This window comes from Centruroides sculpturatus, unplaced genomic scaffold (assembly GCF_000671375.1).
Source record: "Centruroides sculpturatus isolate CEXI.00-Female unplaced genomic scaffold, Cexi_2.0 scaffold55, whole genome shotgun sequence".
Taxonomy (NCBI): Eukaryota; Metazoa; Arthropoda; class Arachnida; order Scorpiones; family Buthidae; genus Centruroides; species Centruroides sculpturatus.
In genome coordinates, this window is record NW_019384374.1 from 556458 (window position 1) to 628546 (window position 72089).

Genomic DNA, 72089 nt, shown 5'->3' on the forward strand with positions numbered 1-72089 from the left:
ATTAACTAATAAATTGTATTTGTAAATTTTACTGTAAATGCAAAAGTGCACAACACGCATCCTCCCAATACACACGCGAAAGTGGCACCCACAACCAATCCAAACAGCGCCATTTTTATATATTCGTTGACATTTACAAAGAAGAACAAGTAATAAAAAAGACTGGTTGCCGAAGTAAGACCAAAATATGTCATGGATAATGGATAATCCAGTTTGGAGTTTAATTGCTTTACAAATCGCCATAATTTTTCATCTTTCATCATGAAATCATTCAGTTCCGCTTTCAAATGGAGGTCTTCTCTTCTTATGGAGGACAATTCTTGCAGAAGTTGTTCGAATTCTTTCTTTGCAATAAACAATAGCAAAGCTCCCGATATGAAGCCGTAAGCGATTCCACCACAAAAGAGATTTACCGCTAGTCCGACTTCAACGCTACAAAAGAGAGCTTCTCCTTGGAATTGCTGGGCCTTTTCTAGTGACGGATATAAGAAGATGGCATTAATAATTTGAAAAATAATCGAGATGCCGAAAACAACTGAACACGCGACAACGTTGACGTTCTCTATTAAAATATTTCTTTGGTTTACGGATTTTACGCAGAAATATTCGCTGCTCAGATTTTCCTTTAGGTTAATTTTTGCTGTTTTGACGAAGCTGAAGACGGAAGCGTATACCAGGAACATAATTGAAACTGCAATTTTCGATGGTCTGGTGTTACCTTCCAATATATCGTACCAACCGTTGCAAATTGCATTATCCCCTACAATTGGAATGGCTTGCCATAACTTAAGAAATGCGTGCATCCAGAAAAGGATTTCTACAAATCGAATGTAAACAATTCTGTATTTCGGATTGTTCAAAACGAAAAAGTTATCGTTTCTGCAGTTACAGGGTGTGTACAGTTCCAAACCAAAAACGAGTATAGTGGCCCAAAATGGCCTTACCATGCAACTCAAGCAAACTTGCTTCCGTGGAGTCTGATGCATGATTGATATTCTGCCGTATAATACTAATTGTTTTACAGAAGCTACACAGTACTTAACAAAGAAAATGGTTCAAGACTTTACGTATTTTTATTTAAGCATTAAGATGGCTTTTATCTTCTATGTTTACGTATTTTGCAGGTGTTTTTATTCGAAAATAGCTATTAAAAGTTATTAATTGCCTACATATAGTTTTATCGATTACGTTGCCAGTCGTATAAGTACGCTCATAAATATTCTATGTGCAGTGTTCGTAGATTATTTTAAAGTGATTCTCCTGATTAAATCCGGTATCTGGTAAATTCTTTCCGATACTAATGTACTCCGCGTTATTTCTAAGCACATTTTTTTAATGAGGACGTACAAACTATGCGAATTGCATCCATTTATTCTAAGAACATAAGATAATAGGTATCTAGCACTTAATTTTGCAAACAATTTTTTGCGGTAAAGAAATTTCAACTTGGAAAAATGTGATCAATCGATGGAATAAGACAACGCGATGCGTGGGCAATCTGCCAAGTGGGGTGCCTCTCGAGAGGAATTTTATGAGGAATATTTGATGCTCGCGTAAATAGGTGGGCATANTCCAATGTAGTCAACATGTGAACCGAACGGAATAGGTCACGTGTCGGGGTGAGTCTTCTGTATAATTTAACGATCAAAGGATGTAAGGATTGAGCATCGCCGAGACATATTGGAAACCTGGTAAGAGGAAACGGGAAGCTCGCGAAACGGGCGGGTCCTCTTTATTGAAAACTCGGGGTCGAAAAATGCCGCGAGTACGGAAACCGCGTTGGAAATATCGACAGACTTCAATTTTTCTTCATTTGTTTTTAGTGAGAGGAACGATGGCCCAGCGAAGGAAGCAGGAACGGAATGGACCAGAGGCGGCGACCCGACAAGTGGACCTGGGTGAGATGGCCATCGCCCTGGCCGGGTTGTTAGACTGCCCAGTCTGTTGGGAGAGGGCGACTCCGCCCATCTCCTTGTGTGTCAATGGACACATCGTGTGCCCTAGGTGTAGTGGCAGGGTGGAGCGGTGCCCGACGTGCAGGGGCCTGCTTAATGGGGGCAGGTGCCTTGCCCTGGAGCAGATGGTGGGGGTGTTGGCCCATCCCTGCCGTTATCACCAACAGGGGTGTAGGGAGTTCCTTTCCCCAGGGGACACGCGGGCCCACGAGAAGCACTGCGCTTTCCGGTCCTGTCCCTGTCCGGTGTTGGACCCGGCTTGCTGGTGGCAGGGCCCCCGAGCAGCAATTCCCGGCCATTTGGCTGGGATGCACCCAGAAATTGGAGAGGGAGTTTTTTCGTTCCTAAAAATGTTTCTTTTGGGGTGGCAGCGGCCCCGGCGGAGTTCCTGGGTGGCTTGTCTAGCCTCGGGGCACTGTCAGTTTTTGGCCCAGGTAGTCAAGGAGGAGAGGAAGGAGGGCCAGACTCACACGATGGTTTATTTTCTTCTCCGATCGTTGGGGAAAAAGGAAGACGTAAAGCGATTTCGTTACGAGATCCGGTTGGGAGAGNGTGTAACAGAAATTTAATGCATTGGTAGGAGATGGTGTATCTAATAGAAGATTTTATTATACCGTCGCTACAAAGTGGAAGATTTGGGAAACTTCTCAAGTGGGACGACGAAAAAAACAGAATATTTAAAGTTTCCGTCTGTCATAAACGTAGCGGCGAATGGTCGGAGGAGGACTGTCGGGTGTTTGTGGTAAGTGTTTCTGGTGTTTACTTTAAAACTAACGGGTTATTTAACCGTTATTTATCCGTTTCCGCTCAACTAAACAGTGCAGAAATGAAAAGCGATATATCCATCTCGTGCGCTTTTGCCACCCAATTGGACATTCGATCCAGCGCTTAAAAGCCATGATAAGTTTCTATAAAATACTGCACGCTTCGTGGTTATTTATATATTTTCGTATAGACTTATAGATACGCGTAAGTTAGTACAGATGCGTAATCTGGTAATTATTTCGCTTCCAAAGTATGCGATTTTATAACGGTAGATGGCACAACGGAAGTATTTATTTGGCGTAGTTTATCAACGTGGCTAACGTGTGACGGTGTCCGCTTCTAGGAGATTAATGTATTAAATACTACTTTATATCGTCTACGATTATGAACCATAACGGCTCTAGAACTTTTTCTTCCTATTCGTTCTCTCGCGGCTCTCGGCATTATTACCGTTCGAAATCCTCCGTAAGTACGCGTACTGGCATCTAGCCTGACGACGTCACTTTTTTAATTCCTCGAAGATTTTGCTAATTAACTAATTATAATTTAATGTCGGTTCTTCAAACGTAATAGTAAACTTCGATAATAGACTTTTCTTATAGACCGGCGGTTCTCGACCGGGGGTACGCGTACCTTTATAGAAGAAAATACTAATTCGCGTGTCGCCATCTAGCGAAGGGGGAGATAAATAGACAGACAAAAATCCGTTGCAGTTTTATTTAATTAATAAAAAATCCGTAGGTTTGATTAGTGGTAAACATTCCGGGGATGGTTAAGATGCTACGGTTAAAATTTAGTAACGATCGGTACGGTAGTTTGCACCATTAGTGGTCACAAACGAAAAATACGTTGTATCTTTATATAGTAGTATAGATATAGACATAGATATAGATATGGATAATTTATTTAAATCAAATTGAAACTGTGGGAGCAGAGATGTAAATTTCAATGACATATTTTATTCTGGTCCGGGTAATTGTCAGTATATTTTTAAAGATCTCAATAACCTGTAGTAAGAAAAACCCGCGCCAAGTTTGATTTTCTACGAAATTCGTAAACAAACGTTTTATCGATTAATGCAGCGGATTCGATGTAGTGAATATTGTAGTTCTTGCCATTATTTTTTTATACAGTGTAGAGGAAGGGAAACATTTTTAATCGGAAGGAAATCTCAAGGTCGCGCGATACATAAGTGAGTAATTTAGTGTACACGCATCGATAATATGCATAAACCGTACTTACAAAAGACACGCGACGTCGCCATTTGTTGACAATCGGACGGGAAAACAGAAATGTCACGGAAACTGATAAAAATCGAAAAGATACAACGAGGATATAAAGGTTATTTATGGATTATAAGGATATAGAGGATTATATTTATGTATTTTTCTTTAATTGCAGGAGTGGGATAGACTAAACAAAAGGGAAGACAAAACGGAAAAAAATTTTTATACAAATTCCAGAGGAAGATTCATCAATGCATTGAACAGATTAAAGGAAAAAGTGAAACAGATGCCGTCTCCATTGAAGAAGAAATACAGACTTTATCAACTGATAAATTACGAAAGTAAGTTGTTCATCGGCTATTTATTAACGTTCTTTTATGTCTGCAAAAGAATAGTTTCGGCCGTAATTTTGTAAAAACTGAAAAACTGCGCTGGTTATCGTGTCACGGTTAACTCTTTCTTCGATGTCATTGCATTTCTTCTTTTGGGCTTTTTGAAAGTGTCGAATATCCATTAGATTAGAAACGACATGACGAGTGTTACCGTACGATTAATTAACCTATGAACTCAACCCTAGAGTGATTTTTCGGGATTCTCGTAATATAAGGTCCACCCCTAAAATAAGCCGCGGGTAAGATCGTCGGCCGGATGGTCGTATTTAATACGTCCGTTGCGACTCNCCGGTGGGTGGTAGGCAGCCTCCCCAGTACATTCAAACACGGGGATTGCCTGGCGTTGCCGTACACGATGGTGGCCGGATTGATGCAGGACCAGGCGCTCCCCGTGACGATGGCGGTCCACCCGGTCGGGGGAAGGAGAAGACCCGAGGAGGCAGCGCCCCCGGAAGTAAGGAACGAGGACGAAAGGGACATTAGGTCCGAGCGGGCCGATGAGGCGTCCACAGCCCCGGTGGGGGATGGGGAGGAAGACCCGTGGGCATGGGAGGAGAGCCCCCTGCCCGGTCCCCAGGTGGAAGCGCAATCAAGTCCTCAGGCCAGAGCCGGGAATAGTGGCGAAACTTCCCAAACGGATAGCCAGCCATCAGACTTATTAAAGGCGCTGCGGCGGGCCCAGGCGTGTAGGGAGTGGGGGCACCCCGCCAAGGTATTGCTACCGGTAGGGGAGCCCCTCCCAGCGGAGCTCCAAAGCATCCCAGAGCAACAAGTCCTGGAGGACAGTGATGCGGAGCCGGGCCCCGCCGATCTGGGAAGAGGGCAGGTATCAGGGGAGAGCCGTCTCGGGGCAGCGCTGAGGGGTCTCCGCTGCCGCCAGAATCCCAACAATACCCGGGTCGAATACTACCCTGGATAAAGAGGAAAAAAAAGGGGGGCTTGCACGCGCTCGCGGAATCAAGAAATTTTTGTATGGCATTTTTATTTTTGTTTTGTGCCTTTTTAATTGTGTTGCGATAATTACTTGTTTCGTCTTTCTCTTTACTGTCTAATAATATCTAATAAAATAAAAAGGATTTATATTTGATCACTTTGGAATATTGTTTTCGTTGCAAATCGGTTCGAGTCCCTTCCCACCAGGGGTAAGCAAAAAGGGGATCGGCCCTAAATCCATTTCGCGTAATGAAGGGAGCCACAGATTGCGGGGGAGAGGCACGTGACCTCCCGAGAAGAGGTCGGCGACCGCTTCCCTTACTCATCGGCGGGAGACACTCCTCCCGACCGTCGCGGCGGGAGTGAATTCGGTGTCAAACGGTCTGCGGAATAAATGAATCGGTAGACCTACCTCAGGGCCGTCGGCGGGCCAAGCGGAGGTGACAAGGATCTCTTTCGGACGGCAAAGAGATAAACGCGACCATAAATTTTATTTTTACAGATAGCGGAGAATTAGGAAAAATATAAAACGGGGAAATTACATAAGAATATATGCGAAGCTCAATCCAATGATCGAACATACGGGTAAACTCTGTCTCAGGTAAAGGTGCATTGAGGCTCACGACCCAAAGCATATTTTGTGGCTACCTCAAAAGTACTAATTGTCGGTATTATCAAGTATACGCTAGTCGTTTTGTTTAAATTGTCTGTCGGAAATGTCTATGTGTGAACAGTTCTTTCAATGTAGTTTATCGATGGTATACGTGTTGGTTATTCCGCACCCATCATCGGGGGTGTCAGGTAACCATGATTTGTTCGCGCTCGATTCATCGATGATATATACCTGTATGTGTATTACGATGTTATATACCTGTGTGTGTATTACGGTGTTATATACCTGTCTATGTATTACGATATTAGTTAACAAAGCGCGTTGTTCTTTTTATATAAGATATTACTTTTTCGTTGTTTATGTAATCACCAAATTATGAATATGTACGGAATGTCATGTGTATATTCCCTAATGTAATTTCGAGTTGTCAGCGCGTCCGGCTTAATATTATCATGTCCTCCTTAAGTGTTCTTGGTTGGTCCGAGTGGTAATGCGAAACCACTAATTGACGTGTTACCTATTAAGTGGGGTCGAGCCCCGGGAATTAGCGCTTGAGCCCTGATCGTTTAACGGACGGACTGGCGGTATTACAGCCGCNGAAATTCAATATAAACAAAATACCCCTAAACACTTTCTTTTGAAATAAACTTTATGTCTATGGCTGCCGTTTTCTAATAACATTGAGCAAACACAAACGATTTAAACTCCAGCAATGCCGCCATTTTGATCGACTCAAATCAATATAGATTTTGTAATTAACGTATGAATCTTTTTAATATAAGACGTTTTTACTAATAGTAATTATTTGGCGTTCTGATAATTTGATAAACAGACGAGTAAAACAATTTGGCAAACAATGAAAACAAGGATTTATCTTTAATCCAACTCTAGTGACACGGTTTCCTTTGTTCGCGATCTCTTTGTTCGCACACGCTCCGTTTCACGCTTTTTCGAAATTCTTGTGACCATCAAATTAATTACAAATATAAGCTGCAATAACGACCATCTAAACGGCGGTAATTTAATAACCAAAAATTTTTTTTAATAAAATCTCGTAACAGTTGCGCCAAAAACAATTTTAAGTTCTTTTGCTAGGAAAGATACATAACTCGTTGCTGAATTTTTTTATGTTTCCGTTTGTGGCAAATGTCGCACCTTCAGAAAAACAAGTAAAACCTTACTACACATGGATACAACAGAAATGAATTTAAGGAGATGAATTACAGAGCGTGGAAGAGACGTAAAGTACCAAAAAACAAAAATTTTGATGTTGAAGGCACATAGATACGTTCAGGAAATCCTGCACTGTCGTGTGTTAACTTTTATGGTAGAGGGGCAAATTACCATTTCTAGCAAAATAATGCTGACAACACACGGGGTTTACCTCGAATGGCTGTGTCACGTTGTCATACTTCCTTAGCTCGCTCTATCTCCGGATACTTGGTCCATCGAGTGTTTGTGAGATCAAATGAAAACAACTGCGAGTATGGAGGATCTGGAGTGGAAGTTGTCAGTCACATCGCGGGTCGGAGAAGAAAAATATGCAAGGGTAATACATAATGTAGCATTAATGTAACTGACAGGCCTGTGGTTGCTTCAGTCTGTCACTGTAGCGGTCGTGCAATCCGACGTGCAGTACATCGCAATTGCTAGCATTTCAAAACTTATCTCTTTGCGGACACGGACAGAGCTGCTCGAATGTGCACACAATTCTTGCTATCTTTAACCACGGTTTTAACGGCTCCCGCCGTGAGATTCTACGTTAGCGTGAAGATACAGTCGCGGAAGATCCACGGGGCGTTGCACTATTCGGTGAATCTTCGGGTGGACGGATGGCTAAGACAGTTAGATGTCAGCCTATCGCTCAGGGGATCCCGAATTAAATTCGGTGGGTAACTCGTCCAAAATGAGCAAGGAAAAAACCCTTCTTAGGCTGAGAGGTCACTTAAAGCCAATGCGTAAAACGAGCTTAAAGCCAGTCGAGCAGTGTTCGACTTTCGACGCGAATAGTCCATAAAACGGTACACATTTGTAATTATAATCCAAAAAATGTAGAATATAATTATTGTATTTACATCAATACATCACGTATACAGCCGTACCATCGATAGTACCGTCGCTTCGGCTAGTGGAGCTATACATTTTATCTGTCCATTGCTAGAGAATATTTTATTTATTAATTTTGCAATTTGTTTTTATTACCGCTCTATTTATTTTTTGCATCTTACTGATCTATTTTGTGTATTTATTCATTATTATTTAGACTTCGTTTAAAATTAATTCCTTTCGGGCTTGGTCGTATGTGTAAATCGCATCTACTGACCATAAGTTACTAAAACAACGTACAGCGTTTACACTGATAATAATTATGTGCAATGAAAATAATTTTTTACCTCCTTTGTTTATCATGAAGATGAATAAAAAAAGAGTTTCCTTGACGTAATCATTATAAAACATAAATTCCGGAAAATTGATCCAGAGATACGAAGGTAAACTGTCGTTGGAGAAAAACTATTGTGCTACATTATTTTTATGTCATATACTGTACAGGTCTATCGTAGTACGTAGTAATTTACCAGCTGTTGATCCGTTATCGGTGGAAACGTTCTGTATAGGAAGACAGAAGTGACAGCCAAATAACTATGTGAAGCAGAATCTTCAGCGTGTCATTGTAAAAGTCGCTGGCCCTACTTATCAAAGAGCGAGGCCAGGAAGCTTTCGTCTTGATTATCTTGGAGCAGACCTTCTTCACTCGGACGATACATTGTGAACTTCGAAAAAAAGACATTTTCAATACTTACAGAACAAAGTGTTAAATAGTAATTTTAAGAAAAAGGCAGGAGAGTGGCATCGGGAACATTCTCGGAGAGCCATTTGAAGCTCCAAAAAAGTAAATTGCCGTTTCCTGGCCCAGCCGAATTTATAATTGACACGAAGAAAGCCCGAGTAACCCGAAGATGGAGACTGCTGAATGGCCGAGGTGTAAGCTGGCATCTTACCATTCTGAGGACCCGAAAAGAAATCCGTTTGGATCGAAAAACCGAGTAATTTTTCGGAAATTAATCCGTCGCGGATACGTCAGACCCCACCCCGAATCACCCCGCTTTCCCATTTTGTGGGTCTGGCCGAATTTACAATGGGCTTGATTAAAAGGCCCGCGTAGTGCCCACGCCGAAAAACATAAACAATTTTAGTTCATAAAATATTAAAATTATTTAACACTTTACCATTATGGAATACAATACACAAACGAGCCCCAATTCCGTTGACCAATTAATTTGTCAATCGCGTGATAAATTACATGGTTTTAACTACAATTAAATTCGATACACGTTGTCCTACCCGCGATGGGGTTGGTCTCTCGGGCAATAAGGGAGTACTTTGTAAACATTTTTGTTTAAATATAAATGTTTGATTATAATTAAGAAAAAATATTAAATTAGTTACGTTACATCACTGATTTTTATACGTCATTAGTGTTTGTTTTCTATTACTCGTAATTCACTAAAAATAGACACAGATGTGTTACATACATTTCATTTTCTACCTGACATATTTTGTATGATTCACACTTATATTGAGCCACTGCACGATAATTAGTCTGTCTATGGAAAGAACCAAATTGATAGCACATTTCTTAATAATGTCGGCACTTTTCGCTTAAAATATCAGGCAGTGTGTGAATTTTATTTTATTTTCTCTCACAAGATGGTAGAACGACTTTTCCATTCGTTGCGTTAATTCTTTATATACCGTATTAATTGTTAAGGATCATACATTTAACAACTACTACAGCGAACTTCCTGGTATTCAAATACCAGAACGTGAAGCGTTCGTAACATTGTTTATAATGGCGGTGACACGTTTAACAAATGAGGAAAAAACCGGAAGTTACGTACCGCAACTAAGGAATCGACGGCCGATGCTTATTGGTTAATACCGAAGTTAATTCTTTCAATACACAGACTATACAACATTTAAAAATTGGAGTGGGGTGACGGAATGAGATGACAGAACACGTGGACAATCTGCCAAGGGGAGATGGCCTATCGGGAAGACTTTCTATGAGAAACACTCTATTTAGGTGTTAGTCACGCGAAGAAAACTCGTAAAAGTGCCTCGTCAAAATGGCCCAGTGTATGGTGGATTTATCCATTCGGTCACTGGTGGGCTATTGAAAAAGTAAATTGAATAAACCAAAAACTTTTCAAAGTACAAAAAAAATCTTTAATATTTTCATACATTTTAAACAAGTATCCATTTTTGGCATTTGTAAACACATTCTCCACATACAATTTTTAAATATTTATACACGTGTTACATATTTATAAAATGTTAAACAAACAGAAATTTATATTTTCTATTAAAAATGTAAATAAATTATAATTTAGCTGATTATAAAAATCGAATTAAATTGTTCGGATCAAATTTAGGACCCGAACCATAGATTTGATAGAACAAAATTTTTCAATTTGGCTTAGTTTTAATGGAACCTGTCTATTCGTAAGTATTATTATTTAGAATGGAGTATATGCATAATTAAATAGTGTTAGCCACGGGTGTATCGGGCACGTGGCTATACGTAAACTTAAACGAACTCCTCTGAAAGTCCAGGAGTAATTTACAAATTGAAATTATGTAAAAGAGATTTTACAGCTTCAATTTTTTTCTGAATTTCTTGGGTTGAGTTTCCTGTCGTTTGAGGTCGTTCGTCTAGCGGCCAGAAGAGCTTCGAAGGGGTTACGACCCGATTCGGCCGCTTCTCTTAGTTTAAGTATAGCAACGCGTGGATCTTGTGTAGTTACTTGGATCTTTTCCGATACCGGTGTCGTGGATGTAACGGTATCCACGCTGACTTCATTGCTGGAAACATTTTCTATGGTTGTAGTCGTTTTAGCCGTTGTTTCTTCCACTTCTCTCTGACTCGTTGTTGTTGTAGACACCGTGGTCGTGGATGTGGTCGTGGATGGTTTCTTTGTAGTTGTGCTTCTTCTGCGTAGAAGAGCTTCGAGCGGACTCAAACCCGATTCGGATGCTTCGCGCAAACTATCTATAGCTGATCTAGCATTAGAAGATATTGTTGGAGCGGGAGTAGTTGTCGTAGTAGTTGTTGTTGTCGCTCTTGTTGTTGCAGCGGCGCTCTGACGGCTCGGTCGCGCTTCCAGACGAGAACTGCTAGTTGTGGTACGTGGAGTAGGAGGAGAAGGAGAAGGAGGAGGATCGGTGAAGATTTCTGGATCTATTTTAATCCTAAAAGTAGGATCGTATTTATTTCTTATCGGTTGGTTGTGTTTAATGAAATGGGCACCGTACGGTTGCTCGATATGGACACCACTTCCATCTCTTTTGGGATGATAATAACCGTGAACGTGATGACCGTGATGATGATGATGATGATGAACTTCTGGTGGAATGTAATCTTCGTCGTCTTGTACGGGTTTTCTTTCCAACGGATCTTGCGCATTAGTTTTTATTGTAATTTTAGGAGACAAATGTAATCGGAACTTTATAGGAGGGACCCTCAATTTTGTATCAATAACGTGATATTGAGGATGATGGTGAATTTTCGGATATTCGTAACTTTCTTGGTATCGTTTCGGCGATCGATAAGATTCAGCTTGTGCAGAATAATCGTGAGAACAACCCTTGCATTCGTACGCACCTTCAACGGAAATATCTTTGATCGGTTGATTTGTTGGGCCTTTATTACATCCTTTACAGGTATATGCTCCCGTTTCGTAGTCATCATCTGGACGACGGGGAGGAAGTGGAGGGGGTCGAATTGGTGAGGTATCCGTTTGACGATTTTTGCATCCTACACAAGGATAATAAGCACGATGCGATTCTTCGTATACCGACGAAGATTGCGGCGATCTGTAATTTTCATAATTTACCGATCCAGATCGGGAAGGCTGTCCGAAAAGAGAAAACATTCCACCCCCTTCACTAATGCCTCCAGCGCTTTGTTTATTATCGAAGGGAGAGAATAATAAGCTGAGAAAATGTTTGCTGGTTCCATCAACAAAATCGCTAGAAGTTCCATCGTCGTGCGATCGTCTACCACTGAAAAAACTTTCGAGAAATTGACCTTCTGCCGCCAGAGATAAAATAAACAGGCAGAGGAAGTTAAAGCACTGTATGAAAAACAAAGTCAAATATATTAATTAATATAAAATACTTTAAAAGATTTATATTATAAAATAATAATTTAAAGCATATTGTATCGTGCTATGTTCTAAAATATGTCCTATAAAAATGAACAGAAACGTGTAGCATCTCTAATTAAAATTCTAGTTCTTTGCCAGTTTTACACTATTTTCAACACAATTGAAAATCGACATAAGCATTTTTCTCTGTATCAAACGGTAATTTCATAATTGCATTACTTATAACTTATTCATAATTGTTTGAAATCCTTACAAGAAATACGATGGTATTAAATTATTATTGACCTGACAGACCCCCATATAACGAATTTCGGAAACCCCGGACCAAATCGGCATGCCTAGAGAAGAAATATAGTATTTGAGATTAGGATTAGGGAGTATATAAAGTGATAGGCCTAGTAAACAGGTTACACTACTGTTATGTAGGAAATATTTTGTTCATTTAGAGCAGTGGTTCCCAAGTGGGCGCTACCACATCCTGTGGGCGGTGAGTAAATCTGGGGGACGAAAAGAAGCGAGTGGGAGGCTAGGGGTGCCGGAGACGGGGTTCTGACCGAACGGTGAACACACGTCTCCGGAGGAGCCCCGACGAAGACGAAGACAAACAATGATCATAGGCGAAGGTTGGGATCAATGACAACTTTTCTCTTTCCTCTTTTAAAACGGGTAAGAAGAAACATCGCGTTTAATGGTTTCCGGATGTGGAGAACAATGTACGGTAAGGACGAAAAGTGTGAGGTTCATAGAAAAGTTTTTTTAACAATATGGTTAGGGAGCGTTGGGTATAAGTTTATGGAACCAAAGGGGTTGTGGCTCGAAAAAGTTTGGGAATCACTGATTTAAAGCATGCGTGATGAAGCTAACAGTATCTTTGACGAGATGGTAAAAGGATTCAGATTCGAATCTGGATAGTATTTACAGAAATTTTCGAAATAATTTCATCCGGCCCCATCTCTCGTCACTTAACCCATATCACGATGTCTTTGGCTGACACTCATTAATTATAATGGACACGATTGATGCCCTCTTAATACCCACGGAGCGTGAGAAAAGTGTTTTTATGTATATAAAAAACGTAATTTAAAGTTAAAACTAAAGAATAATAATAATAATGTCCTGTGAAATTTTTATGTAAAGTATTATGATTTTCATTAACATAAGGAAAAAGCAGAACTACTTCTCAGAATTGCCGTGTGGACACTAAGAGGCCTTTTCCATACCCAATACGGATTCAGCCGGGCCCACAATTGGGCGAGACCAGGCATATCTGAAATTCCTGAGGAGCTCGAATTTCGATTCTGGATTCCCCATAATGATAGAACGATGCCTTAATCGTTCGGCCGTCCAGTCGACTTTCCTTATGGTTTAAAATAAATAAAGAAATCTTCGAACACAATACTTAATTCATAAAAAAAATTAACAATTCTCCTACTTGTTATTACAACGACATCAAACGTTCCACTTATTATTATATCAGTAGCAATCGCAATTTCTGCAGCTAACCAGAAAATAAGTGCAATAATAAAATTATTCTAAAAAATAACTCGTATTATTTTAAAATAAACCACACACTACATTTATAGTGTTTAAACTCGATTAATTGCTGGGGCATCGTCATACCTCTCTGGAAGACCCGGGATCGAATCAGGATGCTCAACCCCATAAATTTTTCGTCAGCGATTTCCTACCGCATCGTGTGGGCCCGGCTTTTTAGTTTAAGAAAAGGCGATTAACTTAAAGTAAACTAGATCAAATTTCCGTAAAATCTTATAAAATGAGGACTACTATAACATTTATTTCCTCCTCTCATTTTTTAAACAGATAAACGTTCATTGTTTTAACTTTTTTGGGGGGGAGATCTAGTGTATAGAACGTTCAAACTCCTCAATTCGCACGTGAATTTAGCATATAATTTTCTTATATATAACTCAATCACGATAGTTTTTTTCTTATTATTACTAAATAAAGTTTTTCTTTACATTTTTTCCTACAAGCTACTTTATCCAATACAATTTCTCTGATGTTATCTCTATAGTTTGTTCCATTTTTTTCCTCTAAAAGATGCTAATTAAGTAACAAAATTGTACTAAAATTTTATAAATTAATCGTTAGAATTTTACTTAAGAAAATATCGATTTAATATTCGATACTTTAATTTTTTTTCTAATGTAAATTTTAATTTCTTTGCTCCATTTACTTTGTGTTGTTTATATTATCATCGGTTATGCATCGATTCGTTTACATAAATAGAATATTGAAGAAAATAAAATACAGTTTCTTAAATGAAAAAATAAATAATAATAATAATAAACGCATCATTAGTTAAGTATTTCCTTGAATTTATTTTTATTCTTATTGATTACTTGTTATCCTACAGAATATACTACCCTATCAATAAACTATCCTATAGAAAGTTTACTAGAGACATTTATTATGTAAATCTGTTATAGAAAGTGTAATTTATTATAGAAATAGATACAAAATCTCACTTTTATAAGCACAAAATCTTAGTTTTATGAAGTAAAAATTAAATGTAAACCGCCCTATTTATAAAGGCAAATTTCACTTTCCTAACCTGTACTGTTCTTCTACCTTTATGATTCCAGTTCATATATTTATTTAATTTATTTACTTTCCTTAGAATGTATATAAATGTAAACAAATTAATAAACTTTCTGTACAATTAAATAAATATCTAAGTTCCAATTTTATTTAATAATCAATCATTGGAACGTATTTAGACCATAACCAATCTTGTCCATATGTTTTATATGGGATTGTATTAATCATCGCTGATGTAACTTCATGAAAATTTCAGTTTTTATGAAAATTATTTGTAAATTTTACTCGCTTAACTCACTAATTTTTTTTATATTTTTTTCGAATAAAGTAAGATTCTTATTGAAATCCTCCGACGTTATTTCCTGCTTGTAACAGTTGGAGGGAGAAGGAAATGAGTTTAGCATGAACGAACACATTGAAAATAAATAATTTTTTTTTTTTAAATACAAGCATTATGAGTTTGTTCGTCTTTTTACTCTTCTTTCGGCATACCAAACACCATTTTATTTTTATAAACTCCAGGAAGAAGCTTCCATTAATCAGAATTATATCGTATCCAGCATGAAATTATTATGATTAAAGATACTATCAGAATTTTACAGAAATTAGAACATTAACCTATGTTTAGAAATTAAATTATGAAGCTGTGAGAAATCCGGTAATTTTTATCTGATTTTTTAAGCCAATTTTTGTAGAACCATTTGAATATTTTGTATTATTTGAGGAATTACTCTTGGCTAAAAATAGTTTTTTTTTTTTTTTTCATTACAGTTCATAGCAAAACTAGAACAATAATTGCTGTTGCAAAAAATAAATGATATAAAAGTTTAATTTTTTTCACTAAATCTGTAATAAAAATATTTCTGTCAAGGCCTTTCAATAATTATTTAGAACCCATTGCTTAAATGCGAACGTGCGATTACGTAAAATATTTCTTTAGCTTAATTTTTTTAATTTAATTTAATCTAATTAAGCCTTAATTTAGTTTAAATAGTGCATATTTTTTTTTATTCCTAGAGAGCTGTGAATACAAGGCCCCTTTCCTAATCACCCGGTTCCCTTATCGTGGGCCCGACCGAACTCGTAATGGACTCGCTAAAAGAGGGAGGCCCTCTTAGTGTCAACGGGGCGAAAAGAATTCAAAAACAAACAAGAAAAACGCGTTGCGAACACTAATAGGGCCCGGTTTTTTACTTATCACGGTTTCGGGCAGGCCCCGAATTTATAATGAGTACGAAGAAAGACCCACAATAAGGCTGACGGACTGTTAACCTCCCAATCCCTTTTAGCCCTACTGCCTCGCCCATCTGATGACCATTCACTTCAATGAGTTGTTCCAATTTCAACTATTTCAATCTCCATTTTAAATTTAAAAAAAATTCCATTTTCGTATACTTTCTGGCGATTAATTTCGTATTGTTTTCGATAGTCTAAACAATCACCAACTGAAATGATATTTACAATATTGTTAGCGATTTACTCAATATTATAAGAATACAAATTAGTGCTTATTCCGCATGAAATGGCGACTGAAATTCGCCTATTTTCTGCTCAAGTAGAGAAAATTGTTAAAATGAGTGAGTACTATTCAAAATAACTCTAAGAAGTCGCTCTCCATTTTGAGCAGCGCGTATTGGAATTATGGCTGCCATTTTAAATGGTATAAAGCACTAAATTAGACTTCTTATCACTCTAAATCTCAGTTTAGGATAATAACAAGCGGTCCTTTCCCTCCACCAATTAATAATAAATTTAAAAACGCGAGGTCTTATGTTAAAATCGCCCTTCGTCTTGTGGATCTAATCTATAACAAGTAAAAGGCCCTTCTCCTTTAAATAATTATTTAAAAGAAAGAGGCCTCGAGGTTTAGCTTCGTTAGCTTACGTATAAGTCCGGTTTCGCCTTTAATTTTTCAATCGAATTTAGGGCCTTCCGGAAATGGCGAGAGCTCTGGCATTAATTTTTAAAGACAGCGCATAGCCGAGGAACCATTAAATTCTTACAGTGTCTGATAGAATTATATTAACAATATAATTACATACCTTATAACTCATAAGCCACAGTTAAAGTATATCGTATGACATTTCTCCTTCACGAAAACACATAAAATAACCCAACTATGAATTATTACAAGAAACAAAGATACGAAAACTTCGTCACAATAAAAAGCAAAAGTTCGTGACTGTGACGTAAAACAATTTCAACTAATAACGTAAAGAGACTGGAACTCCCTCTTCTTCCATCATCAATTCGGGTTAGTGACTTAACGCGTGAGAATACGAAAGAAAAGATATAAACGAAGATTAGATTAACAACAAGGAGAATCTTGTAATAATTACTTTTTATAATTGTGTCGTTGATAGAGAATTTAAATGTAAGATCTCCTACGTAGAAACGACCTTGCAGAGCGGGTCGACAACCCGACGTTTTCTACACATCTTGCCCTAAATGTACCTTTCCGGATAGATTAAATTCGTAACAAAGGCCGTTATTTAAAGTGTAATAATTATTTAAAGAATTTTTATAAATGATTTCAAGGTCATTTCCTCGCAAAATATTTCTTACCGAGAAGGAAAATTATAATTTAATTGTGAGCAATAAAACTGTAATCTCCATTAACCCTCTTTAGATTTTATAAGATTTTCTGCTCAGTCTATTTCATAAAAACCCCCCTCTCCAAAAAAAAAAGAAAGACATTAATTGCATTTAAAGTATAAAGTCCAAACCGGTACGAACAAGGAAAGAAAATACATAAATACAGGCCTGTTTCGGAATAATTTTGGCCCACTTGTGCTATGGAAGGTGAAAAACCAATATTTTAAAATATGTATTCAAAAATAGAATTTATTTAGTATTAAAAATAAAAATTAATCATTAGTACGTTTCATTCTCTGAAAACTTATTGACTTTTTTAGCCGAGTACCCGATTAAAAAGTAGATTAAAAATGAATAAAAGTAATCGTAATTGTTAATTGTATTTTAAAAACAGAAAATAATTAACTAATATTAATTATTTAACAGAAAAATAACAGTTGCTAATGTTTTTTTTTAAATCAATTTCAAATTATTATGTTAATTTCGATAACAATAACGTGAAATCGATTTTTAAACATCATTAAATGATTTTTAAATGTATTTAAGATCAGCTGATGCTGTTTAAATTGTTCTATTTCAGTTTATTATCAATTTCATTAAATAAACAAATAGAAATTTACAATATTCTTTCAAATCAAACAGCTGATTCTGTTAATTTCATTCGCGTCAGTGTCATTAATATGATTAACTAAATAAATTTAATTACAATTAACATATAAACGTATTCAAAATATTTGGAATTAAATTATATTTATGTTATCAAAATTAGGTGTGATTTAATTGGATTTGGAATTAGATAATTAATATTAATGATATAATTTGAATTCGTTTCTGTAACATAAATAATTACAGATAGGAAATTAATCGTGGAAATGGAATAGTTAAATTGTCATTCATGCTGAGAGTCTTATCTATACAGGGAAAGTAATAAAGGGAAATGGAGCCATCAGATAGAGACTAAATAAAGGGGCATCAACATCCTAATCATTTGGAACAAGTAGAAAATAAGTTAAATTTTCTCTTTTCTTATTCTATTTTTTTATGCTAAAATCGAAGGTAAAAAAAATAGTATTTGATTAACTTCATTTAATTTTTTTAATTAATTTCCTTAATTATAATGTATAAAATTTCATTAGAAATATTTGTTAATACTTCTAATAAAAAAAAAATTAATTAATCTTTTTTAGCCCTACTGCCTCGCCCATCTGATGACCATTCACTTCAATGAGTTGTTCCAATTTCAACTATTTCAATCTCCATTTTAAATTTAAAAAAAAAATTCCATTTTCGTATACTTTCTGGCGATTAATTTCGTATTGTTTTCGATAGTCTAAACAATCANCCAGGGTGTGTCCGAGTTATCCGGAGTGCCGGGTTATCGAGAGCCGAGTTTTCGAGGTTCTACTGTATTTTTATTTTTAAAAAATTACATATAAACCTTAAAAAAAATTAAATGTTTACACCTGTTAAATGTTACCCATGCTATTGTTTTCTATATGGGAAGGATCATTTTAATTTATTTAATCTAAAATCACAGTTTGTTTAATCACTTTAATTTTTAGTATAATATAAAAAAAACAGGAAAATGTTCAAAACTTTCAAAATACAAATTTAAGAACCTGAAAATAATTATTCAAGTATATAAAATCTGCTTCTTTGTATATTACTTACATGTTACTTCCAACTAAGCTTATATAAACTCTTCATACTGGCAATACATAACACAAATATTGATCATGTCAAATATGAAATACAGTAAGAAAACAGTCATAAAAACAAGTATCTTAAGTTAATAATATAATATTAATATTTTTTTTTACACTCATGCATCTCAAACCAATGTTATCGTATTTCTCTTTAAAATACACAACTGTGCAGTAATTTTGGAAATTATGTTCTCTAATTTTTCAAATAAACTCAAAACTGTTTTAATAAAATTAAAAACTTAACAAAAATTTGAAAAATTTCCATTTGTTTAATGATATTTATCATGAGGGATGTGCATGTTCTTATGAAGAGCATTACAGATTGAAAATGCTTAGGCATTTTTTAAGTTGTGTTGAATTTTATCTTCATTAAAACAGTTTAATTTTATTTTTTGTATGTATTTATTTCAGCTATTGAATTTTTTGAGCACTCACACTAATTTGTAAATTTATTCTTCTAAAATGATATATAAAATAATTATATAACAAACTGTTATTATTATATTTTGTATATAAAGGGTAATAATTAATTTTTATTAAGTTAAAGAGAACTATGCAGTATAACTATTTTAGATTTTAGACACAGCATAAGAAAATAATGATCAGTTATCATGAATCAAAATCTTTATTCTTTGAATATTGATCTCAGAAATTTTTCCAGGATAGGTATTCCTGGTTGTACCAATATGTGAAATTAACTTGGCATAATTCAACAAACATTCAATATTTGATTTGATAGTTATTGAATGATTACTTTTTTCTATTAAAATAAATGAATGTGATATTAATTAACTGTATTTGAAATAATATAATTAGATTTTTTTTCATAAATGTTAGAATATTCATTTAAAATGAAATATAGCCCATTGCTTTTTCAGAGGTTATAATCTTGTGTTTTAACAAGTTTAATTTACAGACTGATTCTAAATTTTCAGTTATAGTTTTAAGGCAAGACACAAACTACAGTATTAAAATAAATGTTGTATTATAGCTGCTCAAGATATGGTAAAATGGGCTACGGCTGATGAAAACAGGGCAATTCAAGTATGTTCTAAGACTATAAAATTTTGTTCAATTAATGCTATTGAGAGTCATTTAATTAATTTTTACTACTAAATTTTTAGGACATTATGAGCCAGTTAGCTGAACTGAATATTTTATGGACAGATGTTCAAAGAGATTTTATAGGTAGGCTATATTATAGTAGAGATTTTATAATACATGTTATGATTAATTTAATTTATGCTGTTATACTATTTTCTAGAACAAATAAAACTATTCAAGCATCAGTTTGAGATGATTCTTGAAGGAGAAAGACAAATTGATCAAGCCCGAAATCATTTGGTAAGTTTAATAAGTTTGTTTTGTAGTGTTGATAATTCAAATTAATAAATTTTTATTATGAACATTAATTTATATAATTTGGAAATTTCTTATTTTAACATTTTAAAAATTAGTAAACAAAATAACTGCTTAATTAATACATCTGTAGATATGTTAACTGCTTAGTTCATAAACTAAGCAGTTAACATATCTACAGATGTGTTAATTGAGTTGTAAACTGAGGATGATCAGATGTTTGGACAAAATATCTCTTTTCATAAAATTATTGGTTGCCTGAATTAAGTAATTATTTTTTTTATGAATATTGTGCCAGGTTCTATGTACTGTACCTTTATAGTATTTAATTAAAGAATTTTAAAAACATTTTCCTTTATCTTTTTCAACATTAGAAAGATGATGATTTAGCTGATTATAAAAATCGAATTAAATTGTTCGGATCAAATTTAGGACCCGAACCATAGATTTGATAGAACAAAATTTTTCAATTTGGCTTAGTTTTAATGGAACCTGTCTATTCGTAAGTATTATTATTTAGAATGGAGTATATGCATAATTAAATAGTGTTAGCCACGGGTGTATCGGGCACGTGGCTATACGTAAAGTTAAACGAACTCCTCTGAAAGTCCAGGAGTAATTTACAAATTGAAATTATGTAAAAGAGATTTTACAGCTTCAATTTTTTTCTGAATTTCTTGGGTTGAGTTTCCTGTCGTTTGAGGTCGTTCGTCTAGCGGCCAGAAGAGCTTCGAAGGGGTTACGACCCGATTCGGCCGCTTCTCTTAGTTTAAGTATAGCAACGCGTGGATCTTGTGTAGTTACTTGGATCTTTTCCGATACCGGTGTCGTGGATGTAACGGTATCCACGCTGACTTCATTGCTGGAAACATTTTCTATGGTTGTAGTCGTTTTAGCCGTTGTTTCTTCCACTTCTCTCTGACTCGTTGTTGTTGTAGACACCGTGGTCGTGGATGTGGTCGTGGATGGTTTCTTTGTAGTTGTGCTTCTTCTGCGTAGAAGAGCTTCGAGCGGACTCAAACCCGATTCGGATGCTTCGCGCAAACTATCTATAGCTGATCTAGCATTAGAAGATATTGTTGGAGCGGGAGTAGTTGTCGTAGTAGTTGTTGTTGTCGCTCTTGTTGTTGCAGCGGCGCTCTGACGGCTCGGTCGCGCTTCCAGACGAGAACTGCTAGTTGTGGTACGTGGAGTAGGAGGAGAAGGAGAAGGAGGAGGATCGGTGAAGATTTCTGGATCTATTTTAATCCTAAAAGTAGGATCGTATTTATTTCTTATCGGTTGGTTGTGTTTAATGAAATGGGCACCGTACGGTTGCTCGATATGGACACCACTTCCATCTCTTTTGGGATGATAATAACCGTGAACGTGATGACCGTGATGATGATGATGATGATGAACTTCTGGTGGAATGTAATCTTCGTCGTCTTGTACGGGTTTTCTTTCCAACGGATCTTGCGCATTAGTTTTTATTGTAATTTTAGGAGACAAATGTAATCGGAACTTTATAGGAGGGACCCTCAATTTTGTATCAATAACGTGATATTGAGGATGATGGTGAATTTTCGGATATTCGTAACTTTCTTGGTATCGTTTCGGCGATCGATAAGATTCAGCTTGTGCAGAATAATCGTGAGAACAACCCTTGCATTCGTACGCACCTTCAACGGAAATATCTTTGATCGGTTGATTTGTTGGGCCTTTATTACATCCTTTACAGGTATATGCTCCCGTTTCGTAGTCATCATCTGGACGACGGGGAGGAAGTGGAGGGGGTCGAATTGGTGAGGTATCCGTTTGACGATTTTTGCATCCTACACAAGGATAATAAGCACGATGCGATTCTTCGTATACCGACGAAGATTGCGGCGATCTGTAATTTTCATAATTTACCGATCCAGATCGGGAAGGCTGTCCGAAAAGAGAAAACATTCCACCCCCTTCACTAATGCCTCCAGCGCTTTGTTTATTATCGAAGGGAGAGAATAATAAGCTGAGAAAATGTTTGCTGGTTCCATCAACAAAATCGCTAGAAGTTCCATCGTCGTGCGATCGTCTACCACTGAAAAAACTTTCGAGAAATTGACCTTCTGCCGCCAGAGATAAAATAAACAGGCAGAGGAAGTTAAAGCACTGTATGAAAAACAAAGTCAAATATATTAATTAATATAAAATACTTTAAAAGATTTATATTATAAAATAATAATTTAAAGCATATTGTATCGTGCTATGTTCTAAAATATGTCCTATAAAAATGAACAGAAACGTGTAGCATCTCTAATTAAAATTCTAGTTCTTTGCCAGTTTTACACTATTTTCAACACAATTGAAAATCGACATAAGCATTTTTCTCTGTATCAAACGGTAATTTCATAATTGCATTACTTATAACTTATTCATAATTGTTTGAAATCCTTACAAGAAATACGATGGTATTAAATTATTATTGACCTGACAGACCCCCATATAACGAATTTCGGAAACCCCGGACCAAATCGGCATGCCTAGAGAAGAAATATAGTATTTGAGATTAGGATTAGGGAGTATATAAAGTGATAGGCCTAGTAAACAGGTTACACTACTGTTATGTAGGAAATATTTTGTTCATTTAGAGCAGTGGTTCCCAAGTGGGCGCTACCACATCCTGTGGGCGGTGAGTAAATCTGGGGGACGAAAAGAAGCGAGTGGGAGGCTAGGGGTGCCGGAGACGGGGTTCTGACCGAACGGTGAACACACGTCTCCGGAGGAGCCCCGACGAAGACGAAGACAAACAATGATCATAGGCGAAGGTTGGGATCAATGACAACTTTTCTCTTTCCTCTTTTAAAACGGGTAAGAAGAAACATCGCGTTTAATGGTTTCCGGATGTGGAGAACAATGTACGGTAAGGACGAAAAGTGTGAGGTTCATAGAAAAGTTTTTTTAACAATATGGTTAGGGAGCGTTGGGTATAAGTTTATGGAACCAAAGGGGTTGTGGCTCGAAAAAGTTTGGGAATCACTGATTTAAAGCATGCGTGATGAAGCTAACAGTATCTTTGACGAGATGGTAAAAGGATTCAGATTCGAATCTGGATAGTATTTACAGAAATTTTCGAAATAATTTCATCCGGCCCCATCTCTCGTCACTTAACCCATATCACGATGTCTTTGGCTGACACTCATTAATTATAATGGACACGATTGATGCCCTCTTAATACCCACGGAGCGTGAGAAAAGTGTTTTTATGTATATAATAAACGTAATTTAAAGTTAAAACTAAAGAATAATAATAATAATGTCCTGTGAAATTTTTATGTAAAGTATTATGATTTTCATTAACATAAGGAAAAAGCAGAACTACTTCTCAGAATTGCCGTGTGGACACTAAGAGGCCTTTTCCATACCCAATACGGATTCAGCCGGGCCCACAATTGGGCGAGACCAGGCATATCTGAAATTCCTGAGGAGCTCGAATTTCGATTCTGGATTCCCCATAATGATAGAACGATGCCTTAATCGTTCGGCCGTCCAGTCGACTTTCCTTATGGTTTAAAATAAATAAAGAAATCTTCGAACACAATACTTAATTCATAAAAAAAATTAACAATTCTCCTACTTGTTATTACAACGACATCAAACGTTCCACTTATTATTATATCAGTAGCAATCGCAATTTCTGCAGCTAACCAGAAAATAAGAGCAATAATAAAATTATTCTAAAAAATAACTCGTATTATTTTAAAATAAACCACACACTACATTTATAGTGTTTAAACTCGATTAATTGCTGGGGCATCGTCATACCTCTCTGGAAGACCCGGGATCGAATCAGGATGCTCAACCCCATAAATTTTTCGTCAGCGATTTCCTACCGCATCGTGTGGGCCCGGCTTTTTAGTTTAAGAAAAGGCGATTAACTTAAAGTAAACTAGATCAAATTTCCGTAAAATCTTATAAAATGAGGACTACTATAACATTTATTTCCTCCTCTCATTTTTTAAACAGATAAACGTTCATTGTTTTAACTTTTTTGGGGGGGAGATCTAGTGTATAGAACGTTCAAACTCCTCAATTCGCACGTGAATTTAGCATATAATTTTCTTATATATAACTCAATCACGATAGTTTTTTTCTTATTATTACTAAATAAAGTTTTTCTTTACATTTTTTCCTACAAGCTACTTTATCCAATACAATTTCTCTGATGTTATCTCTATAGTTTGTTCCATTTTTTTCCTCTAAAAGATGCTAATTAAGTAACAAAATTGTACTAAAATTTTATAAATTAATCGTTAGAATTTTACTTAAGAAAATATCGATTTAATATTCGATACTTTAATTTTTTTTCTAATGTAAATTTTAATTTCTTTGCTCCATTTACTTTGTGTTGTTTATATTATCATCGGTTATGCATCGATTCGTTTACATAAATAGAATATTGAAGAAAATAAAATACAGTTTCTTAAATGAAAAAATAAATAATAATAATAATAAACGCATCATTAGTTAAGTATTTCCTTGAATTTATTTTTATTCTTATTGATTACTTGTTATCCTACAGAATATACTACCCTATCAATAAACTATCCTATAGAAAGTTTACTAGAGACATTTATTATGTAAATCTGTTATAGAAAGTGTAATTTATTATAGAAATAGATACAAAATCTCACTTTTATAAGCACAAAATCTTAGTTTTATGAAGTAAAAATTAAATGTAAACCGCCCTATTTATAAAGGCAAATTTCACTTTCCTAACCTGTACTGTTCTTCTACCTTTATGATTCCAGTTCATATATTTATTTAATTTATTTACTTTCCTTAGAATGTATATAAATGTAAACAAATTAATAAACTTTCTGTACAATTAAATAAATATCTAAGTTCCAATTTTATTTAATAATCAATCATTGGAACGTATTTAGACCATAACCAATCTTGTCCATATGTTTTATATGGGATTGTATTAATCATCGCTGATGTAACTTCATGAAAATTTCAGTTTTTATGAAAATTATTTGTAAATTTTACTCGCTTAACTCACTAATTTTTTTTATATTTTTTTCGAATAAAGTAAGATTCTTATTGAAATCCTCCGACGTTATTTCCTGCTTGTAACAGTTGGAGGGAGAAGGAAATGAGTTTAGCATGAACGAACACATTGAAAATAAATAATTTTTTTTTTTTAAATACAAGCATTATGAGTTTGTTCGTCTTTTTACTCTTCTTTCGGCATACCAAACACCATTTTATTTTTATAAACTCCAGGAAGAAGCTTCCATTAATCAGAATTATATCGTATCCAGCATGAAATTATTATGATTAAAGATACTATCAGAATTTTACAGAAATTAGAACATTAACCTATGTTTAGAAATTAAATTATGAAGCTGTGAGAAATCCGGTAATTTTTATCTGATTTTTTAAGCCAATTTTTGTAGAACCATTTGAATATTTTGTATTATTATTTGAGGAATTACTCTTGGCTAAAAATAGTTTTATTTTTTATTTTTTTTCCATTACAGTTCATAGCAAAACTAGAACAATAATTGCTGTTGCAAAAAATAAATGATATAAAAGTTTAATTTTTTTTTCACTAAATGTGTAATAAAAATATTTCTGTCAAGGCCTTTCAATAATTATTTAAAACCCATTGCTTAAATGTGAACGTGCGATTACGTAAAATATTTCTTTAGCTTAATTTTTTTAATTTAATTTAATCTAATTAAGCCTTAATTTAGTTTAAATAGTGCATATTTTTTTTTATTCCTAGAGAGCTGTGAATACAAGGCCCCTTTCCTAATCACCCGGTTGCCTTATCGTGGGCCCGACCGAACTCGTAATGGACTCGCTAAAAGAGGGAGGCCCTCTTAGTGTCAACGGGACGAAAAGAATTCAAAAACAAACAAGAAAAACGCGTTGCGAACACTAATAGGGCCCGGTTTTTTACTTATCACGGTTTCGGGCAGGCCCCGAATTTATAATGAGTACGAAGAAAGACCCACAATAAGGCTGACGGACTGTTAACCTCCCAATCCCTTTTAGCCCTACTGCCTCGCCCATCTGATGACCATTCACTTCAATGAGTTGTTCCAATTTCAACTATTTCAATCTCCATTTTAAATTTAAAAAAAATTCCATTTTCGTATACTTTCTGGCGATTAATTTCGTATTGTTTTCGATAGTCTAAACAATCACCAACTGAAATGATATTTACAATATTGTTAGCGATTTACTCAATATTATAAGAATACAAATTAGTGCTTATTCCGCATGAAATGGCGACTGAAATTCGCCTATTTTCTGCTCAAGTAGAGAAAATTGTTAAAATGAGTGAGTACTATTCAAAATAACTCTAAGAAGTCGCTCTCCATTTTGAGCAGCGCGTATTGGAATTATGGCTGCCATTTTAAATGGTATAAAGCACTAAATTAGACTTCTTATCACTCTAAATCTCAGTTTAGGATAATAACAAGCGGTCCTTTCCCTCCACCAATTAATAATAAATTTAAAAACGCGAGGTCTTATGTTAAAATCGCCCTTCGTCTTGTGGATCTAATCTATAACAAGTAAAAGGCCCTTCTCCTTTAAATAATTATTTAAAAGAAAGAGGCCTCGAGGTTTAGCTTCGTTAGCTTACGTATAAGTCCGGTTTCGCCTTTAATTTTTCAATCGAATTTAGGGCCTTCCGGAAATGGCGAGAGCTCTGGCATTAATTTTTAAAGACAGCGCATAGCCGAGGAACCATTAAATTCTTACAGTGTCTGATAGAATTATATTAACAATATAATTACATACCTTATAACTCATAAGCCACAGTTAAAGTATATCGTATGACATTTCTCCTTCACGAAAACACATAAAATAACCCAACTATGAATTATTACAAGAAACAAAGATACGAAAACTTCGTCACAATAAAAAGCAAAAGTTCGTGACTGTGACGTAAAACAATTTCAACTAATAACGTAAAGAGACTGGAACTCCCTCTTCTTCCATCATCAATTCGGGTTAGTGACTTAACGCGTGAGAATACGAAAGAAAAGATATAAACGAAGATTAGATTAACAACAAGGAGAATCTTGTAATAATTACTTTTTATAATTGTGTCGTTGATAGAGAATTTAAATGTAAGATCTCCTACGTAGAAACGACCTTGCAGAGCGGGTCGACAACCCGACGTTTTCTACACATCTTGCCCTAAATGTACCTTTCCGGATAGATTAAATTCGTAACAAAGGCCGTTATTTAAAGTGTAATAATTATTTAAAGAATTTTTATAAATGATTTCAAGGTCATTTCCTCGCAAAATATTTCTTACCGAGAAGGAAAATTATAATTTAATTGTGAGCAATAAAACTGTAATCTCCATTAACCCTCTTTAGATTTTATAAGATTTTCTGCTCAGTCTATTTCATAAAAACCCCCCTCTCCAAAAAAAAAAGAAAGACATTAATTGCATTTAAAGTATAAAGTCCAAACCGGTACGAACAAGGAAAGAAAATACATAAATACAGGCCTGTTTCGGAATAATTTTGGCCCACTTGTGCTATGGAAGGTGAAAAACCAATATTTTAAAATATGTATTCAAAAATAGAATTTATTTAGTATTAAAAATAAAAATTAATCATTAGTACGTTTCATTCTCTGAAAACTTATTGACTTTTTTAGCCGAGTACCCGATTAAAAAGTAGATTAAAAATGAATAAAAGTAATCGTAATTGTTAATTGTATTTTAAAAACAGAAAATAATTAACTAATATTAATTATTTAACAGAAAAATAACAGTTGCTAATGTTTTTTTTTAAATCAATTTCAAATTATTATGTTAATTTCGATAACAATAACGTGAAATCGATTTTTAAACATCATTAAATGATTTTTAAATGTATTTAAGATCAGCTGATGCTGTTTAAATTGTTCTATTTCAGTTTATTATCAATTTCATTAAATAAACAAATAGAAATTTACAATATTCTTTCAAATCAAACAGCTGATTCTGTTAATTTCATTCGCGTCAGTGTCATTAATATGATTAACTAAATAAATTTAATTACAATTAACATATAAACGTATTCAAAATATTTGGAATTAAATTATATTTATGTTATCAAAATTAGGTGTGATTTAATTGGATTTGGAATTAGATAATTAATATTAATGATATAATTTGAATTCGTTTCTGTAACATAAATAATTACAGATAGGAAATTAATCGTGGAAATGGAATAGTTAAATTGTCATTCATGCTGAGAGTCTTATCTATACAGGGAAAGTAATAAAGGGAAATGGAGCCATCAGATAGAGACTAAATAAAGGGGCATCAACATCCTAATCATTTGGAACAAGTAGAAAATAAGTTAAATTTTCTCTTTTCTTATTCTATTTTTTTATGCTAAAATCGAAGGTAAAAAAAATAGTATTTGATTAACTTCATTTAATTTTTTTAATTAATTTCCTTAATTATAATGTATAAAATTTCATTAGAAATATTTGTTAATACTTCTAATAAAAAAAAAATTAATTCTTATTAAATATATCTAAGCTAATTAAATTATGTAATTTGTAGCTACTAAATTACAATTAATTTCACTCGATTAAAGTTAATTCCAATTTTTAACTAAATTCGTAAAAATTACTTAATATAAATTATTTCATTTATTATAAAAAAAAATTGACAATTTAATCCCGTTTCCATCTTAATTCGTAAATTTCACATTGATTTGATTGTTTACTAATTACATTTAATCTAGAAACTGACATTTCTGTTAATTACGTTTAATTCAGAAATTGACAATTTTTTAATTACGTTTAATTCAGAAATTTACATTTCTGTTAATTACATTTAATTCAGAAATTGACAGTTTTCTTAATTGTATTTAATCTGGAAACTGACATTTTTTCACGTTTATATAATTTTCTACGTTTTTTTAAATTATTTATCGAGTTCAATTAATGAAATTTTTCAAAAATATTATTAACAAACACAACTTTTTCTCTAGTGAAAGTTATTTAATTAATAATGAAGGATATTTCTTCAAATTTTAAAAATTAAATAATTAATTTCAGATTTTTTTTTTCGAGATATATTAATATAAATGTATTCAAAAGAAAATTCCTAGAGCTATTCTGTGACATTTAAAATGTAAATAACGGCGCATGTTGAAGACCCAAGTACATGAAGTGGAACATGTAAAAATGAATAAGAACAACAAACCCAATTGACTCTAGTGACATTGACCCTATCAATGAACGAATTTGTGTTCGGGGAAAGGAGAAAATGTCAATCGATCGTTGTAAATTGGTATAATTTTGACCTCGGTCGTGGAGCGTTCAACTTGACCCCGTGTGATATTTCGTGTTTCTAATGATCCCTTAATTATTGAAAGATGACCTCTGAGGTCACCTAAGTGTATAAACTCGATAGTTAAATGGACAAATAAACAATAATTGGGCTAAATTAGAAGCGATGAATCGAATGACTGTACTGTATACAACTCGAAAAGAAAATAGAGCAAATTTCGAGAACAATAGCTGGAAAGTGAAAATATTTAGTTACGCACGAGAGAGAGAAATGCAAGTACAACACGTGAAATTCTCTCTTGAATTTCAACAAATTGATGAAATATTTTGAAATTGTGATGAAAATCTTGTGTTTATATCTTAACACATTGTAAAGACGTTTTAATCGAGGCATAACACACGAAGCACTACATATAGCTCGATAATGCTTACGTTTATTACACATAGTTTTAGAAGATTATGCTTAATAAACATAATACTATGCCTAGTTCTTTTGATGTTTAACTAGACAATTAGGTATAGTTTCAGGAATTTTAATTTGGCTATGCCTAGTTATATCTATTAATAAGGCCTTATATTTTCGCATCGAATGCGTGTTAATTGATTATAATGTAAACAATAGACACATTGTCATCCAATATGTTCATATTTTCTCATAGAACTATCCTCGTAAAGCATTTCACACGATTTCTTCCTTCATTAATATCGAATAAATGTTATTATAATAAGAACAAACAACTCCATTGATAGATATTCGGCACACAATTAATGATCTATAACACGAATCGTTTAATAATAAAGATATATATCTTGTATATCTCAGTTTCACAAAAATTCAATTCTTTCAATGGGAAATTCCAGTAAAGAAAAGCGCTGAAGCATCAGAAGGATAAGAAAGATGCTCTTGTATACGAATTAATGTTAAATTTCTTCGTACAATAAGTGCTCGTTTATTGTTCTATTGTTTAAAAAAAATCGAATATACTTCAAAAACACTCGAATATTTCCTTTATATTGAAGATTTTTATCTATTTCCCCTCCTTAATTTCCTATGTGACAATTAACTCGCGTGATAACAGTCTTGAACATTGATACTTCTTCCTCCATTATCTTGAATTCATGTAAGAATATTGTCGATCAGACAGCGAATAATCAAGAAAAAAAAATTCAAACTTCCTTCAACAATTTCCTATTTTTAATGCTAGTTAAGCGTGATATACGAAGAATTGCCTATCTAGAAATATCCCCGAGCTACGAATTGTTATTTGTGAGTCACATTATAAGATCTATATATAGAAGTAAGCTTACGAGTAGTGTTTAATCAACAACTATTGTATAGAATATTCATTTTTTACGATGACAAATTTTTTTCTGTCGTGCAGAATGCCTATTTTTCCTCTGGGGTAATTTTAGAATTCAAACAGGATTACTCGAAACTAAATCACTTGATAGAAGAGCTATGATAAAAATAAATATTTTTTTATTTAGCAGTCACTTAGTTTAGAAATTTTCAGAGCTGTTCCGATTTAAATTAAGATTATTTAAGTTTATTTTTAAATGTTATTCCATTCGGACCTGTTATAAAGGTTAATTTTTCGGTAGAAGTTAGCTAACCTAAGCAACTTTTAGAGTAAAATCAGTGTATAAATGCATAGTAAACTTGTTTAATTCGACATTAGTACTGATTTATAATGGCTAAAACTAGTTTTAATAGAAAATAAATCGGTTAGGAAGTGTTAAATTCGTCCAAAAACTGTGTCGAGTGTTGAGTTATTATAGGCACACGCTCTTAAAAATTTCTCTCTTTACATAAAGAAAAGTAGAAGCGATTGTTCCTTTTCTTTTTTTTAAATGAGTGCAATTGATTTAATTTAAAATTTTACAGAACAATTCGTAACAATTAAATCATCCAGAATATATTGCTGCAACTGATTATTTACAGATCATTCGCTCTGTTGCCTTTTCAATGAATTAATAACAGTCATTCTTAAGTCCTTGAATGGAAAGTCAATTAATTTGAATTGCCCTTCGAGCCGAAAATATAAAATTAATTCAGATGAATGCGAATTTTAATTGTTAACTTAATCGAAACCCTAGGCCATTTCTTAAATCAAGTCGATAATAAAGTTGATTAATTTATAATAAGTGTATTAATTTTTACTTACAAATTAACTGATTATAAAGCATAAAAATCGATAAAAGTGAAGTTAATTTATGTCTGATTGATTCACAAGAAAATTTATATCGATTTGAACTTAATTCTTACCCTTTTTCGTAGTCAAAGATCCTAGTCCAATCTCATTGAATTTTAATAGAAAATAATTGATATAAACATAATTTTCTCTATCTTTTATGTAAAAATTAGATATATATTTACTTAAAGATTAGTTTAAATAGTAAATTTACGTTGATTTAAACTTAAATATCACCTACTTTCCTCACCAAGGGTCAAAGTCGAATCTCCACCAGACAGTAATGAAAGCCTTGATTAAAGACAATTTTTATATCGAAATTACAGATAATTATGTCTGTATACAGAAAAGTAAACACGCATTCACATAAATACAGGTTTCAAAACATGTAAAACAAATGTCACCCCCCACTTTCCTCACCAATGATCAAATCGAATGTGAACACCACTGACGGTGAACTCGATTAAACACGATAAAAAGTAAGATATTTTCTACCAAAATATATTTAAAATATCATCTTACCCATCTTGGTCCACCGGACACCTTTCTTCTACCACCCTCCATTTGATACCTTTTTAAAATCAATCTCTACACAGCATGGTATATCCCAAACGAAACGTCTTTTCTCCTTCAACTCGAGGAACTGTTCTATGTAGAACGGTGACCCCGGATTGGAACTTGCACTTCTACTATGATTGGTGGACGAGCGTAACCGAACAAATCCGAAAACCGAGTCTATCCCCTCCAGTTATGATGATATCGAGGTTAGTAGTACTTTTTTAAGCAATGTTTTCTCTGCTTGAGGCTGATTCAACGAACTTTCCGACAAACGAGCGAGTTTAAAAGCGAAAAAAAAATTTAAATTCCCTACCGTAAACCTCTCATTTTCTCAATTAGTCGGTTCTTTTTAATGATATCCATCGAAATTTTAGGTAATTTTACTGATAAATCCGTAAAAACCCCTACTAGTATCATAAACTAATGATATTACGAGGAAATTTAACAATGTCAAGGCAGGTTATTTTTAGTTACGTAGACCCAAGCTGTTACAGAATACTGTGAAATACAAATATGATATCTTTGATATCTCGACTCATTACTAGGGAGATCATTTATCTTTCTTATAATTCCTATAAATTGCACGTTACCCTCGATAATTGGATTCGTATTGTTCTATAAGAGATATCGCTTATAAATGAATTTATATAAGTGAATGACCCTATTTTTTGGCGTTTTTTTTTTTTTTTTCTTATTTATAACCACAAACGAACACTTATTTGATAATAAAGTTGCGTAGATGCGAACGAAAAGTAATAATTTCCTCTAGTTATAATTACTTTATGCCATTTGCACGCGAGGGAATTGACAAAAATTCTAAATGTACACCCTCTTATCGAACTTTTCATCGATGTAACTAAAGGCAATGCTGTAAATAATACTAAATAACAATTGTGTTCCGTTCATTAAGGTATTAACACGCATCTTTGCTAAAAATTAACTCTACTTCAACGAAATTTCTTGCAGTAATGTCGTAAAAAATAATATTTAAATTAAAATTAACCACTGAAAATTAATTCATATTTAAAGATAAAGTTAATCTACTGCTTAAATGTAATTAATTTCAACTCAATTATTGTTTATACCGAATTAAATTCTTGTTAATTTCATTTAATGTTAATTCTAATTAATTTCATTGTGTTAATTTCATTTAATGTTAATTCTAATTAATTTCATTGTGTTAATTTCATTTAATGTTAATTNAGTACGAAGAAAGACCCACAATAAGGCTGACGGACTGTTAACCTCCCAATCCCTTTTAGCCCTACTGCCTCGCCCATCTGATGACCATTCACTTCAATGAGTTGTTCCAATTTCAACTATTTCAATCTCCATTTTAAATTTAAAAAAAAAATTCCATTTTCGTATACTTTCTGGCGATTAATTTCGTATTGTTTTCGATAGTCTAAACAATCACCAACTGAAATGATATTTACAATATTGTTAGCGATTTACTCAATATTATAAGAATACAAATTAGTGCTTATTCCGCATGAAATGGCGACTGAAATTCGCCTATTTTCTGCTCAAGTAGAGAAAATTGTTAAAATGAGTGAGTACTATTCAAAATAACTCTAAGAAGTCGCTCTCCATTTTGAGCAGCGCGTATTGGAATTATGGCTGCCATTTTAAATGGTATAAAGCACTAAATTAGACTTCTTATCACTCTAAATCTCAGTTTAGGATCATAACAAGCGGTCCTTTCCCTCCACCAATTAATAATAAATTTAAAAACGCGAGGTCTTATGTTAAAATCGCCCTTCGTCTTGTGGATCTAATCTATAACAAGTAAAAGGCCCTTCTCCTTTAAATAATTATTTAAAAGAAAGAGGCCTCGAGGTTTAGCTTCGTTAGCTTACGTATAAGTCCGGTTTCGCCTTTAATTTTTCAATCGAATTTAGGGCCTTCCGGAAATGGCGAGAGCTCTGGCATTAATTTTTAAAGACAGCGCATAGCCGAGGAACCATTAAATTCTTACAGTGTCTGATAGAATTATATTAACAATATAATTACATACCTTATAACTCATAAGCCACAGTTAAAGTATATCGTATGACATTTCTCCTTCACGAAAACACATAAAATAACCCAACTATGAATTATTACAAGAAACAAAGATACGAAAACTTCGTCACAATAAAAAGCAAAAGTTCGTGACTGTGACGTAAAACAATTTCAACTAATAACGTAAAGAGACTGGAACTCCCTCTTCTTCCATCATCAATTCGGGTTAGTGACTTAACGCGTGAGAATACGAAAGAAAAGATATAAACGAAGATTAGATTAACAACAAGGAGAATCTTGTAATAATTACTTTTTATAATTGTGTCGTTGATAGAGAATTTAAATGTAAGATCTCCTACGTAGAAACGACCTTGCAGAGCGGGTCGACAACCCGACGTTTTCTACACATCTTGCCCTAAATGTACCTTTCCGGATAGATTAAATTCGTAACAAAGGCCGTTATTTAAAGTGTAATAATTATTTAAAGAATTTTTATAAATGATTTCAAGGTCATTTCCTCGCAAAATATTTCTTACCGAGAAGGAAAATTATAATTTAATTGTGAGCAATAAAACTGTAATCTCCATTAACCCTCTTTAGATTTTATAAGATTTTCTGCTCAGTCTATTTCATAAAAACCCCCCTCTCCAAAAAAAAAGAAAGACATTAATTGCATTTAAAGTATAAAGTCCAAACCGGTACGAACAAGGAAAGAAAATACATAAATACAGGCCTGTTTCGGAATAATTTTGGCCCACTTGTGCTATGGAAGGTGAAAAACCAATATTTTAAAATATGTATTCAAAAATAGAATTTATTTAGTATTAAAAATAAAAATTAATCATTAGTACGTTTCATTCTCTGAAAACTTATTGACTTTTTTAGCCGAGTACCCGATTAAAAAGTAGATTAAAAATGAATAAAAGTAATCGTAATTGTTAATTGTATTTTAAAAACAGAAAATAATTAACTAATATTAATTATTTAACAGAAAAATAACAGTTGCTAATGTTTTTTTTTAAATCAATTTCAAATTATTATGTTAATTTCGATAACAATAACGTGAAATCGATTTTTAAACATCATTAAATGATTTTTAAATGTATTTAAGATCAGCTGATGCTGTTTAAATTGTTCTATTTCAGTTTATTATCAATTTCATTAAATAAACAAATAGAAATTTACAATATTCTTTCAAATCAAACAGCTGATTCTGTTAATTTCATTCGCGTCAGTGTCATTAATATGATTAACTAAATAAATTTAATTACAATTAACATATAAACGTATTCAAAATATTTGGAATTAAATTATATTTATGTTATCAAAATTAGGTGTGATTTAATTGGATTTGGAATTAGATAATTAATATTAATGATATAATTTGAATTCGTTTCTGTAACATAAATAATTACAGATAGGAAATTAATCGTGGAAATGGAATAGTTAAATTGTCATTCATGCTGAGAGTCTTATCTATACAGGGAAAGTAATAAAGGGAAATGGAGCCATCAGATAGAGACTAAATAAAGGGGCATCAACATCCTAATCATTTGGAACAAGTAGAAAATAAGTTAAATTTTCTCTTTTCTTATTCTATTTTTTTATGCTAAAATCGAAGGTAAAAAAAATAGTATTTGATTAACTTCATTTAATTTTTTTAATTAATTTCCTTAATTATAATGTATAAAATTTCATTAGAAATATTTGTTAATACTTCTAATAAAAAAAAAATTAATTCTTATTAAATATATCTAAGCTAATTAAATTATGTAATTTGTAGCTACTAAATTACAATTAATTTCACTCGATTAAAGTTAATTCCAATTTTTAACTAAATTCGTAAAAATTACTTAATATAAATTATTTCATTTATTATAAAAAAAAATTGACAATTTAATCCCGTTTCCATCTTAATTCGTAAATTTCACATTGATTTGATTGTTTACTAATTACATTTAATCTAGAAACTGACATTTCTGTTAATTACGTTTAATTCAGAAATTGACAATTTTTTAATTACGTTTAATTCAGAAATTTACATTTCTGTTAATTACATTTAATTCAGAAATTGACAGTTTTCTTAATTGTATTTAATCTGGAAACTGACATTTTTTCACGTTTATATAATTTTCTACGTTTTTTTAAATTATTTATCGAGTTCAATTAATGAAATTTTTCAAAAATATTATTAACAAACACAACTTTTTCTCTAGTGAAAGTTATTTAATTAATAATGAAGGATATTTCTTCAAATTTTAAAAATTAAATAATTAATTTCAGATTTTTTTTTTCGAGATATATTAATATAAATGTATTCAAAAGAAAATTCCTAGAGCTATTCTGTGACATTTAAAATGTAAATAACGGCGCATGTTGAAGACCCAAGTACATGAAGTGGAACATGTAAAAATGAATAAGAACAACAAACCCAATTGACTCTAGTGACATTGACCCTATCAATGAACGAATTTGTGTTCGGGGAAAGGAGAAAATGTCAATCGATCGTTGTAAATTGGTATAATTTTGACCTCGGTCGTGGAGCGTTCAACTTGACCCCGTGTGATATTTCGTGTTTCTAATGATCCCTTAATTATTGAAAGATGACCTCTGAGGTCACCTAAGTGTATAAACTCGATAGTTAAATGGACAAATAAACAATAATTGGGCTAAATTAGAAGCGATGAATCGAATGACTGTACTGTATACAACTCGAAAAGAAAATAGAGCAAATTTCGAGAACAATAGCTGGAAAGTGAAAATATTTAGTTACGCACGAGAGAGAGAAATGCAAGTACAACACGTGAAATTCTCTCTTGAATTTCAACAAATTGATGAAATATTTTGAAATTGTGATGAAAATCTTGTGTTTATATCTTAACACATTGTAAAGACGTTTTAATCGAGGCATAACACACGAAGCACTACATATAGCTCGATAATGCTTACGTTTATTACACATAGTTTTAGAAGATTATGCTTAATAAACATAATACTATGCCTAGTTCTTTTGATGTTTAACTAGACAATTAGGTATAGTTTCAGGAATTTTAATTTGGCTATGCCTAGTTATATCTATTAATAAGGCCTTATATTTTCGCATCGAATGCGTGTTAATTGATTATAATGTAAACAATAGACACATTGTCATCCAATATGTTCATATTTTCTCATAGAACTATCCTCGTAAAGCATTTCACACGATTTCTTCCTTCATTAATATCGAATAAATGTTATTATAATAAGAACAAACAACTCCATTGATAGATATTCGGCACACAATTAATGATCTATAACACGAATCGTTTAATAATAAAGATATATATCTTGTATATCTCAGTTTCACAAAAATTCAATTCTTTCAATGGGAAATTCCAGTAAAGAAAAGCGCTGAAGCATCAGAAGGATAAGAAAGATGCTCTTGTATACGAATTAATGTTAAATTTCTTCGTACAATAAGTGCTCGTTTATTGTTCTATTGTTTAAAAAAAATCGAATATACTTCAAAAACACTCGAATATTTCCTTTATATTGAAGATTTTTATCTATTTCCCCTCCTTAATTTCCTATGTGACAATTAACTCGCGTGATAACAGTCTTGAACATTGATACTTCTTCCTCCATTATCTTGAATTCATGTAAGAATATTGTCGATCAGACAGCGAATAATCAAGAAAAAAAAATTCAAACTTCCTTCAACAATTTCCTATTTTTAATGCTAGTTAAGCGTGATATACGAAGAATTGCCTATCTAGAAATATCCCCGAGCTACGAATTGTTATTTGTGAGTCACATTATAAGATCTATATATAGAAGTAAGCTTACGAGTAGTGTTTAATCAACAACTATTGTATAGAATATTCATTTTTTACGATGACAAATTTTTTTCTGTCGTGCAGAATGCTTATTTTTCCTCTGGGGTAATTTTAGAATTCAAACAGGATTACTCGAAACTAAATCACTTGATAGAAGAGCTATGATAAAAATAAATATTTTTTTATTTAGCAGTCACTTAGTTTAGAAATTTTCAGAGCTGTTCCGATTTAAATTAAGATTATTTAAGTTTATTTTTAAATGTTATTCCATTCGGACCTGTTATAAAGGTTAATTTTTCGGTAGAAGTTAGCTAACCTAAGCAACTTTTAGAGTAAAATCAGTGTATAAATGCATAGTAAACTTGTTTAATTCGACATTAGTACTGATTTATAATGGCTAAAACTAGTTTTAATAGAAAATAAATCGGTTAGGAAGTGTTAAATTCGTCCAAAAACTGTGTCGAGTGTTGAGTTATTATAGGCACACGCTCTTAAAAATTTCTCTCTTTACATAAAGAAAAGTAGAAGCGATTGTTCCTTTTCTTTTTTTTAAATGAGTGCAATTGATTTAATTTAAAATTTTACAGAACAATTCGTAACAATTAAATCATCCAGAATATATTGCTGCAACTGATTATTTACAGATCATTCGCTCTGTTGCCTTTTCAATGAATTAATAACAGTCATTCTTAAGTCCTTGAATGGAAAGTCAATTAATTTGAATTGCCCTTCGAGCCGAAAATATAAAATTAATTCAGATGAATGCGAATTTTAATTGTTAACTTAATCGAAACCCTAGGCCATTTCTTAAATCAAGTCGATAATAAAGTTGATTAATTTATAATAAGTGTATTAATTTTTACTTACAAATTAACTGATTATAAAGCATAAAAATCGATAAAAGTGAAGTTAATTTATATCTGATTGATTCACAAGAAAATTTATATCGATTTGAACTTAATTCTTACCCTTTTTCGTAGTCAAAGATCCTAGTCCAATCTCATTGAATTTTAATAGAAAATAATTGATATAAACATAATTTTCTCTATCTTTTATGTAAAAATTAGATATATATTTACTTAAAGATTAGTTTAAATAGTAAATTTACGTTGATTTAAACTTAAATATCACCTACTTTCCTCACCAAGGGTCAAAGTCGAATCTCCACCAGACAGTAATGAAAGCCTTGATTAAAGACAATTTTTATATCGAAATTACAGATAATTATGTCTGTATACAGAAAAGTAAACACGCATTCACATAAATACAGGTTTCAAAACATGTAAAACAAATGTCACCCCCCACTTTCCTCACCAATGATCAAATCGAATGTGAACACCACTGACGGTGAACTCGATTAAACACGATAAAAAGTAAGATATTTTCTACCAAAATATATTTAAAATATCATCTTACCCATCTTGGTCCACCGGACACCTTTCTTCTACCACCCTCCATTTGATACCTTTTTAAAATCAATCTCTACACAGCATGGTATATCCCAAACGAAACGTCTTTTCTCCTTCAACTCGAGGAACTGTTCTATGTAGAACGGTGACCCCGGATTGGAACTTGCACTTCTACTATGATTGGTGGACGAGCGTAACCGAACAAATCCGAAAACCGAGTCTATCCCCTCCAGTTATGATGATATCGAGGTTAGTAGTACTTTTTTAAGCAATGTTTTCTCTGCTTGAGGCTGATTCAACGAACTTTCCGACAAACGAGCGAGTTTAAAAGCGAAAAAAAAATTTAAATTCCCTACCGTAAACCTCTCATTTTCTCAATTAGTCGGTTCTTTTTAATGATATCCATCGAAATTTTAGGTAATTTTACTGATAAATCCGTAAAAACCCCTACTAGTATCATAAACTAATGATATTACGAGGAAATTTAACAATGTCAAGGCAGGTTATTTTTAGTTACGTAGACCCAAGCTGTTACAGAATACTGTGAAATACAAATATGATATCTTTGATATCTCGACTCATTACTAGGGAGATCATTTATCTTTCTTATAATTCCTATAAATTGCACGTTACCCTCGATAATTGGATTCGTATTGTTCTATAAGAGATATCGCTTATAAATGAATTTATATAAGTGAATGACCCTATTTTTTGGCGTTTTTTTTTTTTTTTTTTTATAACCACAAACGAACACTTATTTGATAATAAAGTTGCGTAGATGCGAACGAAAAGTAATAATTTCCTCTAGTTATAATTACTTTATGCCATTTGCACGCGAGGGAATTGACAAAAATTCTAAATGTACACCCTCTTATCGAACTTTTCATCGATGTAACTAAAGGCAATGCTGTAAATAATACTAAATAACAATTGTGTTCCGTTCATTAAGGTATTAACACGCATCTTTGCTAAAAATTAACTCTACTTCAACGAAATTTCTTGCAGTAATGTCGTAAAAAATAATATTTAAATTAAAATTAACCACTGAAAATTAATTCATATTTAAAGATAAAGTTAATCTACTGCTTAAATGTAATTAATTTCAACTCAATTATTGTTTATACCGAATTAAATTCTTGTTAATTTCATTTAATGTTAATTCTAATTAATTTCATTGTGTTAATTTCATTTAATGTTAATTCTAATTAATTTCATTGTGTTAATTTCATTTAATGTTAATTCTAATTAATTTCATTGTGTTAATTTCATTTAATGTTAATTCTAATTAATTTCATTGTGTTAATTTCATTTAATGTTAATTCTAATTAATTTCATTGTGTTAATTTCATTTAATGTTAATTCTAATTAATTTCATTGTGTTAATTTCATTTAATGTTAATTCTAATTAATTTCATTGTGTTAATTTCATTTAATGTTAATTCTAATTAATTTCATTGTGTTAATTTCATTTAATGTTAATTCTAATTAATTTCATTGTGTTAATTTCATATCAACCGAAATTTATCGATTTCACACGTGATTAAATATTGTTAATTTCATCGTGAATTTAATTAAATTAGTTTAATTTTGTATAAATGTAAATATAACCGCGTTAACAATAGTATAAATTAAAGGAAATTTTATTAATTTTAATGATTATATAATACTTATTTCATTACGTTGTTTACTTAGTCTACATTTTATATGTAAAGTAACTAAAATAAAGATTTATTTTATTATATTATTTGAAGCAAATGTAAATTAATTAATCTTTAATTAAATTAATGTAAATCTAAAAAAGTTAATTACTTTCGTATGATTCATTTCGTGTCGTAGAACGAAATTTTGTCAATTGCACAATATATTTAATGTTGTTTATTTCATTATTGAAGTTTAATTATAATTAAATCAGTATCATTACTATCAATTTCTTTTTGTAAGCGTAAATATCAATTAATTTCTTAATTTTGTTTTCGTTCAATTTCAAAATGTGAAATTAACATTTCGAAATCGACGAAATTTCTCTTGGTATGAAAATAACATTACGAAATTAATTAATATTTACGTTACTTAAACGTAATTAATTTTAACACAGTTAATTTTTTTTCCTACATCAAATTAATTTCGCATAATCTAAATCAATTTTAAGTAATTATTTTTTTAAGTTTATGTTTCTTTCGAAGGTAATTTTTAACTGTGATCGTGCCTTTAAACTTTCACTGTACTGTGAAGATAATTCTTGAAATTTTTAATGGCAAATTAAAGGATAATTATTTATCCTCTGACAGGAAGTTCGTAGGATAATTAATTATGTATTAGCTTATTATAAATCGTAAAGTTTTATTATTATAGAAGAATATGTCATCAAGTTCTCTTGATATTAAATCGTGATAAGCAGAGTATGAAAAAGGACACTCTTCTAGTTATTCGATAATAAGTCAGTCATGATTTAGGTCATAAAAATCGACAGCTAATTAAAGAATAAACATTAAACTTCGCTTTAATTAACAGACAAAACCGGAAGATGAGAAGAAACTCGTGATAATCTGTAATCATTTTTATTCTCCCTGTGATAAATTCGACAGATTGAAGTAAATATTCAGTTTAAATAAACAGTGACACGCTAACCTAGTGACCTATAAGGTAATTCGTCTTAGGGATATCCTTTATTGCATTCCCTTTTTTACTAAGAAATATAGAGAAAGTGGAATCGTTAGTTCTCTAGAACTCATTCCAATTAAATTATACAATTTATATTCTGATACTTTTACACTCTTTACTCATAAATGACGTCATAAATCGCTTTTTAAACAAGGAAAGATGGTGGGGAATACTTAATGAATTTTCCCCTATTACAAGTTAGACGAAGATTTTTATGTTAGCTAGGTTTCTGGGACATAACTGGTTTCTTAGTAAGAAGGATAAAAAGTAAACGTTTTCAGTTGTATAATAAAGCTTGAGGATTTAATTTTAATTAATTATAAAGAGAACAGAAGCTGTTATGACTCATTTAATAGCTTAAATTGGCCATTTTTCTTTACTTTTTCGTAAATTCCTGTGTTAATAAGCATCTAATCCTCCTTTCCTCACCTTGATTTTCTTTGGCTTCTTGAGCACAATTTACCTTATTTTGTTACCCATGACAATTCATCTGAACGAGACAAAATTGTTGGCATACCCCACCAGCGAGCACTTTAAAAGCATAACAAAACTAATGTCACGCTATGTTTAGTGTTTGTTTAACAGGAACGAAAACATATAATTGAACAGAATCAGACACTGTGAAATGATAGTTTCATATAGGAGAGATGCCCCACAGGAATAATATGTTAATTTTAAAATATTTTTTGAGTGACGATGCTAGTACAGACGGATCTAAAGTACCACACCTAAATTTTAATTTTAAAATTAAAAATTTTAAAATTAGCATCTGACCTGAATTTTTCCTGTATTTAGTATCATTAAATTGAATTAAAGTTGATTCTACCATTATGTAATATGTCTGTAATGCCTCTACGTGTTAATTGTACAGAATAGCATAAAGCTGCTGCAAGATACGTAAATATGTAATAATATAATTGTGTAAAACTTTATATATATATACTGTATTGAGCAGCATCACTTATAATAAAAAATTACAAAAGTTATTGAATTTCCGTACTTATAAAATTAATTTAAAAACACCTTAGAGGATGCATTGTTCTCTCGTAATCCTTTAAGTGCCCATACAAGAAAAGTGTGGGCACTTAAAGGATTGCACGCTCTTAATGCACGTGTAGATAGCATTATTTAATAAAAAATTTTAGTGTTTTAATTAATATCTAACGTAACGAAAGACCAATTCCATACCAGCCCCATATATTTAGGTCCCACCAGTGGCCGAGAGGATAAAACCAGCGCCTCACGAACGAGCTAGCCACGTGGAGATTTCCGGATTTATACACGTGTCTAACACCTAAATAGGTGTCAGTTTTCTCGTCGAAAGAGGCATCTCTCCTTTAGTAGATTGCCCATGTTTCTTCATTAAACCAATCCATATAATTCGAGGCTCGATGCCAAATATAAATAAGTTAATATTTACTAAGCACGATGCCTTTGCAAGTGCAAAGCCCTGCACAAATGTGTGGGGTCTTACAGCCCACTCAGTCGGCTCTGATAATCTCAAACAATCATCTGTATCGAAAATACACCCGAAAGAATCCCATAAAAACCTTAACAACCGGATATATGGTGTTAAAATATATAAACTTTCGAATACCTGACTCAGAAAAAAGCGTGTTTTATATCTTTATCTGTAAAAAAGATCTTTTAGAAGTTTGTTTACCTCTTTACGGGCTGTCAATAGTCAAAATCCTGTTTGATTATCTTTTTTAACAAGTCAAACTTGAATAACCGTGAACGACCTTCAGGATATTGGGAATTTTTGTATATATATATATATACATATATACAATTTTTTTTCTATTTAGTAATTTATTTTCTGAATGAATAGATAAAGGAAGAAACTATATGCAATTTGACTAAATGGCCTTTTAATCTGGAAAAAAGGAAAGTGCATTCAGTTGCATTTAGTGTCAATGCACTGTATTAAAGAGTATACAGAATTATAGTCTTTGAGCTTCTTGCAGGAGTATTTATTGATGAAATGTACATAAATTAAAGACGTAGGGAATGGAATGCGTTGGAAATATTATAGAGTTAATTCAAATAGTAAAAATAAAAGTGAAAAAGTTGCAAAACTGGTTACAAACTATCTGGAAAAGACTCGAAGCTACGTGAATTAAGAAACAGAGAAGGGCATCGTATGATCATAGTTTAAAGCATCTTATAAAGTTTTCTATCACGCGAAAACCTATCTTTTTCTACCCATTAAAGTAATTTTATGTAGTTAAAAAGCAAACTTTTTCTCAAATAATTAGTTGAAACACTTAAACAACTGTGTCATTGAGAAGAAATTAAAGCTTTCGGAGTTGATTTGCAACATTTTCTTGGCATTAATAATGCATTTTTGTTAAGAAATTTATAGAAATAAATTCAACACAATAATTTACAACGAACCAATACTGAATGTCACTCGAGGTAAGAATTTGTTTCGTTTCTATAACATACAAATCAATGAATTAAAGAGGAATCCTGGTTCGAGTCCGGATCGCATCATCAGAAATTTCTATGCATGGTTTGAATTACATGCGTTTGGCCTCGTTTCTCCTCCCGACTCGCTCTTAATATATGCTAAAACCTATTGAAAATGGGCATTAAAAATGGGCATCTTAGCGCGAAGAGTTTTAAATAGATCCATATTTACCGAAATTTCTTTTATTTGTTGCAATTTTTTAGGGTTGCCAATAAGACATTTAATACAGCATCGAAAACATATAATACACGACTTCTCACAAGTGTCATACTAGAAATAAGCAATGATATTTCTAGAAATATCCATAATCGTTTGTAATATTTAAAAAAAAAATAGTTACGCAGTGTTGCAATGCAGCACGAAGAAGATTTACTTAAAATTCCCTAAAATTTCCTTAAACAGGGAAAAATTGTATCCTTGTATACCGCCATCTGTGACCTAAAACAAGAACTATTCAGTGCATAGGCGGCCTCGGTTCATTACACTTTAACCTAAGAAACGAGGTAACGACTCATCCACCCTACAGCTACAACCTACTGATGTCCAAAATACTTTTTCAGCCAATGAAAGCTGTTCCAAATTTTACTTTAACTATTACATCAAAATGAGAAATTTAATACATAGATCACGAGTCCTAATGGTTTAAAATTTGGGACATTGTAGACGAGATAGCTTGAACTAGGAATGTAAATTTGAAAAAAAATTCCCCGTTCGGAGTTCAAAAATCTTATTCCAAATTTTATAAATAAAAATACAATATAAACTTATTAAAACGTATTTTCAATACCAAATGTTAGATGGCGCTGTAATAGTGGCGCTGTAAACGTGAACGTCGAACGTCGAGCGCCGCTTAACGGCGCTCGACGTTCGACGTTCACGTTTTACACATGAAAACTTCGGCCGCAACCTCGCTATTCTTACTTTTCTTGAAGGCCGAGACGTTAAATTAAGGGATCCGGGTTCGAATCCGAGCTGACAGCAACACAGAGAATAGGTATAAAAAAAAGGCTCTTACTCCCTGTGCAGGTAAAGAGTTTGAAAAAAAGAATACTAAACAATAGGTGGAAACACAATAAGATTTCTCAGTTTCGGACCCTGAAATTCGTTTATTCTCGTAATAATTGGCCCGAATTTGTTAAAAGATCAAATTAATAATAAGAAGAAAAAAAAGACTCGCGCAACAATCAAAAATAGGTGTGTCCACCACAAGCCAAAAATCGTTATATGGAATACGACATATTTTTGTTAGGTCATTCTAACTGTTTGTACGCTCCACAAGCTATTGTTTGCTCTTTTTTATATATATTTAAAGAAGGGTAAGTTACAACTTTCCTGAAAGACAAGTTTTAACTTAGAATTCATTATACCACACAACCTAAACTTTTCGACTGAACCTCAAAAAAACACGTTTCTGTAGATGAAATGTAAAAATTTCCCATTTATGGGGATTTAAGAGAAAGTTTTCTTATGTAATAGTGAAATTGAGTCCAAATTTATAAAAATTTGCCTATAAAATTAACTATAATGATGAAGAGAAGCGATAAATAGAGGCATACCATACGTAAAAATACTAAGTGTTTGAGTAGTATTTCTAAGCATTAATCTTTAGCTCCTTGCATAGAAAATAAATAAAAAATTTTAAATAAAATATAAATTTCTCACGTACTAAACTTAAGGAATCCTAATCACGTGTCTATTCGAGACGTAAAACTAGTGTACTCACCTCTGTTCGTGCCATGGCGTGGCGCAATCCTTTCGATACTTTGGCAACACTTCTCTTATATGGCAAAAGTAAACTACTTAAGCAAAGCTCCGCCTACTATATATATATGATTTTCGGTCATCGACAGCCACTGGTTGACGGGAAACTGATATTTCCTACCACTAAGGTCAGTTAAATATAAAAAAAAACAGGCTAATTCACTCACCCGAAGCTTCCGAGTCGTAATTAAGAAGGTCTATACTCGTCGTCCCCCCAATGATCACCCCTGAATCAATTTTTTACCTGGATACACGTGACATCACTTTTGTAAAGGTAACAATTTGAAGAGTTGTTACACCAGTGATACGAGAAGAGAATTTTGTAAGAAGTTCTAAAATTGTTTTTTTAATTATAAAAGGAAGGTTTCTTTTAAAAATATATATATATTTATAAAAATTATCTGCGGCATTTTGTTGAGGTAAATTACAAAATATTTAAACAATACTTATGTGAGAAATTTGCATTTAATAATCCCTTTGTCTGTCTTTTTTTTTTTTAGATTTAAAATGATAAAGTATTGTCCCTTTCGTAATAATTTGAGCGATTTAAATTGAGATTTTTTGTGATTTTTGTCTAATTTTTTCACTCTTTGTTGCGATAAATCATTTAAACTGAGTTAATTTTGAAAGATTTAACATAAAGGGGAGTTCCCTCTATGTTCATTCCCTTCTTAATTCTATTTAGGTCGCGGGGACTTTAGGGCCTCTAATTTTCAGACGAATTTTACTGATACTTGAACAATAAGGCATAGAATTAATCAAATTCCTTTATAATTAGATTCCTCATGGATCTATGAGGGAAAGTTTGTTTCCATTCTCAATATAGTTTTACAGAAAAAAAAAGTGAGTTTACATAATATACTTCATGGTTGAGAGGAAAATTCTTGTGAAAATTTGAGGAAAAATGCATCAGTTTACTAATAATTTCATTTTAAATGATACACTGCTTACTGGAACTTTCTTACATTACTTTTTTAAAATAATTTTTCCTTCTTTATTTACCAGGACAAACGGTTACGAAACATCGTTTGCCCTAATATGATGTCAGTACAAAGATCAAACTAGTTTAGGTGCTCCGAACTCCACAACGAAATAATTTGTATGCATGCAATCTTTCAATTAATGTATAGAAGCTGAAGGATATATAGATGGTCAAGGATAATTTAATTATAATTGAAGCCCTACCATGACTTTTCCTATCTGTATTTTTTAAAAATTTCTTTTTGTTATGTAATTTTTAACTGCTCTAAATTCTAATTATGTAGAAAATTTACAATTAATTCACCCCCTCTTACTTCTAAACACAGTATTTCTCATTTGTCATTAATCCCTGCTACTTTTAAACACGAATTCTTAATATTTTGATACATATTTTAGCGGAAATTTTGTTAATTTCGCGGATTTAGTATCGATATTTTGCTGTGTAAACGTACAAAACTTCAATTAAACGAAATAAATAAAAGTTTCGTAAGTTTACTTTTTATCAATACCCTAAATTTGAATCCCGCTTTCGATTTTTAATGGGCATCGTGTTCAGTAGGGATTTAGAACGACCACAATTTAGGGTCATTGCATTTGGGTTGTAGCCACGGGCGTAAGAAATTGGTTTTCTCTAGCCGCTAGTGATATAAGAGGCCCATTGAGATGGTTTTTACAAAATGTTTACTACTTTAAAAAAGAAAAAACACTTTTAAAAGTTGGAAAATTACATTAAATTTTGCAATTGCGCCTTTTACGTTAAGCAACGAAATATATAACAAAAGGATATATGGGTCATTCTGTCCCTTTTAATTCTTACAAATCTTTAACATGATTTAGAGCTTAAATACAATTAAAAATTGGCTAATTTGCCTCATTCGACTTAAAAAAAAATTACATTTAGTTTTCTAATTGAAGCATATTTTGAAAGCCTCGAATAAATTCGTTTAGTAAAATTAATGTAGTTTGATAAATTTGTTAACTAATGATTTAATTACAATTAAATAAATAATTTATAAATATTTATTTCATAATTTTTAATTATAAATTTTATTAACATCAAATTTAATCTTTAAAAAAAATCATATTAAAGTTAAAATGTTTATTTCAGAATTTAATTCGAATTAAAAATCTTAATTGTAATTAAAGTTTGAAATTGATTTGAAAAGTAATTTATTTAAACAGTTAAAACGGATTAATTTAAGAAAATAAATTGAAATTGACATTAAAAAAAATGAAGAAAACACGTGTAGAAATTGACGAATTTTTTAAAATAAAACAAACAAAAATTTAGCAATTAACAATAATAAAATAAAATAATTAAATTTATATAAAAATGTACAATTATTTCTATTTACTATTTGATAGCATTGATCAGCAAGATTAATTAGGCGATATTTTTAAAATTATGTAAGTAATGCTTAATGTAAAATTACCTTTTAAGAAAGGGAATCATCTGGGCGTATAATTAAGCTTGTTAAATCATAAAATATCAGTTATATAAGGGATAATTTATATTTTCTTAATTAAAAACCGTTCTTCTATATTCCACTTGTTACATTCTCTCTCTTATCTATACTTTCATCGGCCTTTTTATTAATAACAGGCTATTGAAATTGCGTAATATTTTAAATTTTAATATTTAAATACGTGTTTGCTTATATAATTTAACTACTTTCCCACATTCGACTCGAATTAGCTCGTTCTAATTAACAACCATAACACAATACGTCCTAAATAAATCGAATGATTAAAATAAAATTAAAAAAAAAATTAAATTAGGTTTATAGACATTTAAAATGCCTAATATATCGATATTTAAATTTGTTATAATATAAAAATAATCGAAAACATATAGGCCCACTATTTAGGATAATGTAACGTTGTCCCTGATATAGGCTAACGGGATAGAACCCAATTAAAGTGTTGCAATACCAGACGACTTAATTGTCCTTTTATATAATTATTAATTGTTCAAATTAAGGCACTGATTTATCAAGAAAAACAATGTCTAATCTCTAAATAACTTTTCAACACCATAAATAGCCAGAGTAGCTTAAAATAACACTGAAATATTGGGTGTATCTTCGAAAAATACGTCAAAAAGGGATCTAAAATATTCTTCTGAAGCCTTTTCAATTTTCAGGAATGATATCAAAACTTTATTTAGCTCCTAGGATCCCTTTAAGGACCCTTAAACCGATTTTATATGTTAAGTGAAGTCTACATTCGCAAGTAACTATATACAGTACTGTTATAAAGTAATTAACTTTGCCTTATATAACCCGATAATTTGGCAGATCATCTGGCTTTAATCAAAAATTGAGTTTGTGGATTGTCGTTTACAGTTATAAAGTACTATAAAGTATAAATATATATACATATATATATATATATATATATATTTTTTTTACTTTTCCTGCTGTTATATATTATATAACAGGAAAAGTATGGCAATCAGTCAAAAAATGACATTTGCATAGCAGTGAAGCAAAAAAAAAAAACAGANCTCAGGGGGTTCCCCAAAAGCTGTTTTCTTAAAAGCTTTGTGATTTGATAATTAAAAAAATTAAATTAGGTTTATCTACTTCCATTTTATTTGTACTAAAAGGTTAAAGTGATAAGGTGGTTTTAATGAAAAAGTCTAGTTTGTTTTTATTAGTTTCAAAAAAGTTTATAAGTTTTTATCATTTTGTCTTATTAGAAATTAAAAAAATATATATTAATTTATTTTAATGTTAAAGAAAATGTATACATTAATATTAGATTAACAGAAAAACATTTCATGCAAAATAAAACATATTTAAGGTATCAAATATAAAGAAAAACACGAAATTCCTCCTATAAGGCACTTCCTTACATAAAATATTTTCCTATAATTCTATATTTTGATAGTAAATCTATCCAATTTTTGAGTGATTCGTTATAATAAAATTTAGATCGTTTATAACAAAAGAAACAATAGTAAATAAGGATAAATGTAATCGAAAATTGTCATCTTTTCCTTCATATTATTTACATTTTTTTAAGTAAGTAATGAAGTACGTCTGGTTGTCTGTCTTCCTTTTCTTTTCTTACTTTTATTCTCGTATAAACGTTGAAGAAGTAGCGTGATAAAATTAATTAATCGTATGTTTATATACTTTATAATTAAATAAATAAATATTCAAGCCCGAAATTGTATAGAAAATATATCAATAATGAATAAAAGATGAAATATTAAATAATTTAAAATTTTATTTTATATTTTTTAAACTCAATTTTTGGAAGTATTCGTGTACAGGAGTCGACAAACTACTGTACATTTAAATGAGGACATTCGTAATGGAAAAACCACAGGAAACTTCCATTCTATAAAAATATATTATTTACAAATTCTAAATCTTTATTTTCTTCCTAAAATTAAATAAAAATTTAAAATATTCCCATTAAAATGTTTACAAATAAATTTTAATAAAATTATTATCTTTATAGTCTTTTAATATTTTATTTTTTAATAATTAATTATTTATTTGATACGTCATTAATTTCCAATTAAAGATGTTTTCTATTTATTAATTTTATCTAAAAATTTATTTTCATTAAGTTATCCGAGAAAGATTTTTTAAAACGCATTTAAATTGATTTAATTTAATTCCAAGTGTTATTTATTTTAATTGTTTCGAAAAATTGTGTTTTAATAATCAATTTCTGTATTCTAATTATTTGTTTTAATTACAATTAAAAACGTAATCGGTTACTTTCTAGGCTTTTTTAATAAATAATTGTAAATTAATTACAATTAAAACACGTAATCAATTTCTTCTCAAGGTCAACTTGTTTAAATTGATTACAATTAAGTAAACTAATCGATTTCTCTCGAGATTTTTTAACTGTTTAGTTTACTTAATTGTAATCAATTTAAACAGTTAAAAAATCTCGAGAGAAATCGATTAAATTGANTTGTTTTACATAAATTATACTTAAAAAAAGAAATAAAATACAATTTTAAAAAGTAATCTATTTCTATAACAAAAATACGAAATCGATTACCTTTTCAATTGTAATTTATTTAACAGTTAAAAAAAAACTCAGAAAGAAACTGATTAAATTATTAAATACATCACAATTAAAACTAATCAATTTCTTTTTAATTACAATTAAACAAAGGTGTCGCTTTTTCTCTTTTGAATTGTTAAGAGAAATTGATTAGTCGTTTAATTGTAATTTATTTAACCGTTTAATTCGTTGAATAAAGCGTGATAAAATTGAATTAATTGTAATTTATTTATTAATAATTGCCATTTAATTCAAAAATTTTAAATTAGTTTCATCGTCATTATAATAATGCTGAAACTAATTGAAAGTTTTAGAATTAAATGGCAATTAAATAGTAGAACATAAGCGAGTAAAATTAATTTTAATTCCTGATTTAAAATATATTAAAAAATTATCTAAAAATATAAATTTTACGTAAAAATGCGTGTACATTTTTTAACCAGTTTCGTCATTTTAAATTTATATCTTTCACGTTCTATAATTTAACAGGGATTTACATCTTTGCATCACGTTTAATATCATTGTCTATAACAAGATAATAGACCCCTTTTTTTTCCTTAAAAAATCCTCAAATTTTCTGTGGTAGATGCATAGGTCAATGACGCGAATGACGTAAAAGAATCTACAACAATAGTTTCACTTGTTATTTAATAAAATTGTCCCTTTTTTTATTGTTATTATTATTATTGTTTTCACCATTTTTTCAAGAAAAGATTGTGACATTTGCCACGTTTCTTAACTTTTTTAAAATCATTTGTTTCGTGAAATATTCGAGCGAAACGTTAAGGGATGACGTAACTTACACGCGATGTCCTCACCCCCTCTTTTGAATAATTATGTAAATGTGGCTTTTGCTATTGTTGTTCTTTCTTTTCTTTCTGTAACTATGCAGATTTTTATCAATTGTTTTACGTCAGTGAATAAGTTTAAGATTATTTTTAGATCCTTTAATACTTTCCTAAATATATTTAAAACTGTATTTTACTTTCTGCTAGATCGGTTTAAGGTAATTAATGATTTGATAATTTGTAATTATTATCCTTAATTAAAATTAAAATTTTTGTTTTACATAAATTATACTTAAAAAAAGAAATAAAATACAATTTTAAAAAGTAATCTATTTCTATAACAAAAATACGAAATCGATTATCTTTTTAATTGTAATTTATTTAACAGTTAAAAAAAAACTCAGAAAGAAACTGATTAAATTATTAAATAATCACAATTAAAACTAATCAATTTCTTTTTAATTACAATTAAACAAAGGTGTCGCTTTTTCTCTTTTGAATTGTTAAGAGAAATTGATTAGTCGTTTAATTGTAATTTATTTAACCGTTTAATTCGTTGAATAAAGCGTGATAAAATTGAATTAATTGTAATTTATTTATTAATTTTAATGCCGATTTAATTAATTATTTAAATCATTTCGCTTCTCTTTTAACAAGTTTGTTTCCAGTTGATAAATTTTATAATGTGTTATAAACGGAAACAATTTACCTTACTACTGACGATAGCATATTTCTTTACCTTACTTTTTATGTAACGTTATAGCAAGTCGTCAATGTATCACCTGATGAAGTTAAAAACACTTAAAAAGCAAATAAAATCTTGAAGTTTTACTTTATAGCATTATAAATTTGAGGTAAACAGCAATCTTTATGGTATTTTAAGCAATAAACCCGAAGTCTATATTAGATTCCGGATAGAGTCACGTAACAACACATCCGGGAAGCATTTCTTTAAAATTTATTACAGGACATAGGTACGTTGGGGGTTTAGATTTTACTACAGAAAACATATTTTGTTCGAACTAACAATGTCTTTACATTACTTCTGCTTTAATATTTACTACATACTAAATAACAGTAAAAAATTAGAGTATGAGCTGTATCTTTTTACAATTATATACCTTAACTCTACAGGATCTGTCAACTCTGCGAAAAGCATTGAAGCGTGATCTTTGTGTCCCAAAACATTAAACCATATTCCGGTGTGTTAGAGGTTTCGAAAGTAAACTTTGAACTCTTCAACTTACTGTATATTTAATATATTTTGTTACGTGCAATTCTCACAAAGATATTGGACCCGAAAATAGTTTAAGTTGACTAAAAATCGTAACCCCCATCCCTCCCTTCCAGTGTGGACATCACTTATGAGCAGGGACCTATTTATTTACAGGTGCGTAAGGGTCCAGTAGAGGCTCTCGCAGAGGTAAAGGTAAATTCTTGGGGCTACAAAATACTTTTGAAGAAGGCCCCGCAAGAGGTTAATGTTATAAAAACAAGTCACAGATTTATCCAATTGTTAAGAAAGTTTTCAAATTGTTAACCTATTTCTTAATGTTTTTAAATAATAGAATATTAGACACGTATAATTTTATTATATGAAAGTTCCTATTTTGTATTTAACCATTATTGTAATGCTCAATGAATGAAAGCGTGTTACAGACACAACCCTGTACTGATTGGGTGGGGTTGCATTGACTCGCTGGAATTTTTCTTAGAATTTCTACGTAAAGAAAAGGATTACAACTGCCCACTTGCTAAAGTGTGGACGTGTATTATCTCGTCTCTGTTCTAGAAAAACCGTGACCGAGTTGAACGTTGATTACGGACGGGTTCAGTACTTTCCCCATAGAAAGTCTTTCCGGAAGGTATTCCCTTGACAGATCGTTCCTAAGGGAGCTACGAAGTGGATAAACCCTCTCAGATTAGTAGTGATGATAAACTGTGAATGTTGTTGTTATACAATAACACAGTGTTTCAATCAATCTTAACACAGTGTAGTCGTGCTCTTTATCATCTTCAGACCAATTGAAATGGTACGTAAACAACGTGCATAACTGAAGTGCATGTAGAAGCATACAGCAGCTTGCTTTTTAACTTATTATTTTTACTGACAGTGAGTTTTATTTGTATTTTGCATATAATCCGCATAATTGATAGAACGCATAGCCTACACCTGTCGTCGAATTGACTTTTAAAACACAGGTAACCCGCGGATTATGCACACAAAACTATGATAATTTCTTTCATCTTTGTCCTAAATAGTATTAGATTTATTAAACATTCGTGACTCTAAAAACTATCCTGTAAAACCGAAGAACCGCTTCTTATTAATCTGATAATTCTTTGCCTTCTTAGTGTCCATGGGTGGACAGCCAAAACTAAAAATGAATATATATAATGGAATATTTTTTTAATTTTTAATATAATTAAGTTTTATTATTTTATCATTATTTAATCTAAGAAGTCATTGACCTAAATTCAACTATCATTAAAAAATATATATTATTTTAATGCAAATATTAAAAAAAAATTACAATTTATCGAGATGTCCTTCACTTATTTAAGTTTTATTTATAGAAGTCCTTTAAATTAATAAAACATTTTTATTTTTTTGTCATAAATAAGTATTTTCCTAGTTTATCCTTTCATAAAAATTATATTAAAAGGACCTTGACCTTAAAATATTTAAATGCAACTCACTTATACATCTTGAACTAATGCTACTGATCGAATGTCGGTTGTATTTACGTTTCGGACGGGTTCAGTACTTTTTCCGTGTTGAAGAAACGTCAGTAACGTTCGTTAATAATAAGAAATAAGATATGGAAGTTCGTTAATCCGGTATATACAGGACCAGAGTAGTTCATATTCAGAATTAACACCCACGTGCTTTTCAATCTGAAGATGATGCACTGCACGATTATACCGTGTTAATACTGATCGAAACACCCGCACAAACGTTAATTAACGAACGTTCTGTTGCGTATTATCATCATTCACAATGATTAGTATGCATATAATAATTTATTTTCCAAACATGTACAGTACTGGGTGTTTACTGCGCCACGTATTCAAATTCCGATTGGAACGAAATTGCTACAAGAATTCAATATAAACCCGTAAAAATACTTTTGCATTTAAAACAATCTTTGACTTCTATAATTACTGTACTTTGTTCTCTGTACATCTTTATTTTTCCTACCTTCTGCTTCTTCACTTGAACGCGAGTCAATAGGGCCATGATGAACTCTAACTCGACAGGATCTGTCAACACAGAAAACATCTTTGATGACCGATCGTCGTTTGCACGCCCTAACAACATTAAAGCATAATTGATCTTGTCCTGTTCGAGTTTCGGTCTGTCAGCAATTTCGAAAGTGAACTTTGAACTCTCTTCGTCCACGCGACAGACATTATCGTTACGTGTTGTGTAGTACTCTCGAATTTTCATGTTTCTCATGGCTTCTTCCAAGGGTTTTTTCTGTTTAGTTTTACAAGGAAGCGAATCGATGTTATCTTTATAAAGGATGATCTCGTGTTGTTCTTCTGTTAATTGAACAGCTGCCATCAACGTGTCCTTATGCACAATGAATTTTGTAACGTGCAATTCGAACATTTTACCACAGATTTCTTGCACCTAAAAGGAATATAAGCTGAGTAAATTACTTAAGAAACTGGTGTTATACTTAAATCACATATCCCTTCTTAAAATGAACCAGTTTATATGTAAACAATTCTATATACAGAGCTTATATTGACTCTATACACAGCTGATAGAGCCTATACTTCTACTTAGATCCATTATTAATATATAATGTACAGTAAAACCTGTGTAAAACGTAAAATTTATTTGAAATATTAAATTATATTTCTAAAAAAACGTTCCGCCCTTTACCAAATTTTTAACTTACTTTATCAACAAGATAAGCGGCTCTACCCTCATCTGTTATTCCAGCGCAGCAAAATGTTGACATACAGAATATCACGCTTTCTTGACAGAATTTCTCTTTCATTCCATCTAAAAATATAAATTCTTATAGAATAGCAGCATAAAAATACATTTTTTTTCACATTTACTCATAATGTACCAATGTCTTCGTATAACTTCTTTATATCTTCGTCGTTGAAAAGAATAGAAAGTATGTCTTGAGCTTTCTTAAAAATCCAATGACCGTCGGAGGGACTTAAAAACCATCCGGTGAACCAAGGTACCACTTCTTCCCATCCTAATGATCTGTCTTTGTAATATTTCTCCCGCAATTTTCTCGAATTTGCTCGCTGAAGATCCTTCGAAAAAAAGATTCGTTTTAAAACTTTGTATGCTTTGTATTCCTGGTATTTATTAATACTACGTATTTCAGTTGTATAAAAAGGCAGCAGGGGCCCGCTAAAGTGCAAAAGAAGTCCCCTCTAACATTGGGCCCCATACCAAAGTTTTCACCGGTGGCATTCGTCATAACTTAATCAAAAATTAAGATGGATCAAGGCTCGCTCGATCCCACCAAATAAAAAAAATCTTGGTTTATGAATATATAAAATGAATTATTAAATAAATTTTAATCTGGTGTACTGTATATGTAAATACACAAACCTTTGCAACGAGTTTACATTTTCTTGGTGTTTCCACTAAAATTACAGTATAATGATGTCTTCTTAATATATCCATATAAGGCTCCAACTCCCATTTACGAAAATGGGAATTTTTTATGACAAGAATTGAGGTGTTTTCACCACAGTATTCTTCTAACCTGTAATTAAAATCATCCAAATTATTTCAAAGACATTAAATCCTTGACAAAATTGCTGAAGTGTTTTACCTCTTTTCGCACCATTCGTGAGATTTTCTTAACTTCATCTGGGTTCGATTACAGGAAGAAGATGGTGTAGTATCGGATGATTCGTCAGTATCAAAGTAAGAATCTGCCGAACACACTTTAGCACTAGGATATTTATTCGTGATCACATCCGTAAGTGTTTTCTTACCCGAACCGGGTGGGCCTCTAATGACAAAAGCCAATCTTCCGTGTTGATTAAGATAATTGATGGTTTCTTCGTTTGTCAGGTATACAAAATCGAATGTCTCTATCGCTGGTGCATTGTCTTCTATCTCAGAATCTGGCCCAGAAGAATCGGTTTTTGACTTCTCCGGAATCTCTGAGAAATATTTATTAATTATTACGTAAACAGACGACTGCCAAAAGAGTTGCTCAATTATAAACTATGAGAAAGACCCTTAGAGTATTCAAAATAGGAAGAAAATAAACTATATATTACCTAAAGCTTCCTGTTTTGTTATTGCTGCTGAATCCATTATTACGTGTTGTGTTCACCTAAATATAAAAGAATAATAAAATTTTATAACCTTTTACAACATAAAGGCATTTTTTATGTACAACAGACGTTTTGAATATGCACTTTTCTATGGTTAAAGTGCATATTTTTGATCAAGAACACGTGTCGACAGATTAAAATTGTGTACTCGAATGCTTAGAGATTGGCGTATGTAATTTTAATCTCAGAGCACCACACGGGTCTTTGATCAAAAATTCCTTAAAAATTAATTGAAATTAACTGTTAAATCGAACACGAAAACAATGGTACTTTATTATTTATCGAAATTATATCAATTATTTGATTAATTAGAAGATTTAAATCTACTTTAAGCTTACTTTTCCGCCTGCTTTTTCAGTATCTCTACGCTTACTCAACTGTTTAAACGTAGCTTCTACCTATGCAAGAGATTATTTATATAACTACTATAAAATCGATTTTATACTATAGAACATCCGCCGATTTAATGTAATTGCATATAAACACGAAAGAGAAATCCTAACAAATGACAATACCAATTTTTGTCGTTTACTTTTCATTCGTCCCCTTTGCTCTTACAGTCTCGTGTGAAGGATTTAATGAGTCAACATTATTCATTTAATAATTAAGCAATGAGTAACGTATCGTCTTATTCGCTATTATCAATAAACTTGTAAGCGGATCGTCCCAAGACACCAAACAATACAGCTGACCCCCTAACTCCCTCACGTTACTGAGCAACCATAAGAATTTGTTACCCATAAGTACAGTGTTACTCTGTGTCATAATTTAATCGTATATACATCGATAAATGTTATCAAGAAGTAAATACCAGCTATTATCGATCGCTAAAGTTGTTTTAGTGATTGATCGAAACCGATCGATTTCATTGAATTAGCTAAGAGGTCGCATATTACGTGCTGTAACCTATACGAATAATCCAATCTAATCCACACCCCTCTAAAATGTACTTAATAAAGCATTTTAGCAAGAATTTAAAAGGAATTTACGAGCCTAGCGTGCATAAAACACACAAAAATAAACTCGAATAGATGAAACAAATGTAAATTCTTTTTCTCATTTTACCTGTAACTTTGGACAGTCGATGGCTTACGTGGAAGGTGGCGAGGAGGATGAAGAGGAAGAGAAATGCTATTGTTTGGAACACTGATAAATTTCATTTGTTTGGGCCGGGGATACTTACATACTGTACTCACAAGCAATACAGATTTAACGTAGAAGTGTGATTTATTTATAACAGTTGTGTGATTTAACGCGTTATTGCTAACGTGAGACTGTATTGTTTGTTTAGAAGCTTAGTTTAAACACATTACTTCGCAATTTGTATGAATAAAATCGAATCGAAATGTCTGGAAATAAAAGCGTGTCAAACATATGCTTCGTGAGTTTTGACAATGGTATAATATAAATAAACAATTTTAAAAAAGATCAGCAAATAGTTGCGTAACTTTTCCGGCAAAAAAAATTCAAAATTTTATAAAGAAAAGATAAGGGATTAAAATGGAAATAAGAAAACAGTATTTGGGAAAGATATTTTATCTGTTAACAATTAGTAAAGGAAAAGTTCAAGTGCACGATCTTCTATATTTATTATTACAACCATTAAAACATTTACAACAATTTTGAGTCGTAGCAAGAAGACAAATGATTGATTATAGATTTACTAATCTGTTTATCTATTTACTTTCNTTTTGACAATGGTATAATATAAATAAACAATTTTAAAAAAGATCAGCAAATAGTTGCGTAACTTTTCCGGCAAAAAAAATTCAAAATTTTATAAAAACAAAACACCGGATAGATCGATTGTAACGAGGTTCGACAGGCAGTAAAATACGTTGCCAATTGAGCCAATGAAACACGCACTAAAAGGAAAATAAATGGACTAACCTGTCATGGAAAAATTAAAAGTAAAGGTTGAAAGTCCAGTAACTAACAGTAGTTACTTGATAAGGGACAGTTCACTTTAACAGGGTGAGAGGAAGTGTTTATCAGTAGAAGTGTTTTCGTTGTTAACGCTCTTACACGACGACACTGCTCGCGCGATCCATAAATAAGTTGTTTAAAATGATTAAAGTATGCAATTAAAATGTGTGTAGAGAGTGTAAATAACCTTTATGTTGTAAAAAGTCATACAATTACATTAAGAGATTTTTACAGATTTAAACAATTAATGGAATCGATGCTTTCGGAAGTCAGGATAGATATAGAATAGAAGAAATTACGTAAAATACTTCATAATTGTTCTTGTTTATAGATTTTATCGCTAATTTAGTCTCAATTAATTTAATATTAATGCATATTTTACATCATTAAAGACCGAGTTCTGCGATACTGGTAATCAAAAACCCAAAAATATTCCACATTTAGACAATAGAAGAGAAATTCATACCTTATATGGACTACACGAAACGGTTTCTATACATGTTTTCTCAATTTATATGATAAATATATTATATAGCATTTAGTTCGTTTAATACAGGGTGCTTCAAAAAAATTTTAACACTTATGTGAAGAAGGTACGCAGTCAACGCGGAGGAATAGAAGGTCATTACCTTTTGAGAATTACATAATGAGTTCCTGTACTTGATGAACTATGCAGAGGACAACATGTCACAAAGATATATTAGCTAAATAATTAATAAAAACTTTAGAGATTAATTTCCACCGAACTGCTATTCTACACGGAATCTTCTTTAATTTTACCGAATTTTAATAAAGGAATAAGAATTAAGAACTAGAAACTATAAAACTTACCACTTTTGTAAAATCTCATTTGATCAAGTGTAAAAATTCTTATCTAATGTGGAAAGGGTCTCCTATAATAATTTACAAATATCAAATTATCCGATAGTAAATCTCCTACGGATTTTCTCACGTGTCTAACATCTAAATAGGAGTCAGTTTACCATTCAAAACCCTCCGGGAGCCGCAGCTTGTCCTTTTATTGCGTGGTCTTATCCCATTAATTTAATCCTGCATCGAACAGTGATCGATAGAATTTTATTATTGTTAAACTATGGCAACGTAACTTATTGTTTACTAGTAATTTCCCTTACAAAATCGTTCTTTCATTGATTTAATTGCTCTGTTTTTTTTTTATTTAATTGATCTGTTTTGCCAGTCAGAAAGAATAAATTTAACTCTATCTTGTTTATGTATTGTAATCATTTCAGTTATTTTTGCTAATATTGATTAAAATTAAATCCTACGAATGAGTTACATATTAATTCATGATCTATTTTATACTACACAAGAAAAAATGTATTACATGATTAACGACTATGTTTAATCCATTTAGATAATAAAGAAAGAATGAAAATGATGTTGGATGGTAACAAATCCTACGTATTTGGTTCGGAAGACGATCCTTCTTTTCTACAGTTTATTAATTTGGCATCGTGTGCGGAGAAACAATTACATACACTAATGGTGAAGAAGAAGAGAAAAAGGACAGGGAGATTGAAGAGCTGATTGAAAGACAGAAAGTTAGTAGTGGAGATCAGTTGAAACGTAAGTATAATTGTATGAATAAAGAATAAAATTTAGAAAGTAACGCGAAGTGGAGATGCATCGGACCATTTTTTGAAAGCTATAAAATGCGTTGATGAAGAAAACGCCTTTAATCCCTTTTTAAATGCATAATACAAATACGTATGTACAATAACCCTTTATTGAAATTATATACTACGTATTTGTATAGGTATATTATATTATGTGATAAGAATTGTTAACGACACAATAATTTATAATTGAATAATGTTTTGCAGAAGTTGAAAGGACAGGAAGTGATTGCTACGAAATTTATTCCGCCTTGCACCGGGAAAAGAAACATTCGATTTTGTATACCTGATAAACGAAGAAACCATTAATTATCTTAATCAACACGGAAGATTGGCTTTTGTGATTAGAAACCCATCTGGTTCGAGCAAGAAAACACGGATGTGATCACGAATATCCGAGTATGTTCGGCAGATTCTTACTTTGATACTAATGAATCATCTGATACTACACCATCTTCTTCCTATAATCGAACCCAGATGAAGTTAAGAGAATCATCGGAATTCGAGAGGATTACCACACTCGTTACACTAATGTGTTTGATGTAGACAAAAGAGAGTTCAAAGTTCACTTTCGGGATTACCTCGAAAGCGCAATTTGAACAAGGCAAAACGACTTACGGCTCGATACTGTTAGAATACACAAACGACGATCGTACTTCGAAGCTTTTCTCAGTGTTCGCTGACCCCGTCGAGTTAAATTTCTTGGTGGAATTGTTAAATAATGTTGAAATAAAGAAGCAGAAGGCGGGAAGAATAAAGGTTTACAGAAAATGAAGTACAGTAATTATAGAGACCAAAGATTGTTTTAAGAGTAGTGTTTATACTAAATTCCTGTTTATAAGAATTTCGTTAAAATTCACATCTTTTAGTCTGTCTATGGAAAAACTCGACTCGACAGCAACGTCACTCGTAAATACCCAAGTTCATTCTTTCCATAGACAGACTGTAGCGATCGAGTGGATAAAATCACTGGACACCAGAAGCGGGTGGAGTTAATTTAATGACTAAGTCATTTGTTACTAGAGGTAGACGTTAGGCGCCATCTCTTATCTAAATTAATAATTATAATTTATTAAATAATTTAGAATCATCTGAAAAAAAAAACTGGCACGGGCAGGGTTCGAACCCGCAACATCCGCTTACCGTGCCTGGTGGAGCAACTGGCAAGAACACCCCACTAAATTCTTTAATAAATTATTAAAATTATAATGCTTTTGAGGAATTTCTACTCCAAGAAATCACACCAGTCGTAGATCATTTCGGAGATTCCTATATTGGAATACAGTAGAGCCTCGATTATCCGACCCCCGATTAACCGACACCTCGGTTAACTGACCGTCCTAGTCGGCAAATTTCAAATGTCCGCTAGTGATGTGGCGCTACAGTATTTGGCTATGTCTTGTCCACTTTAATATTATTTTTACGTGTTTTAGCTGGCAACACTCATTCGACCATGAAAGGGAACCAGTATTTAAACGAGGCTTAATAAATTAATTTTCTAATTTTTAACGATACAATAGCGACGATTATTATTTTAAAAAATTTTTGTTAGGCTTAACATCGATGAAAATTCAACGCAAAGTAGGTTAATAGCGATATACTAATATACTAATTACATGGGATATAATAATATACTACACTAATAATGGATTATTTCATACTTTTCGGTTATCCGACTTTTCAATTATCCGACCAACCCCAGTCCCCAATTGAGTCGGATAATCGAGGCTCTACTGTACCACAACCGACATACGCCATCGAGATATGGAATACTCGTATGTATGAACAATCCGAAGATGGATTACCAAAATACAAAGAATTCGGTGGAAGAATGGCATAGAAGTTTTCAGTCCAATGTTGGATGTTTCCATCCACCATTTGGGAATTCATTGGATTTCTTTAAAGAAAATAAGTATTACAAGTTTACTTCAATGAAATTTTGGATGGTCATCTGTCACAAACTCCAAGAAAGAAATGTTCTACTTCATATGCGTAGATTCTTACCATCGTTCGCAATATTATGGACTATCTTCGTGGGATAACACACAATTTTTTTCTCTAACTCATATTTAAATAATATTAAATTGCAATTTTTATCGGGAATTTCAATATTTCAACTATAAATGACTAATTGATAATTTAATTCTGAGATATTCGTATTAACTTTTAGTATTTTTAAAAAATTTGTATCAGCATTTTGTTGTATTAAATAAATTTTAAAGAAACTTTAGTTTTAAGAAGAGCTTTCATTTTTACACAAAATGATAGTTTTATCCAGGAGTTACTGTCGGAGGGAATATTCCAGGGGATTTTACATAGCGGGATTATTGTCCAGAGGGGTTTTTAATGCAGGTTTTTATCCAGAAAGTTATTGTCCTGTTACGGAAATTTCTACAATCTGCAATCGTGCAATCATGCAATCTTTCTCAAGAAGAAAGAATATTCGAGTGTGCTTCCCAATCGCCGATCCCATCCGCCGCCGTCGTTCTCCCGATGTCGCTCCTTTGTTTGGACAATCGAGATTCTCTCTCCAGGAACCCTATTCGGATTTCTCCATCTAGAAGCTTGAACTTTTCCCAAGAACTTGAACTTTTTTACTCGGGTGCACCCGCTCCACGACCGTCCGACGAAGTTCAATAATCGACAGAAGATATTATCGCCGCGCGAAAAATAAATGTAAACTTTCTCTCTCTCTCGTTCAGGAATCCGTTATCCTTGGATGGCTCTATATATCTAAAATGTATATAAATAAACGGGTATTTTACGTTCAAGTTAAGTAGTAGTGTGCGCTTCTTCCGATCCGCCGTCTCTCAATCCTCCTCCATCCTCGAATCAGATGGCCCGCGCGAAACCTAGTTCAATACATAAATAAGAAATAATAATCAACATAGAGTAATAACGGACTCCCGAAGAAAGTTTAATGTTTCTCCAAATGGAAATTAAATCCAAGACAATATGAGTTCTTCCCGAAAGACACGGGAACGATTCAATTCCAGGACATACAGCGGTTGTGTATTTTTACTCCGACAATGACATAAATACATTTAAAACAGCGATTCCCAACCAGAAAAACACCTCTTTCGGGAAGCCCCGAAAAAAACCTGGGCATTTTCAAACCCGTCCGGTTTCGATCCCGGGTCCCCCAGAGCTGTAGGCTGCCACCTTGCCGCTCGGCCATCCGGCCTGGCAACATTATACTAACATTGACGAAAGAAAACAATTTAAGTGGAGAAAAATCAATAGGCAAAATAATCAAAAAATTTCTTAACGCTTTATTTTTATTTTCGGTTCAAAAAAAATATTCGAGATTAAAATGTCAAACGTATTCAAAATTTACGTTCGGCCCTCTAGCGATCGAATTATGCGTAAGTTGTATTTATTTTACGCCCCCATTGATACGGATTACGTCAGCGGTAGGCTCATGGCGCCTCCCATTGGCGTCTAGGAAGTTTGAAGCTGGTAAGTCCTATACGTATCGTCGATTTTAAATGCGTAGCAAAGTATAAATTTGTATTAAAATCGCCACCTTTACTCAAATTTCGTATAAACTATTAAAAAAACGGAAGCAAGAGTACGTACATATTTAATTTATGCGTGTTGTATGCACACGGTTTATCATGCCTGACCTCTATGTAAGTGTACAACTTTCATTTACTTTTTAATATATTTGCTGCCTATGATAAAGGTATGATATACTCTACACTCTAACTTGATCCTAAGACACACATACAAATTATATATGCAGATTTTGCTTCACTCACTCATACATTTAATATACATTTTAATGTACCCACATCTGTTATAATTGGAATGTTTGATCAGCAGTTATGTCAGGTTGTAAAGGTGAAATGTAGACATTTTGAAAAAAAACTTGATCGACAATTAACTTGTGGGTAATTGCCGTCGGTATCGATATTATCTTGCTGTCTTTGCTGCAAATTTCCAATCCCGTGGGTTTAGAACGACTGGGATTTTTCTTTGAAGAATGTAACGCGCGTTGGGTGTCGTGTGTCCGACCGCGTGTTGGCGGCGGGTTGCGCCCGGTCCGGGCCGTAGGGCGAGCGGGGTGGAACCTCTCCGCCGGCTGTCCGTGCTCTGTGCCGGCGTATTGTCGTGGCTGTATCGAACCGTGTCGATGTTTGGATGAAGTTCTTTGATCTTGGTGTTCGTACGATCCGGTTATTCTCGAGACTCCTTTGGGACGACGCGTGTCGTCGTCGCCTGCTGCGCTTTTGGCCCTTTGACGTCTGCGGCAGCCGGTCGATCTCTCTTTGCCTGTAAATGCTTTGACTAGACGAGACCGTGAGCTTTTGTGACCGCCGACTTTTTGACGCGATAAAGAATTGGTAAGCAAATGTGTTCTTTTGAAAGTTTTGTTGCATCCGTTTCCAATGAAATGCCTTTTTTTACTATATACCCATACCAATTGTTAGAATTAGGAAAAAAGTCTAAATTTCACTTTTACAACCCGATGTATAATAATTAAGATTTCGCTTTAGCACCCGATGTTTATTAAATATAAGAAAAACACGTGGCTCGAGAGATCTTAAACAGCACTTTATTATTCGGTAGTCCATTTTTTTTATTTTTTCCGAAAATTATCCCATTTTTGTTCCTCGCCGGCTTAGCTGCCGGACTACTGTACGAGGTATACAAACGAGTACGTACAGGGAACTGTATTTCACAAAAGATGAAGATGAACATTTATACATAATGAAGTTTTGGACATTTACAAATGATTGACACAACATTTTGACAGCTTTCAAAAAGTGATGCATCTGCAGAAAAACTTCACTTTTCCAACAGTCACTTTCATTTTCAACCATATGACATATCTATTCACTAATCTAACCAATATTTACAAAGGGTTTGCCTTTATATTCCTGCTGCAAATATTTTTTATTTCCTTTTCTGAGATTGGATGTAACGACAATATTTTGGGTATTCTTTTACTTAAATCACTGAACTGAAAACAATAATGTGATCTACATTATCCATAAACAGATTTTACACAATGTTTCCTTGATGTAATTTAGTAATATATATGAAATATTACACAGATAAGTTACATAATTATTATTTTTTTTTAAATGAACTCTGCAATTCTTTACAGAATTGCTTACAGAAAACCTCAAGATAAATATTTGTATTTATAATGTTTTATAAACACACTACAGTAAGAAACAGTTTATCATAGATTAGTACACAATAAAATCCTTTATATTTTACAAACAAGCAAATAATTATAATTTGTTACATAATTTGATACAAAAACTTTTAATAATTATAAAGCTGTCTTAATAAAATTGAAGCTACCCTATTAAAGTCTGATCACTCAAACCAGCTGTGTCTATTGTTATTACTTAGTATATTATCTAATATAGGAAGTAACAATGCAATACCAACAGTCTATTTGTTTTCTCAATTCTGTAATTATTTTACAAGGAAAACATGAAAACAGACAAACTATTAGGTTATTAAAATGCAATATCACATCCGTCGGTATGTTACATTAATAAACTATTACTTTAAAGCACATTATACCACGGCGTAACTTTCTTCTATTGCAAGTCATGTCGTTTTGGTATCGTGATTTTATGTTGTGCAGTAGGACGACCGGATTAAACTGAAATTATTTTCTGTACATTTTGGACGAGTACAAATATATTTACTGTTTTTAAAATGAATATTACGATTGCAAAAGACAAAGACAAATCTTGATTTCTTGGTAATTTTTAAATTAAAAAAATATGACTAGAAGGATAGTCTTGTGATTCCCGGTTAATTTATCTGGTCGTCCTAACTTTTAAAAATATTTGTTAAATAATGTTCTTCCTGAGAAATTAACACAGGTGGGCTAGTTACTTAATTGATGACTAGCTTAGACTTAATAGAGGAATGTAGCAACGATAAAGTTCCGGTTGAGTATTTCACTTTGTACTTACAATAATTAATACATTGTTTAATCAATTTAGAAGTAAATAACAAACCAAATGATCACTTTTATAAATTTTAAAACTTCAAATGTTGTATATTTTATTATTGTGTAAATTAAAGCTGCCAATGCAATGTTTCTCGAAATTCTGTTTTTTTTCTGTTTGTCTGGTTCTGTACAAGACAACGTACATGTGATACAGCAATAATAATAATAAAAATATTTTTGCAATATCACACCATACCTTATATTTAAAGATAAAAATGACTCTTTAGAAAGCAGTTTAAATAAAATAAAGTATGAGACATGAGTGTTAAAATTAATTACATAAAGTCCAGAAAAGATGTTATTTCATAAAGACTATGAAAAATATCTTTGGCAATCGTCCTGCTTATTACTTATGATTAATGGCCATATACAAATGTTTTTGATATCTCTGATATTAATGATTTATCCAGTTTCTTATTTTTATTAAAAATGTTAAAACATTTAATAAATATATTTTTAATGGAAATAAGAAAACAGTATTTGGGAATAGATATTTTATCTGTTAACAATTAGTAAAGGAAAAGTTCAAGTGCACGATCTTCTATATTTATTATTACAACCATTAAAACATTTACAACAATTTTGAGTCGTAGCAAGAAGACAAATGATTGATTATAGATTTACTAATCTGTTTATCTATTTACTTTCATGAATTTTTGTAATTGAATAATTCTATTCGCACCCTATTTCAATTAAAAAATTGGATGAAAATTATAGTCACTATAATTATATCAGTTATCAGATATTACAAAGTTTGTATGACTCAAAAACACAAGGAACGTACCAAAGGTATTGAAAAAGTGGGCACAACTTCTTCATTTATTGACATAGGTCCTTCAAATTGGACATGTTGATAAAGTACCTCTTCCCCTATATGAAGATACTATTAAATTATATACTAGTCTTCATTATAATCAATGGATTTGCATCAAATACCTTTTGTGTAGAGGAAGAGTTACTACCAATAAGTCCAATTTGAAGGACCTATATTGGTAAATGAAAAAGCTGCTTCCGCTTTTGCGTTGCTTTTGGTAGAGCCCTCGTATCTTGTAACTTAAAATTATTTATCGTTGTTTAACATTAATTATAAATTACTTATATGCTATATAATTAACATAGATATTCTCATATTAGACAATTGTATCTAGAATAGTAATGATACATCTGTTTCTTTATTTCCATTAAAAATGTTTTAAAATATTTGCACACTAAAACAAACCGTAGCCATGAGCAAATAGTTTGAGTAAGATAGGAGATGTGATGTTATTAATTATGTAATGGCAGATAAATACATTAAATGACAACTGTGTGGCCTTATTTGAGTAAGGATAAATGTGTATCACTGATGTAGGTGGTGATTTAATGAATTATTATTAATGCAAATACAACATCCTCGCTTAATTTCTGTTAACATTATGAAATCAAAAACTTCTCTGAAAAATATTTAACACAAATTAAAAAATTCAAAGTATTCCCAATATATATCTCAGAATCATACTGTACATACCAGATTATCTAGATATTTGCTCTGAATATTATCATCTCATTCAGGATAAACATGGTCCCAGATTTTTTCTTAAACATACAATTTTATGTTAATATACTTCTTTCATTTGTATACTTATTCTTCAACTAATTCTTATACTAGAATATGTATTTACTAAGTGGTCTTCTATCTTATATTCCTCAAATCCTACAGAACGATTTAGTTTTCTTTCTTTTTTTTTTTTGGTTGTTATTTTTTTTAGTTTAACAAAATTGTGGTTATGCATTAAGTTATCGATTTTATTAAATATTTACAAGTCGCTTTTAGACAAAACAAACACATCCAGCTATTACACATTTGGAAAATTTTTGTTCATTATAATTTTCATAAAATTAAAAATGATAATATCGTATTAAAAAAATCAATAAACAGTACATTGTGTATATATATATAGATATATACCATTTAGATCAACTGTGAAATTTATACAATGGAAAAAAAAAATAATAATAATAATAAAAATACACTTCTGCTTTGTAGATATCAATTTATAATTTCCTTAAATAACAATAAACAAAATATTGACATACTTATAGAAAAAATAGTTTTTATCATATTTTAATTTTTGTATTTCACGAAATTTCTACAGTTTAGCAATTAAAAACTACAAAAAAATATGTGTGTATAAATTAGGTTCATTTTTAAATCAAACGAAATTTCGTGAAATGCAAAACTAAACTAAATAAATATGAAAATGGCAGTTAGGAGCATCTAAAAGATGCAAAATCAAAATTATAAAATATATATATATATATTTTATGACTGTTATTTTATTTTATTTTTTTAAATTTACATTAAATTTATTGCTGCTATTGTTGGTTCGGATAAAATTCTAATTAAAAAATTACAATGTAGAAAACGTTCTAATGATTAATTTATGACGGATGTAGTTGAATGTATCTATAGCACCTAAACAGTTTCTGGTTAACTGAAATTTCCTTAGTAAATCTTTACGGTGAACTCTCTAGAAATTGTATTTAAATTAACTTTCTAAACTATAGACTCGTGAACAGAAATTAGTAAGTCAAAACTTTACTCATTAACTTATAGAAAACTGTACCATACTTGTTGCTCTTTCAAAAAATATATCTATTGAGATCCTGACAAAAATACATGTAAACAACTACCAGAAATTTGATTTTTTTCCCCCTCTTACATTCCTAATACAAAATATCTGTTTTAACTCAATCTTTTTTTGCATTAGAATTTAAATTGCACCAATGATCAGTTTTTAAATTACCAATATATTGCTTTATTCCCTTTGCCATTTTAAAATCTGTTGCTTTTTGATAGAAACAAAAGAAATATTTGCTCCAAAGAATTGTACAACTATAACTATAATTAAATAATTGATGTTTTATTGGATTATTTCTAATAATACACAATCTTTTCAGGTATGTATTCATTTGTGAATATCCTGAATAATTTGTGAGAAATGACAATTTTAAGCATGGATTAAATATTTTTCAGCAAAAGTTACTTACATACTTTTTAAAAATAATTTTTACCATACAGTTCTTCTAGAAAAATTAGAACAAAATACAATGGGTATTCTTTAATTTACTATTTTTTTAGAAGGATAATTTAAACAGCTGCCTCCAGATCGCATCATATATAAACATTCAATCCATAACTCGATTTTTTAATTAAAGCCAAGCGAATTACCGGATTATCAAGCTATATTAAGCTAATTTTAATATAGTCTGATAATCCGATAGTTTGTTTGGCCAAATTGTATCATTCTTCGAGCAAATAACTGCCATTTTCTAATAGTAAACTTTTATATAAATTAATTCTGTATAAAGTAACCTATTTTGACATAAAGGAAAGTATAATTATCTATTGCTATCTAGTTTAAAAGGATGGATTAGTTTTCTTTCCATAAAAATATATCATCTGATTTAGTTTATGTATTGCATAGAAATTATTACTGCTACATTACCCGCCAAATCAATAGCTAATGGATCAATGAAAAGCTTTTTGTTTCTGTATCCATATACTATATAATTTGGTTTTTGCGTAAGAAATGATAAATATTTTGTGTTATTTAAATAATAATTTCTATTATTAAAATATCAATTAAGTCTTTAGCATAAAATTTAGATTAATCCTTTGCGGAGTGAGTTTCTATGTACTTAAAACAGTTTTCATCTAGTGTACTGTGTCATTTTTCTACCGCTATAACTCTTACAAAGAGAATAAGTTGACTTTCTCAACACACCAATATGCACACTTCCATATAAATTTCAAACTGCCACTCCTCAAAGGTTTAAAAGTTACACATTATTTTTCATTTCCTTTCACGTGTCATATTTTACAAATCTAAATTACTATTCAAACTATGTCTCGTGTGCATCTACAACGAGATTCTCAAGAGCAACATGCTATCTAAATGGAAACCAAATTTTCATCATTGAACCAAATAATAATTAAAGGAAAGATTTACTTGTGAATATAATCATTGTGTTTTAAGGAGTGATATTTTTTGAAATTATGCATTTAAGAAAATCATTCTGCAGAGACGGTCAAATCTGTTGTCCTAAAGAATCTTTCTGCAGATGCATGTACGAAAATATTTCAAGCCTCATAAAAAAAAAAATTATTTACAGTTGTATACAATGGGAAGGACAAATAAGTAGACTGTTGGACTGATCATCGATGGCATGATATATGTAGAACAATGATAAATATGGACAAAAGTTAACTTTTTCATGAAATGACATTCACACATATAACACACATACTGTTCAATTATAAAACCCATACCTTGTTTTAACTACTGTTACATATGGGTTACTTGGGATATGTTTGTCCTTCTTTAAATAAAACTGGATATAAATGAGGTCCCACGTGATACTGATATTGAAGATTTCCTTGATCCACAATATCTTTATAACCGTCCAAATTAGTCTGTTTACTTTCTGGAGGAATATAATAGGCAGTAACTTGTGGTGACCAGAATGATGACCTTAATGAAGTATATTCCAATGACTGCGATGAATAGGTATAATTATATGAAGATATACTTTTTGAAGTACTTTTTACATTATTTGGTAAGGGAGAAGGACTCGGAGTACTGGGAATATCTATGGCCGAAGAAGTCACACCATCAGAATTCATTATCGGTGCCCTATTTGATAGAGCGTCCGGATGTAGTTTTCTGTCCTGCGATAAACTATTATAAAGTTTTGAATTTCCTATGTTGTTAATAACTGGAATGGTTAGATGAGGAGATGATTTCATGACGGACACTACAAAAGGACTACTATGATATAATGGTGGTTCTATTTCTTCTGGAGGCGGTGTTATATTTTCTATACCACTAGGTGGTGATGTAGCTGTTGTATTTATGACTTTTCTTTTCAGAGACAGATCTAAACAGATCCCATCGGCGGGAGTTTTTGGAGGACTGGGTGAAGGCACAACAGCTT

The 72089-nt window shown here is 31.8% G+C and overlaps 7 protein-coding genes across 8 annotated transcripts in view; 3 read left to right on the forward strand and 4 right to left on the reverse strand.

Moving 5' to 3' along the window:
* The first annotated feature begins 1834 nt into the window (after nt 1-1834).
* LOC111615969 (E3 ubiquitin-protein ligase Siah1-like) lies at nt 1835-2524 on the forward strand. The gene has a single exon (XM_023357412.1). The coding sequence runs from the start codon at nt 1835-1837 to the stop codon at nt 2522-2524; it is 690 nt and encodes a 229-aa protein (XP_023213180.1).
* Nucleotides 2520-4614, forward strand: LOC111616149. Its single transcript, XM_023357576.1, has 2 exons — nt 2520-2697; nt 4122-4614. The coding sequence occupies exons 1-2, from the start codon at nt 2539-2541 to the stop codon at nt 4359-4361; spliced, it is 399 nt and encodes a 132-aa protein (XP_023213344.1). The 5' UTR covers nt 2520-2538; the 3' UTR covers nt 4362-4614.
* Nucleotides 4615-10502: 5888 nt separating this feature from the next.
* LOC111615980 lies at nt 10503-13362 on the reverse strand. Its single transcript, XM_023357422.1, has 2 exons — nt 13279-13362; nt 10503-12018 (listed from the first exon to the last, which is right to left on the reverse strand). The coding sequence occupies exons 1-2, from the start codon at nt 13360-13362 to the stop codon at nt 10543-10545; spliced, it is 1560 nt and encodes a 519-aa protein (XP_023213190.1). The 3' UTR covers nt 10503-10542.
* Nucleotides 13363-19465: 6103 nt separating this feature from the next.
* LOC111615903 lies at nt 19466-20563 on the forward strand. Its single transcript, XM_023357344.1, has 3 exons — nt 19466-19958; nt 20039-20102; nt 20179-20563. The coding sequence occupies exons 1-3, from the start codon at nt 19917-19919 to the stop codon at nt 20301-20303; spliced, it is 231 nt and encodes a 76-aa protein (XP_023213112.1). The 5' UTR covers nt 19466-19916; the 3' UTR covers nt 20304-20563.
* Nucleotides 20564-20672: 109 nt separating this feature from the next.
* LOC111615911 lies at nt 20673-32377 on the reverse strand. The gene is made up of 2 exons (XM_023357354.1): nt 32273-32377; nt 20673-22406 (listed from the first exon to the last, which is right to left on the reverse strand). Exons 1-2 carry the CDS (start codon nt 32312-32314, stop codon nt 20931-20933), a joined length of 1518 nt encoding a protein of 505 aa, XP_023213122.1. The 5' UTR covers nt 32315-32377; the 3' UTR covers nt 20673-20930.
* A 22882-nt stretch (nt 32378-55259) lies between these two features.
* Nucleotides 55260-59988, reverse strand: LOC111615988. Its single transcript, XM_023357433.1, has 9 exons — nt 59959-59988; nt 57905-57964; nt 57510-57565; nt 57053-57389; nt 56827-56983; nt 56324-56522; nt 56147-56253; nt 55438-55872; nt 55260-55331 (listed from the first exon to the last, which is right to left on the reverse strand). Exons 3-9 carry the CDS (start codon nt 57544-57546, stop codon nt 55260-55262), a joined length of 1344 nt encoding a protein of 447 aa, XP_023213201.1. The 5' UTR covers nt 57547-57565; nt 57905-57964; nt 59959-59988.
* Nucleotides 59989-65665: 5677 nt separating this feature from the next.
* LOC111616159 overlaps nt 65666-72089 on the reverse strand; it is a 70682-nt gene continuing 64258 nt past the window's right edge. For both annotated transcript variants that reach the window (XM_023357590.1, XM_023357585.1), the window contains one exon: nt 65666-72089. This exon is cut by the window's right edge and continues 1492 nt beyond it. In XM_023357590.1, the coding sequence (XP_023213358.1) occupies nt 71452-72089 (638 nt within the window). In that variant the 3' untranslated portion in view covers nt 65666-71451.

What these genes read in the sequence shown, in the direction of transcription:
- LOC111615980 (XM_023357422.1), bottom strand. Translation starts at nt 13,362, where the DNA reads ATGGGGAATCCAGAATCGAAATTCGAGCTCCTCAGGAATTTCAGATAT. An exon ending in TTGTGGGCCCGGCTGAATCC is followed by an intron (nt 12,019 to 13,278) that starts GTATTGGGTATG and finishes TTTTTCATACAG; the next exon opens with TGCTTTAACTTCCTCTGCCT.
- LOC111615903 (XM_023357344.1), top strand. Translation starts at nt 19,917, where the DNA reads ATGGTAAAATGGGCTACGGCTGATGAAAACAGGGCAATTCAA. An exon ending in ATGAAAACAGGGCAATTCAA is followed by an intron (nt 19,959 to 20,038) that starts GTATGTTCTAAG and finishes CTAAATTTTTAG; the next exon opens with GACATTATGAGCCAGTTAGC. An exon ending in TGTTCAAAGAGATTTTATAG is followed by an intron (nt 20,103 to 20,178) that starts GTAGGCTATATT and finishes ACTATTTTCTAG; the next exon opens with AACAAATAAAACTATTCAAG.
- LOC111616149 (XM_023357576.1), top strand. Translation starts at nt 2,539, where the DNA reads ATGGTGTATCTAATAGAAGATTTTATTATACCGTCGCTACAAAGTGGA. An exon ending in AGGACTGTCGGGTGTTTGTG is followed by an intron (nt 2,698 to 4,121) that starts GTAAGTGTTTCT and finishes CTTTAATTGCAG; the next exon opens with GAGTGGGATAGACTAAACAA.
- LOC111615988 (XM_023357433.1), bottom strand. Translation starts at nt 57,546, where the DNA reads ATGGATTCAGCAGCAATAACAAAACAGGAAGCTTTAG. An exon ending in CACGAATGGTGCGAAAAGAG is followed by an intron (nt 56,984 to 57,052) that starts GTAAAACACTTC and finishes TTTTAATTACAG; the next exon opens with GTTAGAAGAATACTGTGGTG. An exon ending in GAAGTTATACGAAGACATTG is followed by an intron (nt 56,254 to 56,323) that starts GTACATTATGAG and finishes TTATATTTTTAG; the next exon opens with ATGGAATGAAAGAGAAATTC.
- LOC111615911 (XM_023357354.1), bottom strand. Translation starts at nt 32,314, where the DNA reads ATGGAGGGTGGTAGAAGAAAGGTGTCCGGTGGACCAAGATGG. An exon ending in TGTCCGGTGGACCAAGATGG is followed by an intron (nt 22,407 to 32,272) that starts GTAAGATGATAT and finishes TTTTTCATACAG; the next exon opens with TGCTTTAACTTCCTCTGCCT.